The sequence below is a fragment of the Brachypodium distachyon genome, chromosome 3 (assembly GCF_000005505.3).
Source record: "Brachypodium distachyon strain Bd21 chromosome 3, Brachypodium_distachyon_v3.0, whole genome shotgun sequence".
Taxonomy (NCBI): Eukaryota; Viridiplantae; Streptophyta; class Magnoliopsida; order Poales; family Poaceae; genus Brachypodium; species Brachypodium distachyon.
In genome coordinates, this window is record NC_016133.3 from 40,290,141 (window position 1) to 40,351,088 (window position 60,948).

The 60,948-nt window shown below is 48.7% G+C and overlaps 12 protein-coding genes across 15 annotated transcripts in view; 4 read left to right on the forward strand and 8 right to left on the reverse strand.

Moving 5' to 3' along the window:
* The window catches only part of LOC106866520, a 3,702-nt gene extending 1,186 nt beyond the window's left edge, over positions 1–2,516 (reverse strand). The window contains exons 1-2 of the mRNA XM_024461220.1: positions 2,036–2,516; positions 1–1,816 (exon numbers count right to left, since the gene is read on the reverse strand). The exon at positions 1–1,816 is cut by the window's left edge and continues 1,186 nt beyond it. The gene's annotated coding sequence lies outside the window, so the exon portion shown is untranslated. The remainder of the gene's footprint in view (positions 1,817–2,035) is intronic.
* A 210-nt stretch (positions 2,517–2,726) lies between these two features.
* LOC100831872 (tuliposide A-converting enzyme 1, chloroplastic) lies at positions 2,727–4,297 on the reverse strand. The gene has a single exon (XM_003574567.4). It carries the CDS (start codon positions 4,047–4,049, stop codon positions 3,066–3,068), a length of 984 nt encoding a protein of 327 aa, XP_003574615.1. The 5' UTR covers positions 4,050–4,297; the 3' UTR covers positions 2,727–3,065.
* A 664-nt stretch (positions 4,298–4,961) lies between these two features.
* Positions 4,962–6,239, reverse strand: LOC100832167 (probable carboxylesterase 12). Its single transcript, XM_003574568.4, has one exon. It carries the CDS (start codon positions 6,096–6,098, stop codon positions 5,109–5,111), a length of 990 nt encoding a protein of 329 aa, XP_003574616.1. The 5' UTR covers positions 6,099–6,239; the 3' UTR covers positions 4,962–5,108.
* Positions 6,240–6,354: 115 nt separating this feature from the next.
* Positions 6,355–8,093, reverse strand: LOC100832478 (probable carboxylesterase 2). The gene has a single exon (XM_003574569.4). It carries the CDS (start codon positions 7,551–7,553, stop codon positions 6,603–6,605), a length of 951 nt encoding a protein of 316 aa, XP_003574617.1. The 5' UTR covers positions 7,554–8,093; the 3' UTR covers positions 6,355–6,602.
* Positions 8,094–12,469: 4,376 nt separating this feature from the next.
* LOC100832791 (probable carboxylesterase 7) lies at positions 12,470–14,125 on the forward strand. The gene has a single exon (XM_003574570.4). It carries the CDS (start codon positions 12,763–12,765, stop codon positions 13,873–13,875), a length of 1,113 nt encoding a protein of 370 aa, XP_003574618.1. The 5' UTR covers positions 12,470–12,762; the 3' UTR covers positions 13,876–14,125.
* A 445-nt stretch (positions 14,126–14,570) lies between these two features.
* Positions 14,571–16,255, forward strand: LOC100833102 (tuliposide A-converting enzyme 1, chloroplastic). 2 transcript variants are annotated; one of them, XM_014900892.2, is made up of 2 exons: positions 14,571–15,386; positions 15,549–16,250. In XM_014900892.2, the coding sequence occupies exons 1-2, from the start codon at positions 14,926–14,928 to the stop codon at positions 15,925–15,927; spliced, it is 840 nt and encodes a 279-aa protein (XP_014756378.1). In that variant the 5' UTR covers positions 14,571–14,925; the 3' UTR covers positions 15,928–16,250. The 2 variants fall into 2 exon arrangements, with proteins under 2 accessions (XP_014756378.1, XP_003574619.1); XM_003574571.4 differs by having other exon boundaries at positions 14,571–16,255.
* A 9,597-nt stretch (positions 16,256–25,852) lies between these two features.
* Positions 25,853–27,646, reverse strand: LOC100832052 (probable carboxylesterase 12). Its single transcript, XM_003572238.3, has one exon. It carries the CDS (start codon positions 27,155–27,157, stop codon positions 26,039–26,041), a length of 1,119 nt encoding a protein of 372 aa, XP_003572286.1. The 5' UTR covers positions 27,158–27,646; the 3' UTR covers positions 25,853–26,038.
* Positions 27,647–28,624: 978 nt separating this feature from the next.
* On the forward strand, positions 28,625–30,241 carry LOC100833416 (probable carboxylesterase 12). The gene has a single exon (XM_003574572.4). The coding sequence runs from the start codon at positions 28,747–28,749 to the stop codon at positions 30,001–30,003; it is 1,257 nt and encodes a 418-aa protein (XP_003574620.2). The 5' UTR covers positions 28,625–28,746; the 3' UTR covers positions 30,004–30,241.
* A 1,303-nt stretch (positions 30,242–31,544) lies between these two features.
* LOC100833719 (protein transport protein SEC23) lies at positions 31,545–39,198 on the reverse strand. Of its 3 annotated transcripts, XM_024461781.1 has the most exons (15): positions 39,037–39,198; positions 38,146–38,760; positions 37,833–38,048; positions 37,515–37,688; positions 36,707–36,868; positions 35,911–36,053; positions 35,509–35,584; positions 35,249–35,424; positions 35,075–35,156; positions 34,803–34,880; positions 33,305–33,466; positions 32,943–33,206; positions 32,571–32,675; positions 32,412–32,473; positions 32,055–32,189 (listed from the first exon to the last, which is right to left on the reverse strand). In XM_024461781.1, exons 2-14 carry the CDS (start codon positions 38,653–38,655, stop codon positions 32,453–32,455), a joined length of 2,169 nt encoding a protein of 722 aa, XP_024317549.1. In that variant the 5' UTR covers positions 38,656–38,760; positions 39,037–39,198; the 3' UTR covers positions 32,055–32,189; positions 32,412–32,452. The 3 variants fall into 3 exon arrangements, 2 of the variants coding, with proteins under 2 accessions (XP_003574621.1, XP_024317549.1); XM_003574573.3 differs by lacking the exon at positions 32,412–32,473 and having other exon boundaries at positions 31,545–32,189; XR_002965126.1 differs by lacking the exon at positions 32,412–32,473 and having other exon boundaries at positions 32,052–32,189; positions 32,495–32,675.
* Positions 39,199–40,693: 1,495 nt separating this feature from the next.
* Positions 40,694–42,819, reverse strand: LOC100834032 (DPH4 homolog). Its single transcript, XM_003574574.4, has 2 exons — positions 42,501–42,819; positions 40,694–41,347 (listed from the first exon to the last, which is right to left on the reverse strand). The coding sequence occupies exon 2, from the start codon at positions 41,322–41,324 to the stop codon at positions 40,800–40,802; it is 525 nt and encodes a 174-aa protein (XP_003574622.1). The 5' UTR covers positions 41,325–41,347; positions 42,501–42,819; the 3' UTR covers positions 40,694–40,799.
* Positions 42,820–42,872: 53 nt separating this feature from the next.
* On the forward strand, positions 42,873–45,738 carry LOC104584231 (probable BRI1 kinase inhibitor 1). Its single transcript, XM_010238422.3, has one exon. The coding sequence runs from the start codon at positions 43,547–43,549 to the stop codon at positions 44,204–44,206; it is 660 nt and encodes a 219-aa protein (XP_010236724.1). The 5' UTR covers positions 42,873–43,546; the 3' UTR covers positions 44,207–45,738.
* A 4,050-nt stretch (positions 45,739–49,788) lies between these two features.
* Positions 49,789–50,931, reverse strand: LOC100832663. The gene is made up of 2 exons (XM_014900729.2): positions 50,334–50,931; positions 49,789–50,165 (listed from the first exon to the last, which is right to left on the reverse strand). The coding sequence occupies exons 1-2, from the start codon at positions 50,730–50,732 to the stop codon at positions 50,142–50,144; spliced, it is 423 nt and encodes a 140-aa protein (XP_014756215.1). The 5' UTR covers positions 50,733–50,931; the 3' UTR covers positions 49,789–50,141.
* Positions 50,932–60,948: the final 10,017 nt, after the last annotated feature.

Consider the following 60,948-nt stretch of genomic DNA (forward strand, 5'->3'; position numbering starts at 1 on the left):
CTAAGATTCCTTTGCCAATTGCCTTTGTCTCCTTAAATTTAAAATGCTCAGATATGTTTATGGCAAGGACACACGTACTTGTAAAATTAACAGGTACACCCTACTATCTGTGGTTCGAGAGAGCACATCATTTGCTGTAAATTTCTTTTGGTTATAGATGGAGATGTGCCATTCCTTGTCGGAAGGAGGAACCTTCTTTATGGTTGCATGGCCTGACGAAGGCCACATACTAAGCACTGGAATCAAATTTAGTTGAATCTTCCGGAGTTTGATGAAATGATGAGTGGAAGATTGAGCAAAATATGTAGTACAAATTTGTAAGATGGAGTTACACCAATTCTCCTTCAGCGAAAACAGAAGTTTTTTCTGCGACGAAATCATATTCTTACAAAATATAAAACAATGAGCAAGAAATACTGGCTGACTTTTGTTTACACGCAAAGAATAATATATACGCTGGGAACCCAGCTCAAAATACACAAGCTAACATTCAATAGCAATTGCCAGAATGACAGACTGCCCTTTGAAGTCTGAACAACAGATAATTCACATAAAATTAATTTAAAGGGGAAAGCTACAACAGTGAAACATGATTAAGCAAACTTGTGAATCAGTGTGCCAGTCTAATTCAGATACTACCCACTGAAACGACTATCGTTGAAAAACAATGACATGAATCACAGGAAATCATCAATCCTACCAAAGGAAAGTTACCCATAACCAAAATGGGGCATCACAGCGAAATATTTGAAAAGTATATTGCTCCAGAAGACATAATTGCGCATAGATGAGTTTACCAACTAATAGCTACTTGCAGGCAGGGATGTAGTAATGTTAGTTGTATCAAGAAACTGAAGCTAACAACCAACTCCAAGTTCCAAATTCATGACAATCTACTCTCTAGAAATTTGACAAAAACTCATACATGCCATATATATTTGGCGCACATAGAATGTGCAGTACCATGACATTGCAGTATTGCACATTAGCAACTCAGTAGCTACTAGTCATACGAGCAGGCAAAAAAATGCTTTTGTGGCAAACAGAGACGAATGGATAAAATCTCATGGCTGTATCATACGGGCAAGATGCACATAGACAAGATACTGCACCTAATTGAACAGGGTACAACTGCAGCACCTCATGACTCATGTATTCCGCTATGGCTCAGCACGCATGCTTATCTTCCAATGCCCTGGCACAATTCACAATTTCTGTCAGTAGAGTGTGTCAGAAGTCAATGCGAATTAGCAAATCTAGCAGTGCAGGGCATGACTGAAAACTTCATCTCACTGAAAAATGATGCTTTCAGCTTCAAGTGGTAATTCCTGTCTACAGCTCCCTTATAAATGGTGGTCTGTTTTCTTAGGCTGTGAATTGAGTATTCAACGGAGGTGTAAGAAAATGTTCAAGAAGAGAGCATCGTGCAAATAACATGAATTCTGATCACCTTTCCTTCACGAGGACTGGTGATAATACCAACTCAAGACGCTCCATTTTCTTCAATTAAGATACCATTCACCTTTTTACCAGCATTGGAAACAGTAGGTTCCCTTTAATAAGTGACGAATTGTTTCAGCTGAGGGCTAAGAACTGCTTACACAAATTTTGCATGACAAGCAGCAGCAACTTTCTGAATTGCTTCTGTAACATTTTTATTCAGCCAAAAAATAGAAGGATTGGATAACTAATAAAATCAGTGCATCACATTAGTAATTCCATGTCTAACAAGTATTTTGGGAAGAATCCTTACATGCCCAGTGGCAAGATTCTTAATTTTTTTCTTGTTCTTTTTTGGAGACGGCTCTGCTCATTCCTGTAAACCAAGATGATAAAGCTATCAATTTATAGTGTAGTGTGAATACTACCAGATCTCATGATGACTAGTTGCGAAGAATATAACAATATAGTACATGAATAATAGCTAAATGTCCTATACAAAACAAATTTCAAGAACTCACATCAAGACTTCTTAATTAGGCAATGAGATGCAGCTTTCACGTCATATCATACAATTAGCTAATTAGGAACGCACCTTTGGGTTCCTGCTCTGTATTTCACGATCGAATCTCACTCTTCCTATCCAAGCCATCCACGGCCTGCAACACCGACAACGCTCCACAAGTTTATACTTGCTGTCGTCATAACCATCTAGTAACCCAGGATGATGAGCCAACCATCTTTGGTTACAGTTTCCAAATAAAAATGGAAATAGTTTCAGCCATTGTATTCATGGAGGGAAACAGTAACCAAGTAGTAGGGAGAGGTTACCATGAAGACATTAATGAAGCCAAGTCAAAACATTAGTAGCAAGATAATATGGTAATAATATAAGAGATTCTAAACATCATTGCCTCGTGGTCCTAGTTCCTGGAAATGAGAATAACTTGAGTTCAAGTCATAGTAGACCACTGTAAGAGAATATTTAAGCAGATATTTCCAATAAGAAAACAAGGTAAGCCAGATCACCACCCATTTCAGGAGTGCAGCAGAGAATTAATTTAATCATCAGCAAGAAATTAATTTAGATATGCTATGAGAAAATCCACAATGGCTGCGATCTGCCACAGTGTACGAACAGGATGGCAACAGAAGAGCAAATGAATAAGTAGTTGAGCTTAAGACAATTCCCTTTCTAAGAGCAACTTCACAAGCACAAAGGTAGTATTTGCTGATCAATCTCAAGCTAACATCCAATCTACCAAGTAATTCCAGAGACGTGTACAATCTATAAGAACCATCAAATGAGCAACTGAACTTTGAACTGATGTTACACAGAAAGAAAAAATTATTGTGTCCAACAAGTATAATATCATCTGTATGACACTATGACTGTACTATCCTCCCAAATTTGTGATACAACACCCACGTCTCACCTAAAACAATGGCAGTTCCCTTCCATCCACACCCAAAGGTAAACAACACAGACACGGTTTTGATTTCTGAATCCAAAATGTAGTGTAAAGAAGCAGCATTCATCAGTGACGAAGCTGCAGTTATTTCCGGTATATGGATAAGTTACACTTTGCATGCTCTTCGGACAATGGCACCCCCATGCCGGCGAGTCAACGGTTGAGGAAATCACTGATGACCTTGTCCTGAGCGACGGCCTCGTCACAGCACGGCTCGAGGAGGTGGAATGTGTGTCCTTTGCCCGGCACCTGCCATATCTCCGCCTCCCCGCGCCACCCGCTCGCCCTCAGCCGGTCGTAGTAGTTGCGGCCGCGGTCGCGGAGCACGTCGCCGAGGGCGACGCACACGAGCACGCGCCCGCAAGCCAGGGCCTCGAGGTCCGGCGCGCCCTCCACGAACGGGTTGATGAGCGGGTCATCCTCCCCCGTGGTAGTCGGGCACATGACGCTCCACAGGCTCCCGAGGCTCTCCCGCGTCGCCGGGTCCAGGTCGTCGGAGTCGACCTTGTTGCTCCCCAGAAAGTAAGGGTGGATCATGACGAGGCCGCGGATCTTGGTGTCGTGGGCCAGCCCCTCCGCGCCCACCCGCATCGCCATGTGGTGAGCGAGATTGGCGCCGGCGCTCTCGCCGCCGAGGTAGAGGCGGGAGAAGTCGGCGTGGTCGCTGAGCCACGGCTCGTCGCCGGCGCTGCCGGCAGCGTGGGACACGACCCAGGCGAGCGCCTCCCACGAGTCGGCATATGCGGCGGGGACGGGGTGCTCGGGCGCGAGGCGGTACTCGACGGAGACGACAACGACATTGGCGAGCGCGGCGAAGCTGTTGAAGTAGGCGTGGAAGGTGGGGTTGAAGGCGGAGCCGAGGCAGAAACCCCCACCGTGGTAGTATACCAGAACGGGTAGCTTGGCCGCCGGGGCGTCGGCATCGAGGCGGGGCAGGTAGAGGCGCGCGGAGACTTCGGGGGAGATGGTGCGGTCGCGGGAGACGACCCCGGTGGCGGCGTCGGTGGAGGCGGCGATGAACTCGGAGCCGAAGTAGCGCTCCACGCGGTTCTTGTAGATGCGGATGCAGGGCATCGACTCGTAGACGATCTCGTCGTCGGCCGCGGGGGGCGGGGGCGCCATGGGTGCGGCGGCCATCAGCGCGGTGGAGATCTGGGCCTGGGCGGCTAGGCGGGCGACGGTGGTTGGGGGTTGGAAGATCGGGAGACGAGAGGGAGAGGGATCGATGTGTTGAGACTTCAGAGTATTTGATTGGTCAACTAATGGCTTTGCTGCTGATGGCTGCTGCAAACCTGCAACTTAACTTGTGGCAGAAAGATGAGAACATGGTAGAGTTGTTCTGAATTCTGAATTTCTGATCAGCTTGCACAAAAATTATTAGCCGTATAGTCGTATTGTTGGTCAGAAGATGGAACTGTCAGGTTTCTTTGAAAACTGATTGAAATTTGGAGGTATTACAAAAAGAAAAAGATCTCGAAAGGATGAGCTCTTCACCAATTTCTTCTGTTAAACTTTTTTTTTAGGGAAAACCATCATGGCGAGTTTTATTAAACTTCGCTTGAACCCGAAGCATGATCCAGGTAACAGCATTGTTTATCTGTTTCGTCGTGTGGATGCAGGCAGCAAATAGGGTATCTGGGGCTCATGTGCAAGATTCCCTTGCATATGCTCCTAACTACTACCAAAAAAATACAGGTCAAACAAGAACACCTCGTCTGAATGAAGCAAACACTGAAACGTGCACACAGCACCCCAAATGACCCAGCTGATCGACTTCAGAAGAAACAAAACAGCAAAGTACTGACCTTTTCTCATTCCCTCTTCCCAGAATTATGTTCACCAGTTCAAGATGTATCATCGTTTATTCAACACATGCATCAGCAATGATCGTAGCGAAGGCCGCCCAAGAGAATTAAGTACTTGATCCTTTCCTAGGATTTTAAACTTTTTCTAAGAAAACGATTTCGCCTTCTCTCCTCTACATCTTAGTTGGTCAGTAACGAGCAAACAAACTCCCTATAGTCATGCACATGAATGGCAAACAACACATTGAAATGAACATCATTATTGTTTTCTTCGAGCTGCACTTATTTCCCAAATATATTACGTACAATTCATACTTTATTAATCAAGTATATTGTTATTTGTGAAGTTACAGTTTGACTCTTCCGATAATGTCAAGCTCCTCACGGCTAGTCAATGATTGATGAAATCGCTAATGACCTTGTCCTGCACGACAGCCTCATCGCAACCCGGTTCGAGGAGGTGGAAGTGGAACCTATGCCCCTTGCCAGGGGCTTGCCATATCTTCACCTCACCGTGCCACCCGCTCCCTTTGAGCAAGTCGTAGTAGGTGTTGCCGCGATCACGGAGCACGTCGGCTTCAGCGACACACACGAGCACGTGGATACAAGCCAAGGCCTCGAGGCTCGGAGCACTGTCCACAAATGGGTTGATGAGTGGGTCATCCTCCCCTATGGTCATTGGGCACACTGCGTGCCACAGCTTCCCAAGCCTATCTCGTGCCGCTAGGTCAAGGTCATCGGAGTTCACCTTGTTGCTCCCAAGGAAATAGGGATGGATCAGAACGAGGCCACAAATATTAGCGTTGTGGGCCAACCCCTCCGCGCCCACCCGCATCATCATGTGGTGCGCGATGTTGGCCCCCGCGCTTTCTCCACCGAGGTAAAGGCGGGAGAAGTCAGCATGGCCAGTGAGCCATGATTCATTGCCAGTACTGCCGGCGATGTGGGAGACGACCCATGCGAGAGCCTCCCACGAGTCGGCATAGGCAGCAGGGATAGGGTGCTCGGGCGCGAGGCGGTACTCGACGGAGATGACTACGGTCTTGGCGAGTGCCACGAAGTTGTTGAAGTAGTCATGGTAGGTGCGATCAAAGGCTGAACCGAGGCAGAACCCCCCGCCGTGGTAGTAGACAAGGACCGGGAGCTTTCCCGCAGGCGTGTCGCCATCGCTGCGGGGGAGGTAGAGACGTGCAGAAACGTTGGTGGAGATGGCGTGGTCTCGGGAGGCGACCCCGGTGCCAGCGTCAGTGGAGGCAGGGACATACTTGTCGCTCGCGCGTCGTTCCACGCGGTTCTTGTAGATGCGGATGGACATGGACTCATAGACGATCTCCTCGTCGGCGGCGGCAGTGGCAGTGCCCGAGGTGGCTGTGGTGGCCATGACGCAGTAGAGATCTTGTCTACTAGCTAAGCTACAAGTACAAACTTGAGGCTCAAAGATAAGAGCTCTGAGTTCGTTCTTGATTGCGATCAGCTTGCTCAAAATTTATAGCTTCGTACGTTAAGTCAGCGAGGTGATGGAAATGTGATGATACTCTAGTAGGTAGATGAAATTTTTGGGTAATATATGCAAACAGTCTCTGTCAAACTTTTCTTGAAGCCAAAGCATGATGCCGATCTCCGAAGAAATACAGGACTACAAGTCAAACAAGAATACCTCATCTGATTGAAATACGCGCATCAGTACAAATGAACCAGCCGATCGACTTCAGACGAAATAAACAGCAACATGGACTAATCGCCGGTATAATTTTGCTCACGAGCCCCATCCTTTGATTTAAGGAGCGATTTAATTAACGGATGCATCTGCAACGTGGCAAGGTCACGCCAGACAACAGTACACAACAATTCAGAGCAACAGCGGTCGCAGTGCGCGTCCGCCGTTCTATTGGTTCCGGCTGAAGAGCGCGACCAACCGGTCCATGAGAGCAAGCGCCATGGCACTCTCAGGCTCCTGGAGGAAGAACTGGTGATCCTCCCCGACGGAGTCCAGCAGCTCGGCGTCCTCCTCCGCCCATCCGCTCCCCAGCAACCCGTCGTAGTACGCCTTGCCTCTGAACCACAGCTCGTCCTCCGCGAGGCAGACCAGGACGCGGCCGCAGGCGAGCCGGAGCCGCGTCAAGCTCTCCGCGCCGTCGGCCACCGGGTTGACCCGCGGGTCATCCAGCCCGGTGGTGCGGCCCGCGCACGCGAAGGCCCACATCTCCTCCAGCTTGGCCCTCAGCCACGCGTGCTTCATCTCGCCCTCGGCCAGGCCCTTCTCGCCCGAGAGGAAGTATGGGTGGACGAGCCCAAGCCCACCGATGCGGACCGGCCGGTCGGAGCCTGCGGCGCGGAGCGCGACGTTGTGGGCGATGTTGCCGCCGGCGCTGTACCCGACGACGAAGACCCGGTCCCGGTCGCCGTGGTCCCGGATCCATGGGTCCGCGGCGGAGGCGGCCCACCGGAGCGCGGCCCACGCGTCGTCGTAGCACGCGGGGACGGGGTGCTCGGGCGCGAGGCGGTACTCGACGGACACGGCGAGGACGCGCGCGCGGGCGCACAGGCGGTTGAGGAACGCGTGCTCCGGCGCGTCCGCGGCGGACCCGGCCACCAGGCCGCCGCCGTGGAGGTAGACCACGATGGCGAGCTTGTCGTCTGCGCCTGCGGCGGGGAGGTAGAGGCGCGCCCAGAGGCCGGTGGCCGGGTCGACGGTGGCGTCCTTGGAGGTGACGCCGGTGGCGGCGTCGACGGAGGGCGGGACGGGGTTGGTTGGGAGGAGGCGCTCGACGCGGCCGCTCTTGTACTGCCGGATCACCGGCACGAACTCGAACGTGACCTCGGAGTCTGGGTCCATTCGCACGATGCGGCGCGGTGGCGCTGGCACGGCCGGCGGTTATCACTTTACTCAGGCTGTGACAGCGAGTCTGCGAGTGAGCAACCCAGCGTCAGCGTGGCTGGCACATTTGAGGATGAGGACTGAGGACGAGAGAATCGTGTCTCGTAAGATTGAGGTTGACGAAGAGTTTGACGGCACGGGACATGGCGGGTGTGCGTGCGTGGATGACCTTGTGCTCCCCGCCGCTGCACATTTCCAGGAGTTAACTAAGTGCTGTAACAAAAAAGTCGAACTTGTACCGTGGATTGTCATAGAGGAATTTGTACCGTCGTCGGAAGATATCGATATGGCTGGGCCGAATTGTTGTTTGCGAACGATTATACATGGAACAAATTGTACCATCACATATGGGCCTGTTTTTACTTGGATCCTTGGATTATAGCATGGGCCTGAGAAATAAATACAAGAGAGTACGAGCCGGATACTCACTCTTTGGGCAGCTTCTTGGGTCGGTCCAACACTCCAACATAGCTCCTATTTTCTTCTTTCAGTTTAACTAGCAGGGTGACCCGCGCAATCTCCATATTAGATTTATTTATACTTTTATTTTATTTTTATAGTGAAACAATATGTTTTTATTTATATTTTTATTTTACTAATAGATTTATTTTGTATTTATATTTAGTAAGCATTGATTTTTATTCATCTCAATTTGTATCTATTAGGCCAATTTATTCATCGGGCTGTATGACTTTTTTGTTTTTTTAGTCGACAATCGACACGAAATATCTCTTGTTTCGTCATGTTATTTTTTAGGTCGTGGTCATGCGTTTGGGTGTGCATTTGGTAGATTGGCTTTCGCCTGGCATTTTCGTTGCAAGCATGTTGCTACTGGGCGACAACTGTTGGTGCAGGCAGGCATAGATTCAGCGCCGGTATATCTGCATATGTATGGAAGCCGAATGTGCTTGCTAGACATGCCTTTTCATCTCATACACTCATACACATGTCATCTATCACGTAAGCCACGCTATTTCCTTTTCTAGCCGAAGGTGCTTGGTAGCTGGATAACCCACAAATTTGCGCAGCTATACTCGCTATACAATTTTGTGGTGTATTTTCTCTGGCTATTTCGGTATGGAGAATGTCGTAAGCATTGATTTTTATCAAGACAAATTTGTATACTTTTAGGCCCATCATCCATTGACGTGGATGACTTTTCTGAATTTTTTTTCAAGCCAATGTTCCACACGAAATTTCTTTTATTTTGTCATTTATCTTAATTGGTTCATAAATTTAAATTATGTCAATTATTAATATGAATGTCTGTTTACTTCGATTGATATAAGATTGCACGAATACATTGCAAAAGCCGTCTATCGTTGTCCGATACAGCAGTAAGTCTGCCTACCAATAGATATTTGTATATATGCAGCGAGTTTTCCATTTTAAGAAAATAATTCGCCTACATGATTTGATCGATTCTCCTCCTCATCACTCAGCTAGCATTGCACATGCTCTCATCGATGGATTCTTCTTCTGATCACTCACCTATAATGCCGGCCCAACGTCCCATCGAGCGGCTAGGGAAGACTCAAAGACCGCTCGGGTTCCGTTCCGTGCATGTTCGTTGATCAGGAGAATGGCAAGCTCAGGATTGCTAGATCGATTCAGTTGTCTTGTTCGTTCCTTATCCGGCATTGCAGCACCAATCGCCGGCCTATGTGATTCGGGCGTCACGCACGTGCCCGAATCCTATGCGTATTTGCCCTTTTATTTGATTGGCTTTAAACCAATACCAAATCAATTTCGGGTCTTCACTGATTTGTTACTATCTCTTGTTTTAATAATTGGGACTTTTTTTGTGTGTATCCTTAATTCGTCACTGGCCGAACAACCATTTTGTCGTTGGATCAACCCTGTCACCCTGTGCTCACATCATGGTGGCCCTATGCGAATGGTCGATTGTTGAAACGTGCCGTATGCAAAATAAAACACAAACATGTTTTAGCATTGATTAATATTTTTTTCCAAATTTTCATTGTTTCGTCGAAGTAGTATTTGATTATACTCCCTTAAACTTCCTTTTGATTCCTCTTACTAAGGTGGCAACCAGACTCATGGTTGATGGTGGAGATTATTTAGCCAGTACGGACAAACATGATGGTTTCATGTCCTTTTGTTTTAATTCATGGATATCTTGTTTATTACCTTTATTTCTTTTTAGGGAAAATTGGCTGGGGAACACCGTTATTTTGTGGCCTTTGCCGAAACAAACCGCCGGAATGTGTCTTTGCCCAGTATCATTACAAATTCGTAGACATTTGCCAGAACACATTGTATGGTCCAAAACAGAAAGTTTGATTTTTTTTTCACATTGAATTATCATTCTACCCTTCAGTAAATGTGTCTAGAATTTTTCAAAGTCTTTGTACGAAACATGTTCCTCTCATGCAGAGTGCAGCAACAAAGGGGATGAATGCCCACATCGGCCAACGGCAGAATCTAGTAGATGTCAAAAATCGATCCGTACAAAAGAAAAAAAAAATTCAAAATCGGATTTACGATGGTAGTCCCAAGTAAAAATGTCAAATTCTCAATTTAGGCCCGGCAAAGGATTTGATGGATGCAGTGTGTTCTAGCAAATATCTACGAAATTGTAATGGTACTGGGTAAAGACAGATTCCGGTGATGTGTTTCCGCAAAGGCCACAAAATAACGGTGCCCTCCAGCAAGTTTTCTCTTGTTTTTATCATTAGATTTGAGCTGTTATAATCGAAACCCATAATGATTAATTATGGAGATTATTTAGCCTATGTGGACGAACATGTCATTTATTTTTATCCTGCCCAATAAGATTCAGTAACTCTTTTTTGCAGGTAAGATTCCATAACTTTTATACTCTTTTGTGTATCCCGTGGCATGTTTATAAGTATGAAAGATTCGCTAGTTTTATTTTTCTCCTCCTACGTATTGTCTTGTTAAGAATTGTCTTCGGTCGTTTGTTTTGAAAGGGTCGTTTTTTCTATTTTTAACCAAAGTTGATACGATCTTGTTAAGAATTTCCCAGTAGCATGCACCAAGGTGCACCGGTACCAGTCCGGCTAGAAAGATAGGAAAATTGAAAATATATGTAGATTAAGGATTAGTATCGTAATCGGCATGTAGCAGGCTAGAGGCCCTGTAGGACTCCTTCTGAGTCCAATGCACTCACGGCCGGCTGTGCACGCGTGTTGGAGTCATAATTTTTTGTGTGATTTATTTTCAGCGGTACGATAACTTTGAAACAATCTACATCGTAAAATTTCTGCTATTTTAATTAGATATTAAATTTTTCTATTTTTCTGTTTTAATATTTTAACCGTTTTGTATAATGGGAGTACTCCCTCCATTCCTTAAAGATTGGCATATTAGCTTTCATTAAAACAAGATTTTAATCACAAATTACATAAGTGTGGTTTATATGCCATGAAACCACAAGTATTACTTTTGATAACGACTAGCGATACTAATTTCATGTCATATAAATCACACCTTGACATAGTAATTTGTGTTCAAATGATTGTCTTGATGAAAACTAATATGTCAACTTTTAAGTAACGGAGAAAGTATTAGTTCGAAATTTGTTTCATCATAAAAAGGTACGCAACCAGCCCAAGCCTTCGGCAGTTCGGCGCCGGCCAGAGGCCGACCCACGCCGGCACAACTTCCGGCCTCCACGGCTCCACCACAGGCCGTCAGGTCTACAACCTGCTGCTCTAACTAGCCGCATCACCGCCGTGCCCATCATCGACAGAAATTAGAAAATCGTAGTAACGTCGCATATCGCAAGCCATATCGCGATGAGATTCAGGTTCCTGATGACGAAAGCCATATCGCAAATACGTTGCAGATATTCACAAGCAATATCCCCATCCCCCATACCTTCACCACGATCGAGAATAGAAAGTTCGTTTCATCACCCTCCACCGATCCGCGAATCATACACACGGCCACACGGGCCATGGGCTCGCTAGCCGTTAAGCTCGTCGCCACGCTGCGCGAGCCATCTCTGAAGAAACCGCCTGAGATCGACAGAATTCATAACGTGCATCACATGCATGCGCAGCAGCTGCATCACGTCCCGGCACGGCAAATAGTACCGTCCGGTCTGCTCATTTGCCCGAACATTTACCATTCCAAGCTTCCAACGGCCAGTATGGCAGCAGGCCGGAGACCTAGAAAAAGGAGAGTGAGCTGATGCACATCAAGTACACACAAGGCATCTGCACTGGCTAAACCGGTAAAACGGACGGGCCAGTGTGCCATGCTTTTCCATCGCTTTCGGTCGATGTAACACCGTGCTGTGCTGGGCAGGTGGTGTCGTGCAAGTTAGTGAGTAAAACGCTAGCCATTGATGGCGCAGTTAAAGTGCTAGGATCTGAAGTTCCAAACAAGGCCGGCATCACCTGCAAAGCAACAAACGCTCGCACGACGGGAGGTTACAAACTGCCTGCCGATTCGAAGTTTTTAGCCCGTACGTACGTCCAGAGGGGTCTCTCACAAGGCACCAAAGGCCCTTAAATGACATGCTGGATCTAGAACCGGGGCCTTTTTCTTGGCATGCAGATGCCAGCTCGAGCACTAGCTAGTCGGCCTAGTCGGCACCACACACACACACACGAGCGCACAATGCTCCAAACTCTTCCTACCAACTGTTGCACAAATGGAAGTACTGCTCCCGTGACGACGCTTAATCAATAATGTCTACGGAGGAGCAACGCCACGCCACGGCCGTTTGTGTATGGTATCACCTGCATGCGCCTTGACTACGCGCCAGTTACGGCTTGGTGTGCGACGATAGGATAGGGGGATTAGGGTCCGCGCGCGCACTCCATTAAGCACTAGGAAAAACCGGATGGTTACGGGTCACTAATGGTGAGTATGCCGCCCCACTATGGAAACGGCAAATGGGCGCATGCGTCTTTGCGCTACGCATATTGACCCGAGCCGTTTCGCGTTGCCCATCGACCGGTCGCTTCCCGTTGAAGCCCGGAGGAAGCTAATTAAGCGCACCACTATAGTGTCTCCGTGGCTAGGCATCAGGGTGCGCGCTGCCCGTCGTGTCGGCCGCATCGACCGGTGCATATAAGCGCGGGCGTCCCGGCCGGGCAATTACAACCCCGCAGACATACGTACTGTTGCCGCTGCTGGTACATTCTTCTATCCGTGCAAACTCCGGTGTGTCATGGCCTCGCGAGCCAGCTTGTGGGCGTTGGCCCTCGTTCTGCTGCTGTGCTTGTCGTCTCCTGAGGCGGGGGACGCGACGAGGAGCAGCGGCGCGGGGGAGGGACGATGGTCGGCATCGGCATTGCGCGGCCGTGTCCGGGCGGACCCGAACATGGAGGTCAAGTTCGACTTCACGCCGTTCCTCATCCAGTACAGGAGCGGGCGCGTGCAGCGGCTGATGGGCACGCGCGTGGTGCCGCCGTCGCTGGACGCGCGCACCGGCGTCGCCTCCAGGGACGTGGTCGTGAACAACAAGACCGGCCTCGCCGTCCGCCTCTACCGCCCGCCCCCGAGCCACGGGGATAACAAGCTCCCGGTGCTCCTCTACTTCCACGGCGGCGCGTTCGTGGTCGAGTCGGCGTTCGACCCCGTGTACCACGGCTACCTCAACGCGGTCGCGGCCAAGGCGGGCGTCATCGCCGTGTCCGTGAACTACCGCCTTGCGCCTGAGCACCCGCTCCCGGCCGCCTACGAGGACTCCTGGACGGCGCTCAAGTGGGTGCTCGGGCACGTCTCGTCCGGCTCCGGCTCCGGCGGAGGCTCAAGCTGGCTCGCCAAGCACGGCGACGTGTCCCGGCTGTTCATCGCCGGGGACAGCGCCGGCGGCAACATCGCGCACAACCTCGCGATTCGGGCCGGCAAACAGCAACAGCAACAGCAAGGAGGCCTGGGCCTGGGCCGGGTGGCGATGATCAAGGGGCTGGCCCTGCTGGACCCGTACTTCCTGGGGCCGCACGCGGACCCGGGCGCGGAGCGGGCGTGGGGGTTCATCTGCGCGGGGCGGTACGGGACGGAGCACCCGTACGTGAACCCGATGGCGTCGCTGCCGGCGGAGGCGTGGCGGCGCGGGCTCGGGGGCGCACGGGTGCTGATGACGGTGTCCGGCCAGGACAGGCTCGGCCCGTGGCAGCGCGCCTACGTGGACGCGCTCCGGGCCAGCGGGTGGGGCGGGGACGCACAGCTCTACGAGACCCCCGGCGAAGGGCACTGTTACTTCCTCAACAACCTCGAGTCGCCCAAGGCCGCCATGCATATGGCCACGCTCGCCGCCTTCGTCAACCGCGACGACTAGCCTAGTATTGCTCGGTCTCTGTCCCTGTGAACGATCGGCAAACGTGGTAATTGGTGAAGTGGGTAAGTTAACATACAGAGCGTATTCGCGCGCGTGTATAGTGTTCAGAGGGAAGAGGTGTGCGTTACTACTATGTTTCTTCGAGTAGACTTCTTTGTAACGGCGGTGACTGGTTCACTGCAGCCGGAGAATCCATATGTGAACTGATAAGTATAAATTGAAGAGGTCTCGATCGACGTACTCCATAGAATTAGCTCCCGAATTCAAGGCTTACGTGCTTTTCTCGAAGTGTGTTCCTCTTCAATTCCCCTGCGCGTTGTAGCCGGCCAGATCTCGCGGCGGTGTATATCTAGTTTTAGGCCTGCACCGGCGGTTGTTCTAGCAGCGTAGACTGTAGCTTATTTGGCTCGATCGTCTAAAATTGCGCGCACTATGGTATTGGATCAACGAAGAGCTCTTCTGTCTCTGCATCCACTAGATGGGTTGTTGCACTTCGTGTCAACCTTTTTTCACTCCTAATTCCTAAATCGTGCTCTAAATCGTGGACTTGTTGCATGACTGCAAAGGAAGGATGAGCTATCAAAAAAGAGAGGCTATGTCATGAAGCACGACCTCATGTGAACTGACGTTTTTAGCTTTTCATCGGATGGCACGCATTTGTAGGCTAATCATGCGGCTTTTAACGCGAGGTTTGCTGCACTCGATCGAAGTGCCCGCCGCCGTGGTCTGTGGATGTCGTACTCTTGGACTTTCCTGTGGCCTCGCGTTGACACGAGTCAGAGCGCACACGTTTAAACTGTAAAACGCCATGGCGCAAGTCACTGCCACCAGTCCACCATGGACGGCATCACAGTCCTGGACCCCCACCCCCCACGTTCTTGCTCCTACAACAAATTGTTTCATGCCAAGCCCTGACACCAACTGACTGGGTCACTGGTCACGCGGGAGTCTTTGACTGAGCAGGCTGAGCTCCTGCCGCCGTAATCGTACACGTTTCACCAGTTCACCTGATCCCCTGCTTTGGTTGGTTGCTCTAATGCAATTCTCGCCATGGATCCGGACACCGACGTCGACTTCGACTTCTCGCCCTTCCTCGTCCGCTACAAGAGCGGCCGCGTCCACCGTCTCATGGGAGCGCCGCGATTCAACGCCGGCACGGACGCGGCCACCGGCGTCACCTGCAAGGACATCGTCATGGATGCCGCCGACGCCGCCTGCGGCATCGCCGCGCGGCTCTACCTGCCCAAGGACGTCCCGAGGTCAGCGAAAGTCCCGATCCTCGTCTACTTCCACGGCGGCGCCTTCGCGGTCCACTCGGCCTTCTCCGCCGCGCCGCACCACCGCTTCCTCAACTCCCTCGTGGCCGCGGCCGGCGTCGTCGCGGTGTCCGTCGACTACCGCCTCGCGCCCGAGCACCCGCTCCCCGCCGCCTACGACGACGCGTGGGCCGCGCTCGCCTGGACCCTGACGTCCGGGCTGCGGAAGGAACCCTGGCTGGCCGAGCACGGCGACGCCGCGCGCGTCTTCGTCGCGGGCGACAGCGCCGGCGCCAACATCGCGCAAAACGTGGCAATGAGGGCCGGCGGCTGGAACACCACGGGCGGGAAGCTGCTGCCAATTCCAGGCAGCGCGCGGATCGAAGGGCTTGTGCTCCTGCACCCGTACTTCCGCGGCAAGGATCCCCTGCCATCAGAGAGCAGGAATAACCCCGGGTTCTTGCAGAGGGCAGAGAGGTCGTGGGGGTTCGTGTGCTCGTGGAGGTACGGGATTGATCACCCGTTCATAAACCCTCTGGCGATGCCGGCGGAGGAGTGGGCGGCGCTGGGCTGCCGGCGAGCTCTGGTCACAGCCGCGGGGCTCGACACGATGAGGGACAGAGCCCGGAGGTACGTGGAGACGCTGAGGGGATCGGGCGAGTGGGCAGGGGAGGAGGCGGCGTTGTACGAGACTGACGGCGAGGGGCATGTCTACTTCCTCGAGAATTCCGGCCCGGGGGCGGACAAGGCGCAGAAGGAATTGGACGCCGTCGTTTTGTTCATCAAGCGAAGCTAGGTAGGAAACTGGGATTCATCTGCAGCCATTGTGAAAGACAAATTAGATGGAGTAATAGGGAAGGGCATTACAGACTTTTCATATTTGTAATTTTGTTTTAAAATTGGATCTCGACCAGTGATTTTGCTGCGCCGCCGCGGCCTCCATCCAACAAGCCGGCCGACGCGCCCTCCTTGGTACCTGCCGCCGCAGTCCTCGCAGCGAGCCGCGGTGCCCTCCTCGCTGCCCGCCGCGGACGCCCTCGTAGGTCGCAGCGAGCCACGGCGCCCACCTCGCTGCCCGCCGCCGCCGCCCTCGCCGCGAGCCCCCGCGCCCGCCTCCCTGCACGCCGCCGTCGCCCTCGCCGCGAGCCGCCGCCACCCACGCCGCGAGCCGCCGTGGCACTCCTCGGTGCCCGCTGCCCTCGCCGCGCGCCGCCTCGTCGCCCGCCGCCGCCGGCCCCGTCCGCGCGGCCGTGCTCCTCCAGACCGCTCCGTCGGCTTCTTCGCGGGGTTAAATTTCGTTTTTGTCCTTATCTTCTTAATGCTCCGATTAGTTCTGAGAGGATACTCCGTACACCTAATCTAGTTCTGAGAGGATACTCCATACACCTAATCTAATCTAATATCTAATTAAAGTAGCAGAAATTTTAGGAACCGGATTTAATAAAAGTTATCGGACGGTCTAGAAAATCTGATTGGGTCGTATGAAGCTATGGGAAGCCTAACCGGAATAGAAACCAAACATTGATCGATGCCGTTGCTAACGAGAACCGATATCTAGCGTCCCGATCGGGCACGTTCTGCTCTATCGATCGTTCCATCCTTCGTCCTATCATACCTACCGCCTGAACCTCAATACTCCCCCCGATCAAATCATCACCACGATGTATTCCGTACCTCACTTACGTGCGGTTTCGTGCACCGCTGCCGCCAGCCGCCAGCCGCTCAATCCTCAGGTCTTTTGCTATACTTTTGTCGTCTCCGTGCAGTGCATCAGTTCTAGCATCGAGCCGTTGTAGCATCAACTTTAGGTAATCTTCACGTCCAAGTCTCCATATCCACTTATTCTACCTTTAGAGGTAAACAATTAATAAGACTTTGATATATGTTCAACAGTTTTAAAGTCGTATATTTACTCCTTACTAAGGACCTTTATTCACTTCAACACCACATACTGATATACGACATGTATCCAGTGCAAACTTACAAAGTATTCACATGGATTATTTGCTAAGTGTGTTCTATCCAAATAATCCTATAAAATATCCCTAATTGCTTCGAGAACTAGGCGCTACAGCATGGAGGTAATTAAGTATGAGATTAGTTTTTTTTTTGACAGCAATATGAGCTTAACTTCTTTGCATGTAAGGGAGCCAATTGCGGGAGCAAAAGCAGAAGATAGAAACATAATTTACTATGCGACGTTTAATTTGAAAATAAATAAATGGCTAAAACAACCTATAAACTGAGAAGGAGGAACACCCTCACGGAGCAATAAAATTAAGTGTACCTTTTCGTATAATACAAAGTTAAAGGAGATAAAAGGATCACCAGATAATTATCCAAATTATTACTTTGAGTTTACTGCCAAGATCTAATTAAAGTAGCAGAAAATCTATGTTCTAGATTTTACAAAAGTTATCGTACGATCATGATTCAATCAAATCGGTAAGAGGAAATTGGAATCCAATCCGAACCAGACTAGACAAATAGCACCACGATCAAAAATAAAAAGTCCAGACTAATCATACGACCCAAAACTGCTGCCAATCGGCCGCATGTTCTGGGCCCTATGCATGGCCAACTCTGCGCCGCTCTCGCCGGAGACGACGCGTGGGAGGACGGCAAGCAGATCAGGGCCTGCAATTACTGATTTTAAGCGCTGGCTGGAGGAGGAGACAGCCAGGTGGAGCGATGTGGCGTAGCCGCCGAGCCTATCGGCGGCGGCAGTGAGCGTCAGGAGCGACAAGTCGTGCTCCAATCCAATATGGCTGCAATTTTGGTAAACAATCGTATGCATCGATCAAATACTAGCTAGATCTAGCTAGCTAGCCAATTCACATGCACACAATGGTACGTAAGGTCGACCTCAGTGATCACCACGCGTCACATGGCACGATGCTGCTCGGAGCTAGCCTTCCTTGGGAAGGCCGATAAGCTTCTCCTGAACGTGCATGGGCACGCAGCCGGGAGATGCCGGGCGGCCTCGACAGTTGGCGAGTGGAGGAATGGAGGAGACGACAAGGCGGCTGGAGGCTGACAGGAGACAGCTAAGGATAAGGATATTGGCAAAATACGTGTCAACCGTAGACGAGCTAACCGAATTGAACGTCAGTACGCGGCATAATCTCTTGGTAAAACATTGAATGAATGTATAATATACCTCTAATGTGAAGCGTTTGCGTCTATACCATGTTTCTCGAACAAAATAAAAATGACTCTTTTGTATGCAAAATAATAATAATTTAAATACAACAAAAACATGTTACATGTACAAGATAACTCTTTAGTATGCACACAATGTTAATAAAAAATTACTAATGCTAAAACATATAATGGCTATCATCATAATCTATAATATAATGTGTTATGAATTGAAATTAATCTAAGCATTCAAAACATTCGGTCCTATCATCAGAAGATCTGTATATAAACAAAAATAAACAAAAACTATATATTTTAGGTTGATAAAAATATAACAAAGACAATATTCCAAAATAATAATTGAACTATTCCAAATACAATACTACCTCCATTTTTTTATATAAGGTGTATAACGTCTTGCGCAAATATAACGCAAGTAAACCGACAATGGTCGGGCGGACGCTCCGCATGGCAACTGCAACGGGCGTTGTGCTTGTGTGTACCGGAGAATCAATGTGCCTTACAATTCGGAAAACAGGGAAAACAATTATACGCTTTATAATAAAAGACGAAGGGAGTACATCTTTGCAAATACAATTTAAAACTATTAGAAAAAACTATAAAAACATCATTTCGTAACAGAAAATCTAGCCGCGCAGTCTGCGCGGGTCACCCCACTAGTTTGGAGTATTAGGGAGTAACGGCTGATCTCAGCCCTCAGATTAAAAGAATGAACGGTTCATACTAACTATAGGGTACTGTAGAATAGCTCGTGTATGATTTTCTGACCGGAGTGATGGGATTGGCTTGGAGGTTGAAATGGTTGGTGACGCAAATGATTAGCACAGCAACTACTCCTGTTACAGTATTTTCTCTTAGGATTTCGTCGAATTTTGGTGATTTCGGCAGGCCTCGAAAATTTGAAATACCGGTCAAATATTTCGGTTTGATATCCAACTTTATCCCATCCCAAAATAGCCCATTTGGCTTATTTTAGACTTTCTCCTACTATAGCTGGACAGCCCGTTCCCCTCCTGTTCAATGGCGCGGCCATCGGCTGGTTGGCTCAGACGCTCCAGAGAATTGTGGGTTGTGACGGTGCAGGCGAACTATTGCAGCAGGAGCTTCAGTGTTTCGGCCGAAAGCTAAACAGTTTAATCTGATTTTTTTGGTTGATCCATCAAATTCCAATTTAAATTCAAGTTGTGCTACTCCAAAGAAATTTTTTAATGTACATTTTGATCGGCCTCCAAAAATTTCGCCGACCGAAATTCGAAACCCTGTATTTGTATGCAACTGTCGCATGAGTTGATGGCATCTTTGGAAGCTCAAAATTTCGAAACCTTTGCTAAAGTTACTCACAAACAACAAGTCCTGTGTCCTAGGTTTACTTTACTTCATTAGGCTTGTTTGGTGTTAGTAAAATTTTAGTTGCTAGAGTAGTGTTTTTGTATTTGAGGGGTTTGATGTTCATCCAAAATTTTCAAAAACCTCTCTAAAATAGTGTATTCTAGGGGTATGAGAAATCACTCGCGGAGCTACATTGGGACCAAACTGGGCCATGGCCCGCCCTGATTTTTTGCAAAAAAAAGCGCTACCAATGGCCCAGCCCACAGAAGAAATCAGCCCGGCATTACCCTTCACGCTGCATCTGCCTGACTGCTCTCTTCGTCTCGCCCGCAACCAGGGCGCGGCCGTGCGCTGCCTGGCTGCTCTCGAGGACCAGACGATGCCGCGACGGACTGAAGCCAGCCAAAGCCAGCCCGGGCCGCCCCACACGCCGCCGCTGCTCGCCCCCTGCCTGACTGCCCCGCGCTGCGCCCGTGCGCTGCCTCGCTGCGCCCGCCGCGTCGCAGCCCCTCCGGCTCCGCCGCAGCAGCTGCTGCTTCTCCGCTGCGCGCGCTGCTACCGCTCACGGCTCACCCCCACAGACTGCCCTGCACCTGCCGCTCCTCCTCTTCCCCCAGTTTCTCTAGCCAAGTAGTTTCCCCGAATCCCTAGTTTGAACTTTGTGAATTTGGTGTTATGAACGCGACAAGCAACGACGAAGAACGAATATGAAATCACACCACAAGCACACACGGATTTAACGTGGAAAACTCTCTCAAACAACGAGAGGAAAAAACCGCGACAGCCAGCGAAATCTCACTATATGGAGAGTGTTTACAAAGCCAGGGAGGTTCTGCAGATGCAACACGTGCGAACTCAGCCCAAAACGGCGGCTTACAAGGGGTATATATAACAGGAGCATTAGGACAAGTCAGATCCGTAACGGACACACCGGAAATTCCGGTTGGAGGCCGGAAGTTCCGCTAATTTTTGAATATCCGGAAGTTCCGCAGCAAGTTCCACATTTTTCCGAAAAGTAACAGAGAGCAACCGGAGGTTCGGCCGGAGGTTCGGCCGGAAGTTGGACCGGAACTTCCGGCGCCTGGAATGGACGGAAGTTGGGCCGGAACTTCCGGCCACTCGGAAATTTGGATCACATCCAACAGACTCCACCTTGAGACAAATTTCTCCTTGTAACAAATTCCTCCTTGTAGCATGAAACAGCAACAACTCCTGAATCAACAAAGAAAACACTTTCGGCGCCAACAGCCACTAGGGACTAAACAGTTATACCAACTAAGTTTGAGCATAGCTCAAACTTAGCAATAGGAACAGGCTTTGTCATCATATCAGCAGGATTATCATGAGTGCTGATCTTGCATGCCTTCAATTTACCTTGTGCAACAACGTTGCAAACAAAATGGTACTTGACATCAATGTGCTTGGTTCTCTCATGAAGCATCTGATCCTTAGTAAGGTAAATAGCACTTTGACTGTCACAAAACTGGTTAATGCAAGAAACATCTTGACAAAGCTCAGCATATAAACCCTTCAACCAAACAGATTCTTTGCAAGCTTCAGCAATAGACATATATTCTGCTTCGGTTGTAGATTGAGCAACAACTGGTTACAGTGTTGCCTTCCAACTCACAGCACATCAACCTATCGTGAACACATAACCTGTGAGGGATCTCCTCTTATCCAAGTAGGCAACAAAATCTGAATCCACATAGGAGCGAGTCCCTCATCAGTCTTGCCAAACTTCAAACAAGCATTGGATGTGCCACGGAGGTACCTGAAAATCCACTGAACAGCTTTCCAATATTCTTTATCAGGATTAGTCATGTAACGGTTGACCAAACTCATAGCATATGAGAAATAAGGACGTGAACAAACCACGGCATACATCAAGGAACCAACAGCACTAGAATAGGGAACTCGTGACATATACTCGATATCTTCATCAGAAGTAGGACGTTGCAACGCTGACAACTTGAAATGAGAAGCAATAGGAGTACTAACACACTTTGCATCATGCATATTAAAATGATGAAGTACTTTCTCAATGTAACTTTGCTGACTAAGAAATAGCAACCTAAATTTCCTGTCCCTTCTAATTTTCATACCTAGGATTTTCTTAGCAGCACCAAGATCTTTCATCTCAAATTCACTACTTAGTTATGCCTTCAAAGTAGTGATTACTTTCATGCTCTTGACAGCAATTAACATATCATCAACATATAACAGCAAGTATATATGTGAACCATCAGCAAATTTAATGTAGACACAACTGTCATATTGAGATCTACTAAAACCACGTGAGATCATAAATGAATCAAACCTTTTATACCACTGTCTAGGAGATTGTTTCAAACCATAGAGGGACTTTTTCAACTTGCATACAAACTCCTCTTTACCAGGAACTATGAACCCTTCAGGTTGGTCCATGTATATTTCCTCCTCAAGCTCTCCATGCAAAAATGCAGTCTTCACGTCTAACTGGTCAAGCTCAAGATCATGCACAGCAACAATACCAAAAAAAGTACGGATGGAACTATGCTTTACCACTGAAGAGAACAGATCATTGTAATCAATACCTGGTATTTGACTGAAACCTTTTGCCACTAACCTTGCCTTAAACCTCATAAGCTCATTAGGAGATAAACCCTCGTTTCTCTTGAAGATCCACTTGCAGCGAACGGCCTTCTTTTGTCTAGGCAAGGGCACAACATCCCATGTGCCATTATTCTCAAGAGATTGCATCTCCTCTTGTATGGCAGACAACCACTTTACACGGTCGCCGGAAACAACTGCTTCATTATATGTGGCCGGTTCACTGTCATGCTCCACCTGTTCTGCACAACTCAAACCATAATAAACAAGATCACACTCTTCAATTAAACGTGGTCGTGGACCTTTATTCCTCTTTGGATGGTCAGCTGCAAAAGACCGTGTGGGTTGCTGCAAAACAGGTGGTGAGGGTGGAACAATATCATCACTATTGTCATCATTGGTCCCATCATCATTATCATGATCAACCTGAGCATCATCGTTGTCAACAATTTCATCAACGTGCTCCACCTGCACTTTAAGTCTCTCCTCTTCAATGCGAGAGGCATTAGTGGACAAAGTATCATGATACATAACTTTTTCATTAAAGACAACATTTTTGCTCAGCAAAATCTTTTTAGCTTCAGGATTCCACAAACTGAAAACTTTAACTCCAAAAACATAGCCAAGAAAAATGCACTTAACAGCTCTAAGCTCTAGTTTTCCATTATCAACGTGAGGATAAGCGGTGCAACCGAAAACTCTCAACTGTGAATAATCAGCAGATTTACCAGACCATATCTCAATGGGAGTTTTCTTGTCAAGTGGAATAGAAGGTGACCTGTTTATGAGGTAGCATGCGGTGGAAGCCGCCTCAGCCCAAAACTGCCTGCCCAAACCTGCATTGGACAGCACGCAACAGGCCCTAGAGATGATGGTTCTGTTCATGCGCTTAGCCACGCCATTTTGTTGTGGAGTACGGGCAACCGTGTAGTGCCTAACCACACCATCATTGCTGCAAAACTCCTCAAACTCATCAGAAACAAATTCACCACCATTATCAGTACGCAAAAATTTACCTTCCTTTCAGTTTGGTTTTCTACCATAGCTTTCCATTTCTTAAAAGCACCAAAAACATCAGACTTGTGTTTCAGAAAATAAGGCCAAACTTTTCTTGAGTAATCATCAATAATGGTAAGCATGCAATTAGCACCACCAATAGAAATCTTACGGGAGGGTCCCCAAACATCAGCATGCACATAATATAATATGCCTTTGGTGGTATGAACGGAAAAAATGAACTTAACCCTCTTGTGCTTACCATAAACGCAATGCTCACAAAACTCAAGCTTACTCAAGTTGCAGCCATCGATCAGCTCTCTCTTGACCAACTCTGCCATCCCATGTTCACTCATATGCCCAAGACGCATATGCCACATATTCGTTTTTGCACAATCATCAGAATCATTAGGTGTAACGACAGCAGCAAAACTAGGAAAAGTGCTACCTCTAAGAACATATAATTTGGCAGAATTCATATCACCTATCATGTGAATGAGAGAACCTCTAGATACTTTCAAAAGTCTACGCTCTCCGGTGTACTTGTACCCATCACAATCCATGGTACTAAGTGAGATCAAATTTCTTGGCATGCTTGGTATGTGCTTCACTTCTTTCAACGTGCGTGTCATACCATCATGGGTCTTGATCTGAACGGACCCAGCCAACAATATGACAAGGATTGTCATTGCCCACACGCACAAAATCTCCAGTCTGCACAGACTCATAAGAACTAAATCAATCCTTGTTACAACAAATATGAAAATAATATGTTGTATCAAGAATCCATTCATCCTCACGGGAAGTACAAGCAGCAAGAACAACGAGGCATTCACCCTCAGAGCTGTCGGTAGAAACGACAGCGGCCTTACCAGTACCATCGGACTTATCTTTCGAATCTTTCGGTTTGTAGGTACCGTTCCTTTTCTCCTTGTTCTGCAGTTTATAACAATCTTCAATGACATGATTATTTTTCTTACAATACCTGCAGAACTTATCTTTTCCACGGGACTTTGAACGAGCTTTTTCGTCCCGGCTCTTATCTCGGTTGCCATAGTTGTTGTTCCTCTGCTCGGTCCTGCCACGAACCTGCAGAGCTTCTGCCTTTGACGATGACCCATCGGTCTGCACCATAGACTTCATCTTTTCTTTCTGTCTAAGTGCTTCTAAAACCTCATTAAGAGTTAGAGAGTCATGGCTATAAAGAATTGAATCGCGGAAATTTGTATAGGAACTAGGCAACGAGCATAAGAGTAAGATGGCTAAATCCTCGTCATCATACTTAACCTCCAAAGCTTGCAAGTCAGAAACTATCTCTTGAAAAACAGTTATATGAGATATTACCGATCCACCTTGTTGCAGCTTATGGGTGAACAACTTCATCTTTACATGCATCTTACTGGTTAGATCTTTAGACATGTAGATCGATTCCAGTTTCAGCCACAGGGCTGCTACGGATTTCTCCTCCAACACTTCCTGCAAAATATTATTGGACAGATGAAGTTGAATCAAAGACAAAGCCTTACGATTTTTGTGTTTCTCTTCGGTAGTCCACTCCTTTTCATCCTTCTTGCCGAAGGAATCAAGCGCTTCATCCAGATCTAAAGTTTGGGCGAGAATTGCTTGCATCTTCACTTGCCACAACGAGAATCGTGTGGTGTAGTCCAGCTGCGGCAGATCGAACTTCAAGATAGACATGTCGCAAACCCTAGGTGGAACCTGGTGCTCTGATACCACTTGTTATGAACGCGACAAGTAAGAACGAAGAACGAAGAACGAAGAAGAAATCACAGCACAAGGACACACGTATTTAACGTGGAAAACCTTCTTAAACAACGAGAGGGAAAGAACCATGGGTGCCAGCCAGCAAATCTCACTATATGGGGAGTGTTTACAACGCCAGGGAGGTTCTACAGATGCAACTCGTGCGAACTTGGCCCAAAACGGCGGCTTACAAGGGGTATATATAGGAGGAGCATTAGGATAACTCAGATCCGTAACGGGCACACCGGAAGTTCTGGTTGGAGGCTGGAAGTTCCGCTAATTCTTGAATATCCGGAAGTTCCACAGCAAGTTCCGCATTTTCCCGAAAAGTAACGGAGAGCAACCGAAGGTTCGGCCGGAAGTTGGGCCGGAACTTCCGGCCACTGGGAAATTTGGATCACATCCAACATTTGGTTGGTGGATTGCTCCCTAAATATGTTTTTGATTTTACAAATTGCAAGGGTCATGGGGAAGCCCACTCAAAGAAGAATTAATGTTTTCTTGAAACGAAAACGAGCTGATATAAGTGGAGATGAAGAAGATCCTACAACCTTTTTTTGTTTGTTGTAATATTATGTAGCCAAAGAGAACAAAAGATTTGAGGAACGAATAATATGCTGTGAAGTGGTACGATTGAGATCAAAATTTTGTGTTCTCTTTTACTTGGCCCGCCCATGAATTTTTTCGCAGCTCCGCCGCCGTGAGAAATGTCTTAATTTGGTAAAAAAAAGAGTGTTTTGGGGGATTAGGAATAATCTTCTCTAAACCATTCCTACCAAACAACCATTTAGAATTCTTAGTGTTTTTTAATTTGGACCGGATAATACCACTCTAGTACCAAACACCTTATGCTTCTTCTCAAACAACGGCCACTCGTGTGATAATCATGTATGGTGAGCCCAAACTGTCCATTTTCATCAGCTCTTAAACAGGAAAATTGAGCGTTGAGACCCGCATGTGAGCGATTGCAACGTACAGGCGGTTGCAGACTTGCCATGTCTCAGTAAGCAAAATTACATTAAGATATTTGTAACTCATTCCTAAATAGGAGATAGCTAGAGACATTACTTTTCTTGCACGAATTTCCTTCCTGAAGCCGTGCTCACGCGGCGGCCGTTGATGAAGGCCACGACCGCCTCCATCTCCATCGCCGCCTTCTCTCCATCCGGCTTCAACAAGAAGTACACGTGGTTCTCGCCAGGCGTCTCATAGAGCTCCACCTCGCCGGCCCACCCGCTGGCCCGGAGCGCCCGGACGTACGCGCGGCCCCTGGCGCTCAGCACGTCCAGCCCGGCCACGGTCACCAGCACGCGCGCGCACGTGAGGTGCCGGCGCCACTCCTCGCCCGCCATGGCCACCGGGTTGATCACGGGGTCGTCCGCCCCGTACTTCCCCGCGCAGATGAAGCTCCAGCTCTGCTCCTTCATCCGCCGCTCCTCCGGGTCCCGCGTCTCCGACGGCACCGGGCGCTTCCCCCAGAAGTAGGGGTCCAGCAACGCGATGCCTTCGATGGTGGCGCCGCCGGGGAGGCCACCTTCCCTGTCGGCGCGCATGGCCATGTTGTGCGCGATGTTGCCGCCCGCGCTGTCCCCGATCAGGAACAGCCGCGTCAGGTCGGCGTGCCGATGCAGCCAGGGCTCTGCTAGTCCGGAGCGCGCGCTCCTGAGCGCCCATTGGAGCGCCGCCCACGCGTCGTCGTAGCCGGCCGGGAGGCGGTGCTCGGGCGAGAGGTGGTAGTCCACGGACACGACGAGCACGCCCGCCTTGGACGCGAGCGCGTTGAGGTACCGCTGGTACATCGGCGAGAAGGCTGACTCTGTGACGAACCCGCCGCCATGGTAGAACACGACCAGCGGCAGTTTGGCCGTGCCGTTGGCTTTTGCTTGGGCCGGCAGGTATATGCGGACGGCGAGGCCAGCGGAGGGGGCATCATCGTTGATGGACACGTCCTTGGAGGACACGCCGGTTGCAGGGTCCACGGAGGCTGGCACGGTGTCCGTGCCCATGAAGCGCTGGACGCGGCCGCTCTTGTAGAGCACGAGGAAGGGGAAGAAGCAGAAGTCCACTTCGTCCCCGTCGTCGGCGGAGGATGGCAGGCTCTGAGTCTGAGGAGCGCGCGGGGCGAGCAGCGCTCCCGCCATGTTGAGCAGGAGGAGCAAAGGAGACGCGATGCTCCCAGCCATGGTCAACCCGCCAATGCTCTGCTGAGTAGCGGACTAGTACTGTGAGCTAGTAACCATTTTATCCGTTTTATATAGGTCTGATTGCTTCTGGTACGTTATGCTCCGGCCGGGGGCGGCAGGTCGATCGAAGGCTAAACGCGAATCATCCACAGGACACGGCGTCTTCGAGGCATCGAGTTAACGAACAGGTCGACAGAGTTTGTGTATTTTTTCTTGGTGTCAACGGTGAATCACGTTCGTGCCAGAGGTGACGTGCGCTCACCGGAGAGCCCCACGTACCCCATGCGAACGCGAACTGTGCGCTGTAATTTTAGACGCAGACCCAATCGGGGCAGCCGACGAAATGTCGATGCCGGCAGACTTATAATTTTCAGCAGCTCGGGACAGCGCTGCATCTGCACTACGAGTGCACCCTCGACTTCCTGCCTTTGACGAAGAACCTCCGAATCGGCAGAAAACTCCAGAGAGGGACAGCTCCTAGGGGTGATACTGTTTAAGTATCTGTGTATGTTTTCATACTCCGTTCGACCCATATTACGTGCCGTTGATTTAATAAGACTTTGTACTAAATTTGTGACGAGTAATACTGGTCGGAAAGAGTACAGTTCTATCGTACACGGAGTCGGAACTGACAGTGTCTCGTTCAGATATGAGTACTGAGCCGGATTATGTCCATCACCAATACGGACGAATTTATATCGAATATGGTACGTAACGAATATTTAATCAGACGCTGCATAAAAAAGCAGAGATATTCATCCAATTAAACCCACGTCGACTTGCCATATCTGATTCACACAAAGATACGCGAATAAGATATTCGGCTCAAAAGTGACTGCTGCAGCTATCGGAGAACTATCTGAGGTGCCCTGCCAAATTTCAGATAATCACAAATACGATCGGATAATGCATAAACAAGATATTTTAATGTAAAAAAAGCATTTCGAGACGATATATAAAAAGGGTATTCCTATAGTTTCAGCTAGTGCTCCTATGACTTACTGAATTCATGTGCAAATTGCACTAGTTTTTAAAAGATGATATCGAATATTTTCTACAACAACCATTCATTGTTTCCGAGACCAATGCATAACCGTTCGTATACATTGGTTTCGGATATTTATGTAACCGTTCATTCTTAACCAAGCAGTACCCACCGGGCTAGCACGTATCCGCCTGGAAGACTGGAACTCGCCGTGAGCTGACAAAAGGTCCGCCAACTATTCGTTTGTCTGCATCGGTTGGAACGGATCTTCGAAAGCTCCGCGCCGGGTACCGATCGATCGATACGTGGGGCTCTCCGTTGGGCGCACGTCACCTGTGGCCAGCCAGGATGACCCGATTCACCGATGACACCGAGAAGAAAGAGATATTCCTCCGCAACAAGGGGCATGTTAGGGTTTGATTAACCAAACCTTTGAATACAAATTACGTCATGAATACAAATTACGTCATGAATGACTAATGTGATCAAAATCATAACCATAAGCAAATATAGTCGAGTAGAAATATAATAAATATAAAACTATATCTTATAATTATATATTAATAAATTAATTTGTGGTCAACCATCCGGGACGTCGCTGTGGATGATTCCCGCTTCGCCTCCATCGATCTGCCGTCCAGGCCGGCTCAAGCTAGTGCTTGACAGAAGCAACAGCGCACTCACAAGAAAGGTTGCTTCAGTGATTCAGTCTTTACTACTGTACTCCACAACTGAGCTTTTGGCCATGGCTGGGAGCGTCGCGTCTACGCTGCTGCTCCTGCTCAACATGGCGGGATCGCTGCTCGCCCCGCGCGCTCCTCTGCCTCAGATACCGCCGGCCTCCGCCGCCGAGGGTGACGACGTGGACTTCTTCTTCTTCCCCTTCCTGGTGCTCTACAAGAGCGGCCGCGTGGAGCGATTCATGGGCACGGACACCGTGCCGGCCTCCGTGGACCCGGCCACCGGCGTGGCCTCCAAGGACGTGGCCATCGACGATGCCCCCTCCTCCGCCGGCCTCGCCGTCCGCATATACCTGCCGACCCTATCCAGATCCAACGGCACGGCGAAGAAGCTGCCGCTGGTCGTGTTCTTCCACGGCGGCGGCTTCGTTACAGAGTCGGCCTTCTCGCCGACGTACCAGCGGTACCTCAACGCGCTCGCGGCCAAGGCCGGGGCGCTCGTCGTGTCCGTGGACTACCACCTCTCGCCCGAGCACCGGCTCCCGACGGGCTACGACGACGCGTGGGCGGCGCTCCAGTGGGCGCTCACGAGCGCGCGCTCCGGCTCCGAAGCAGAGCCCTGGCTGCATCGGCACGCCGACCTGGCGCGGCTGTTCCTGATCGGGGACAGCGCCGGCGGCAACATCGCGCACAACATGGCCATGCGCGCCGGCAGGGAAGGTGGCGGCCTCCCCGGCGGCGCCACCATCGAAGGCATCGCGCTGCTCGACCCTTACTTCTGGGGGAAGCGCCCGGTGCCGTCGGAGACGCGGGACGCGGAGCTTCGGCGGTGGCGGGAGCGGACGTGGAGCTTCGTCTGCGGGGGGAAGTTCGGGGCGGACGATCCTGTGATCAACCCGGTGGCCATGGAGAGCGAGGAGTGGCGCCGGCATCTCGCGTGCGCGCGCGTTCTGGTGACCGTGGCCGGGCTGGACATGTTGGCCCCGAGGGGCCGCGCGTACGTCCAGGCGCTCCGGGCCAGCGGGTGGGGCGGCGATGTGCGGCTGTATGAGACGCCCGGTGAGACCCACGTGTATTTTCTGTTGAAGCCGAATGGAGAGAAGGCGGCGAGGGAGATGGAGACGGTGGTGGCCTTCATCAACGGTGGCCGTGGGAGCACGGCTTCGAGAATGGATGCTTAAATACGGGGATTTCTTTAGGATTCCCAAGAGAACAGGTAGTTTGATGTTTAATCCCAACCATACCTCTTGCACAGGAAGTTTCAATATGTTCTCTGGGGCGAACGAGCTTCTAGCGTGGTGGCCACGAGCTCCAGTAGCACCCCTACTAGAGTTCGACTCCTATTGGCCGGAAGGTCAAAAATATTTCCTCGTCTGTCCCATATACCAAAGCACCGGTCTAAAGCCGGTTTTGATCTCACGTGGCGCCGCGATGCCGTTGTGTATGGTGGGGCATGAGGTTCGGGGATTTTCTAAGCCCGTGTGAGAAAGTCTTCTTCTTTCAAACGATACCGGGAGGTTTCTTCCCCTCCACAGGCCTAGTTTTTTAATATGTTCTTTGGGGATGAATTATTACACCGCGTTTGGAAGTAGGTATTCACGCTCAGAATTGGGAATTGGTATTCAACAAGCTCAATTCCACCGTTTGGATGTCCGTGAAATTGACCCCTTTGAATTAGGAGCAAATTCCGAACCGTTTTCCCACAGGCATAGCCCCGCGTCAAACAATTCCGAGCCCAAGTGCTTCGTATTGCCCAGAATTCATCCGCGTCTCTCTTCCCCGTCGACGCGAGTAGAAGGAGAGGACCTGTGACCGACGGCGTGTGGCAGTCGACGGTGGTAGTCGGCGCAGGTAAGAGAGCTCTCTCCCGCCGCCAGTTCTCCAGCAGTCCAGCCCCTCTAGCATGCATTTTCTCCTCGGCCAACTCGTCGCCACCCTCCCCCCACCTCCCTCTTCTGTGCGGCAGTCCACACTGAGGGCATATCGGTGGAGCAGCTGCTGGCCGCCATGAACTTGGCATGCACCTCCGCCTCCTTCACTGGCTCCAGCTCGCGTCCTCCCTCTGCTCGAGGAGCTTCGAGATTTCTCGCCCCACCTCGGCTCTCCTCAGCCGCGGCTTTCCCATCGCCGCGTCCCCTCCCTCCCCACATTCCCTCTCTGGCACTGACTCTCTCTCTCTCTCTCTTCCTCAAGCACTGCCCACCTCTCGTCATCCAAACAAAACTTTGGAATTGGCCTATCTCTTGATTCTATCTATCAATTTTTTGCACAACCAAACAATGGAATTGGTATTGGATCCCAATTCAATACAAAGGCTGATTTGGTATTGAGTCCAATTCAATTCCAAGACTTCCAATACCAACATCCAAACAAAGCCTTAGTGTTATGTATATGCTGTCCTAGAAATATTAGCTCTCACAGATGCGAGAATTAAAATCCTAGTGCACATTGCCTTTCTTTACTCTCGCCAGATGTGAATCCATCTCGGTGCATATACGAGGCCGATCGTGCGCAATCCGTCCTATTGTACAAATCTTCATATTACCAGTTTAGTTTAGGGTCGTCTAGGCATGTACAGTGCAGAGTGCTTATACACAATGCTTAAGTAGAGATAATGACTAGCCCAATGCTGACAAGCCCACAGAGGTGCTTGGAACCCGTACCAACCCGGATGGCAACCCTTCAAGCATATGCGGCGTCCATTGCTCAAGCCTTGCCGTGATTCAAAAATCAACCCACAAAGGGCACGCAAAAGCAGGCAGTTCAGCTCGGGGAATGTGTAACTGGTTCTTCCCCAAAACCAAAGTACTCGACATATATTTCCAATGACCAGTTAATCTCCAATGACGAGAAACACAGATCCTACATGGGCTAACAGGCTGATGCAGTCCACGACGCAGCAAGCACAGAAGAGTCCTCTTACCTTGAATTTACCCAGCTGATGACCACAAACTACCCCGTGCAGCATACAGTTTGATCTTCTTCCGTGTATGCGATGATCACACGATGTATTAGTTTTTTGTGTTGGCGAAGATCAATCAAGGACCCAAGTTGTATACGGAGTATGATACTCCAGTTACACAGCCTCACAAAAATCTTGCTCCTGCTCCCTATACCCATGAAAATATACAGATGTATAACCAAGAGTGATGCACACGGAAAAACTTGCTTTGCTGTACACCAGAAGAGACCATTGGGTACGAAATTGCTGGACGACCATGTTCTACTGAACTGCCAGCCGCTGGAGATGATCCATGAAGACCTGAAAGCTCACGTCATCTGTGAATATGACATCCCCTCCAGGTGGTGGCGGAGTGGCGGAGTCATATGTCACAGATGGATTAAGCTTTGCCAGTAAGAATCGAGCCTGCAATTTGATAAATGAGTTAAAAAAAGGATTACATTGTATAAAAATGCTGATCATTTTGCTGCTAGAAACAGTATCCTCTGAAAATACTACTCCCTCCGTCCTGAATTAACTAACGTAGATTTGTATAGATGCTTATACAAATCCACGTCAGTTAATTTGGGACGGAGGGAGTAATTCATTTTTTGTGACTTAATTGCAATTCTCAGCATGGATTTGGACCATCCAGTTCAAAATTGAACTCAATCTGATGAGCTAGGACGTCAGATGCAGTGAACCGAAACCTAAAGTAGAAAAAGAATAACCTGAGAACCATACTCAATCTGATGAGCTAGGACGTCAGATGCAGTGAACCGAAACCTAAAGTAGAAAAAGAATAACCTGAGAACCATATTGATCACACACAACCAAACGTGGCACAGGAAAGCGCTCCTTAATTATCGTATCAGCTTCCTCCTGTGGAGCTTGCAACAACTGTGCAAATACCTGAAAACATACAATAACAGGTGTTGGAGATGACTGTTGCATAATGCAGCTCACGTGATTTTTCTTAGATTTGGTCTAACAGACTCACGCATCAAGACCATGAAGCAAAATTTTGAGCATTGAATTTTCTTACAAACCCTTTCATGCTACAAGGTGCTAGAAATTAAGATGTACTCTACATAAGTTCTAACGAACTTACAAGAAAGGCAACATGGAGCTGAATAACCAATATTTAGTGTTATCACTGTTTGCCTGACAAAACGTTACCTCATGCCCTTCTTGATCTTGGTAACCCGCCTTTCGCCACTGCGCGATAGTTATCCCGTGGAATATGACAACAGTAAAATAAGAATCTAACAAAAGGATTCTGTCAGCAGCAATTGCAGTTACATCCAATAGAACAGGCTCTGGACCTGATTGAAAGGAATATGATATAAGTGAAGGCTGGATCATCACAACTGCATTAGCTACGTTCTCTCTGTTTAACATCATCCTGAAATATGCAGTTTCATCTGGACTATTATTGAAAACCTGCATGGAGTAGTTAATTAGAGCTCAGGCAAGACAAATCTGATTTCCACTTGATATGTGTAGATCAGCATGATCCACCGAATCAGGGAATGCTTTACCTGAACAAACTGAGAACGTCTCAAATTAAATATGAACTGCGGAAAAATTGATAGGCGCGGGGATAAACTGAAAGATGAAGGTGTCTCCTTCTGATAGTCACCAAATTTTGAACATAAACTAATCAATGCTCGGTCAAGCCATCTTACTGGGTCAAAATCAACCTGAAAGAAACACCACAACCATGCTATGAAATAATGGGTACAACAAGCTTTGAATATAGGATAAATCAAAGATGCAACTCATGTCAGAAAAAGTAAGCAACAGCAAATTATTTCCTTCATGGAACGCAAATTATTTCCTTCATGTCAGAAAACGTAAGCAACAACAAGCTTCTTAATTATTTCATTTCCAACATGGGAGTATATATGGCATTCATTCTTATTGAGAGATTGAGTCCACGTACTCCCTTTGAATCACGATATAAGTAGTTTAGGACATCTGCACGGTCTTCAAAGGTAACACTTTGGTCATCATATTTTTTGCTTCAACAAAATATATTGCATGACGAATCTAGTAATATCGATTTCATATTAACCCTGTTTGTCTTTACATACTAATGAAGCCCAAAAATGTTTCAATTCCAAAACTGCTTATACATGAATCAGAGGGAGTATGACATACTCTTTCCAGACTGTCTCTTATAATAAAAGTACTTTAACGTAGAAATGTTAAATAATATAATTGGGATGTACCAATGTAGTGTGACTATAATATCTGTAACATTATTATTTTACGTGATTCTCCTATTAATGCGAGGATTTCTATTTTCTTTGTTCTCACCTCCAATCAAACAAATCGCTAGAGTAAATTTCAGATAACGACAGAGTTGGCAAGAAGTCATTGGCTGTTGGTTCAGATCATTGGCTTGCCAAATTATTGGTTACATGACCAAAAATTTGGGAAGGTGAGTTTTGGCTAGCATCCAAACAAACCCAACATGACAAAGTACTGTAGACAAGCAGAAGACATAAGCTTTTTCTCCTCAGAAGCAGAAAGGGGTACATGGACATAGTTCAATACTGGACTTTCATTGTGCAATAATGCATAATCAGGCAAGAAAAGATTACGGCCTTCTTGGGTTCATGCTAAATGCCTCGACCAATTCATCATCAAGGTAAAATGCAAGGCGCCTTGGCATGCAGCAAGAAGTGAATAAAATAATCACATCAGACTGCCAAAAAATTTCTGCAGGTACTGGAAATTAGTATGTAAAAAATGCAACAGGAACAAAAGTCTTTGCATAAGCAAAAGAGGGCATATCAGGTGCACTAGCACCTTGATGTGTACCAGTGCACTAGGCCACTACTTTAACAAAAACAATTCTTGAAATAAATCAAAACAAATCATCAGCACTCATGCAACATGTATATACTAAGTATGTCATAAAGTTTTAGATTCAAATCTGGCACTACTCGCGAAACAAAAGGGACAAATTGGTCGGTGAATAGTGCCAACTGTTGAAGCAATTTAAGAGAGCAGCAGGCTATCAGTAAGTACCTCAGCTTCCATCTTAAATGAGACCAAGCGTGCCATGACCGCAGCAGCTGCCTCTTGATCAAAGCCAGTTAGAAGCTCCTGTAACACATGTAATAATCAGTCCAATAAGCACAATACGTGAGGGAACACTGAAACAGACTGGACTTAATTGTTCAGCCCACCGCTAAAAAAAAAATGTTCAGCCCAACTAATTCCGAAAAATCGGTAGAGATGGAAGTAGAAAAACATAAAAAGGAAAACAATCATTGAGGTAAACAGACAGCAAAACTTGCCTGAACACTGCCAGAACCAGCAACCCATCTTCTGGAAACTGTAGTAGATCGCAATCTCATCTGGCCATCATGATGCTGATAACTGCATGTTGCCCCTCCAGTCAGATAGATATCCTTCTCCAACAGTATCAATTGTTTATAAAAAATATTAAGGGCAAAAAGCAGACTCCGTACTAGGTTAAGAATTGGAAGTAGAACTGATTGCCTGTTGATTGACCAATTGCATCAGGGCCATCTTTTTTGGCAATATCAAATACTAGACAGAGTGATGTTTTCCTATCGAGACCACACATCTTCCAAGCGCTAGTGTTCCCCTGGCCTACAACTGTATCTGAGGATATAGGACTTTTCTGCACAAATAGCAAAATGTGAAAAGGCTTGTTCAGATAGAGTTATTACTCATTCTAAAATATTAGCATGTAACAAGTGCATACCTTCTCCAGGGAAGTACAAGGTCCAATGATGCCTTGAATTTTGACATCCTTTGAGCAGTTGATCTCAAATATGCCGCTGCAAACACAATATAAATACGGGAATCAGAACACTTCAAAACATTGCCAGTACAGCAGGTTAATCGGATCACGTGAATGTATTTTACATCCTTGAAACCACCTTTTCATCCATCACGAGCCTATGCTGCTAGTCAACTAATGCATCTAAAGTTGACAATCAAACCTTTGAAAAAGAATGTTAAAAAGCAGAAAGTAACAATATCTAACCACTAAAGTTGCAGTAAAAAAAAGTCCAAGCAAATCTCTGATTTCTGTATTACACAGAGCACAAACCAAACACAAACATGCTAGCAAGTAACAATGCAGATAAGCAAGTGTCTTTACTTGAAACATAAGCCAAGGTCATTATCGCCCGACTGAAAAATGCGTCTAAGTGAATCTTTAAAAACAGAGTGGCCAAAACTTTCTGCAAGCACGACTATTCCCCCGGTTCTCTCCACTGCAACCTTCATCTCAGCAACACCAACCTGAGGAATCAGAATATGTTATTAATCCAAAATGAGGCAAGGACATCTCACAAAGATAACTAATGAGTCAACAATGCACTGTGTCTGTGCTAATTTGGGGCATTAGCATTTATCCTTATGTTTTTCTTTTTGACAAATCCTTTTGCATACCTTACTTTGCCAGAATTTGCCCGCTCGCAGTTACAGTGGATCACTATTCCTCTGTATTTCATTAGCTGCTAAAAGCTGCCAAAGTTTCTGTACTACCTCCGTTTCATAATTCTTGTCTCAAATTTGTCCAAAAATGGATGTGTCTATTCCTAAAAAGCGTCTAGATACATGTAATATTTCGACAAGAATTATGGAACGGAGGGAGTACTAAATTGCGCATACCCACTAAATTCTTCGACAAATATTATATTATAGCCATGAGCCATGAAATTTGAAGACAGCAAATAGTTTGCGTTCATTGACTATTATATTGAGAACGCTTATGCGATAGCAGTCTATGAATGATTAGGCAGAAACACTTGTTCAAGTCTACTGCTATGTTGTTGACAGTGACCAAAACCAAGAAAGTACAAAATATTCTCACTGAACAAACCAAGAGAGAAGGCAGCATGAATAATAATTTATACAACAAAGGGGGTGGGCGAGGGGGGGGGGGGGCAAACCTGGTCGAGTGCACAGGCAAATAAATCAAGCACATGGCCTTGATGCACAAGTTGCTTCGCAATCTCCTCATAGAACTTAACCGCTTTGTTGTAAAGTGCAACAGAACCTTTATCAAGGTCTTTGTGTGAACGAATTGGCTCTGATAAGGGCTTAGATATTATCTGAAATTTCACAGAAAGAGTGTATGACAGATTTAGTATCATGCTATTTTCTAAGATATATCATGATACTTGAGACAGTCAACTCCCAACAACAACCAATATTAAATTATCATAGCGAGAAAAGTGCACACTGCTACTCCCTGACAATGGAGCACTCAATTGCAGAGAAAAGTATGGGCCTTATGCCAAGGGCAAAGAAAAGAGATCTCAAATGGTAATTTAATTTTTTTAGAAGAGAAGCAATGATTGTTATGAGATAATTTAAGTATGGAAGTTTGAATCAGGGTTGGTTCATTTTCAAAAAAATATTTTTTCATCACATGAATTCTAAACATCTAACACCCATGTATGTCCTGTAGAAGGAGGGTCCATCCGATACCAACACTAAGGCCTTGATTTTTTGCCTCCACTAAAAGGATCAGCCCAGCCAGTAACTTGTATGGATGACAACGCAAAATCCAGCATGAATATGAGCAAAGGTGGGCAAGGGTGTCACAAATAGCTCGACCGCAGAATAAAAAAATGTTGAATGCATATTGCTGGGAGTGAGCACTAGGAACATGTCTCTGTTTTTCTCATTGGAGGTGCAACATCATTACATCAACAAAGGCGAAAGTAATATTAGATTAGTAAATAATTTACTTACAGAACCAGGTCCCTCTGTAGATGGACCACCTATAAACGCCATAATTCTAGCACCTGATCCAGGCACACAAACCCCCAAGAGACCAGCTGCGACACTTAATGCAGCTCCGGTACATCTTGATGCACGCTGATCAGCAGAAACGGGCCAAGGGTCCTTTTGCAGCTCTTCTATAACCTACAGAAATGAGAAAGCAGCATCAACAATTTGCAATCGAGAAATGAAAAAAAAAAGCACCTTAAGAGACCTAAAAGTTTTGTCCAAGGCTGGATAAACTTATCTTGCTTCTATGTAAAATAACTATATAACCAGAGTTCTTACTGAATTCAACATAAACTCGCACTCAGAAGCAGGCAACAAGAACCTAGCAATGCTTTCTGCTGAAAGTCCATCCCTTGCGCCAGCGATCACACCTGTTGTTGGTTTTTTCTTCCCTGCAAAGAAACCCATTTGCTCAAGAATTTGATCCTTTGTAACCTCCTTTGTCCCATTGAACACATATGACTTAGGCAACAAGCCAAAACCCAATTCATGAACCTACATGGATCAATATGTATTGTATTCATATCAGATGTTGACCGGCAGATTAAACAATGAAATATTAATAAGATTATAAGAGAATGGTGATTATAACCTGTACATATGTCCCAAAAGTAATTAATCCGACAAGGGATTGGTCAGGCAATAGCTCAACCGCTTGCGCTAGGGCAGACTTCAAATAACCAATTTCCTCCTCAATCATGCAAGTATCAACAACAAAAAGGAAGACTGGTGGTGATACGGGGCCTGCTTCGGCAGTGGCCATGTACTCAACAGTAGTACATTGAGGATACAGTTCGGTAGGTAGGTTGCTTGCCGAAACAGTAGAGTAGTGCTGGGGAAAGTGGTTGCGCTGAAAGCAGAATGGGCATTGCCAAATTTTGGAATCAAAGTCGACAACCGAGAAGGAGTTGAGGATGGAACGGCAAATCCGGCAGCGGAGAGGGGCATATGGAAGAACAGGAATTGCGGGGTTTGGGTAGAGAGGAGTATATAGGGCAGAAACAGGGACAACGCAGCTAGCAGCATCCTGCTTCGTGCCAGGGATCACATTCCAAGTCATCCTTATCCCATCCTGGGCCTCGAGCTCCAGGAACTCAGACATTCTCTGTGATCAGGTTGCTCAAACCTAACTTCTTCAGTGGAACCTCAGTCTTCGCAGTTGTATCAGGTCTCTCCACCAGAAACACGAGGACGTCTAAACTCTGATCTGCATAACCATCAATAACCAATTAAAAGCACACTTAAAGTGGGGCGTGAGGGTCAGTTGAAATCCCCAAATTCTGGGAAAATCAAGCTCCTGGAACAATCAAAATCAAATCCGCCGGTAGCAGGATGGATCGGACCATGTTGGGAAAGGATGAACGATTCGGAACAACCAGGAAAACCACCTTAGGGTTCCGCCCACCAGCAGAAGATATCAAACTGGGTGTATCAACTACTGCCACCCCGCACCAGCCCAACAGAGAGGCGGAAGGAGTAGTACCTTCGCCTTGCAGGTAGCGCGGCTTCGACGGAGCAGGCCTGCCCTCCCTGAACTCCTCTCCTCCGGCACCGGCGAGGAGAGGCTGGAGTCGGGACCCGGGGGCAAACGGAGATGCCCTGACTCCCAGAGTTACTAGAAGTCAATAGAGTCTTCTCTCTCCTTTCAACAATCAGACCTTTTTTTTAGCGATTCAACAATTTTTTCTACTCCGTATTTTTTTTGAGCGAAACAATTTTTTCTACTAAAAAAATTCTCCAGTTCTTTCTACGGCCCGTGCTAACCGGGCTGTAGCACGGGTCCAGCCCAGGTACAGAATGCAGGGTATCTGTTTTTTTAGCCCACACAGTTGCTTCCAAAAGGCCTAGCCCCTCCAGCCAGACCCAGCATAGCACCCCTAACTGGTACAGCCCAGTCCTGCCTGCGATGCGTCCGTGCAGCCCATCAGCCCAGCGGTTGCGTGCGTCGGTCGCTATACTTGCGTCTCCTGCGACTTGTGAGTTGTGAGTTGTACTGCGGACTCGCAGGCTCCCATCCCAGCGAGCCCCACCGCGCCCTCAAAAATCAAATCCCTAGCCTGCAGAGATCGGCAGTCTGCCACCGGCGGCACAACGCGACGTGACGCAGGCGGACGCAGCTACGCAAGTCCTGAAGTTCCTGGTTTTAACGCCAACGCCGCAGGCGCAGCACGAACCCACGACGGCAACGTGGCGCTACTTTTGGTTCGTGTTTCTCAAAAAGGTTTTTACTGAGTTTGAATTTTTGAATGATTTATGATCCACCATTCGTAGTTGTTGTTTCAGGCCTAACTAGACTATGTTTTGCTTGCAATTTGTTAGGTTTAATTTAGATGAAAAGATTCTATCCGAAATTAGATGACTCTAATCAAACTAGTGCAAAGCATAAAAGAACACATTTTGAGCCTAACGGATATTTACCTAAGAATAATGCATTTTTGTTATGTCTTTAGACAAAAAAAAAATATTTTTAGAGACAGGTAGTGTTTGGGCCGTTGATTACACCTTTTTACTATGGTAAAATTTCGTGGTCGCCTAGCAAAATTTTCAATGCGCAGTAACTTAGCCCCCCTTTTTTTGTTCCTCCCTGGGTGCGACAAGCCCGAGGCAAGGTTTGTTCCTCCAAGGGAGGCCATGGCCTGGGGTGTGAAATTTTTCCTTTGGTAAATTGTGATAATTTTGAGTTTGGCCTGGGGCTTATCTTCGTTAATTAGTTTTTTTAAGTCATTTGTACTGCAATAGCCTTGGTCTAAGCTAATTTCTGGCTCTGCCTCTGAGTGCGCCAATAGTTCTTTTTACATCACCGCCATGATTGTACTTCAGTTGGTTTGATACATGTCAGTATTTGTGAACGAATAATTGATAGACATCATTACTCTTAGCAGCTCACCCTGGCATCGGTCTTGTGTTTGTTAAAAGAAAAATCAAGCCGAGATGAACAGTGTTATTTTCAGTTGCAATAATGTAAAATGGATCTGCCAATCGCCATGAGATTTATTTTTTTGGAACGACACATTTTACAGGTGGTTTCCTAATAATCTTTTAACAAATTTTCAATCTTGTCTAAGGGATTCTCTCCTTTTTAATCTTCTACCCACTGAAGTTTTGAAACGGGTACAGACAGATACAGGGCACATGGAACATTTAGGATGGTACAAATTTCTGATAAATTTGAAACATGTTTAAGCAGCAGGCAAGAGGCCAACACAATCAAATCTATTCCAGACTAAGGACATATTGGAGGCAATATCAAGAAGATTTATTTATAACCAATCGTGTTTTTAGCGAACAAGAGGCACATTCAAGAACAACAGAAGCCGATGTGCAATCGAGTGATTGGAAGTCTATTTTCCCATCCTCGCCGATCACAATGCCCATTTCACCAAGATCACATGACGAGATTGAGAAATAATCCCCGCACCTGCATGGATAGACAAGCTCTGTCAAATTGTCAGTGCTTTCAGTTGTCATTTCCTCCACTCCAATTTCATAGGCAACATTCTCCAGGTTCTGCCTAGATGTTTGCAGCTGCTTGTCATACACAGCTCTGGAATTTGGATCACGTAGGACCTCCCATGCTTTCTGCGCACTCAAGAACTCTCCTTGCTTGCCGGAAGGCACAAGGGAATCAGGGTTTGCTTGAGACTTGTCAGGATGCACATTTAGGATGGCAAACCTGTATCCTGCACGGATTTCATCATACGTTGCACCTTCATTCACTGAAAGAACTTCATAGTATGTCTTCTGCGCAGAAATGCTGCTGACTGGAAGCATTATGAAAGTTCAATGTCTTCAGGCTGGAAAAGAAACAACAACATGAGACAAATGGAAGTAAACTAAGTGAAACAGAAAATTTCAACAGTGAAGATATCTTTTGCCCTCCTTTTTGGAGACGAAATACAGCTTTTTTTTTTTCTTCGACACTAGAGCTTCACATCATATCCACTGTATGATGAAGTACAAGCAGAATAGTACTCCCTAAACTTGCACTAAAACAGCGACAAGTATTTAGAAACGGAGGGAGTACTATGTTACTAGAGTTTTCAATGCAAAATTAACGAAAGCACAAAACAAAATTGTTTTGAGACCTCAAGATATATCCATATCTGTAAGAAACAACCTTTTAATTTAACTATGCCCTATCCAAATTCATTTCGACCTGCCACAGAAACTGTTCATCATCGAAAACTAGACTGAAAGATCCTTAACAAGTACTCTTCGATAGGCAGACCGCTTCCTATTTCCTCCAGTTTTGGGACTGACAACATATTTACAGAAACTTTGTAGACAGATACTCCCCCTGATGTCGTCCTGCCCTGCGTCCCTCAAGCCACCAACGTCTCATCATCCAGCCTCTCTCTTTGATTCTTTATGTTTCAGTCCAGTTTGTTCCTATCAATTTTCAGCATGTGCTCCTTCCACGAGCCAATAATCTTGCTATCAATTTTCAGTTCAATGTATGCTATCAATTTGTTGCCTCTCGGTTAATTTCCTAATTACTACAGGGTTCCATGCTATCAATTTGTTGCCTCTCGGTTAATTTCCTAATTACTCCAGGGCTCCATGCTATCAATTTGTTGCCTCTCGGTTAATTTCCTAATTACTCCAGGGTTCCATGCTATCAATTTGGCAATGTATGGTGTGTCAATTTTCGGTTAACTATGCACTGCAATCGCCAATCAGTAGTAGCTTGCAAAATGGATATCCAATCAGTCATAGTAATTACACGTATAGCAGTCGTTGCTCCATGAAAAAAAAATGTTCGATCAACCCAACGCCCTAACTCCGCAGCTAAATAATCCAAACAAACAAAAAACAAACTCAACAGTATTCTGAGCTGCTCCGTTCCTTAGTTGCAGTTGACCAAATGATTACGATCCAAGTAAACAAGCTAAATCCGCACATGGATTTATAAGCAGGGATGCTAGCGAGTTCTCAAGACGGACTCACCGGCGAGAAGCAGCTGGCCGGAGCTTGGCGCGTGGACGGCGTGGACGGCGTCGACGTGCACGCCCCTACCAGTTCATCCGCGGCTCAGTCCGGCACCCCAGCCGATCGGATAGCCGGTTCCAAGCCCCGATCTGATGGACGCGGCTGGATCTGATCTTTCTGACTGCAGGCGCAGACGCGCAGTTGAACCCTCTTGCAAGTTGCCACGGGAGTCGGGAGCGGCGGCCGGGGAAGAGGAAGACGGCGAGCGAGAGAACGGTGAGTCGCTGACTTTGGGTCGAGGTGGGCTTTTTCTTTTGTGAGCACATGGATCTGGGCCTTTTTTTGCAACCAACCAGTCCTGAGGCTGCTTAGTAGGCCTCACATCGTATGGGCCTTTTCGAGTTCACCTAGACCCTTTTTGAAAACAATAAACTGAACTTCACTTTTCACGTTCTCCCTCGAAACGAACATCCCTTTCGATCGTGCAGCAGATAAACCATTCCGCGGATCCGCCCAGCACCAAACTCTAGCCCAAACTCATCTAGTAGCTGGAGTAACAACAAGATTTCTTTTTGAGAAATCATATCTGGTAGGAGTATTAATCAAGGACAATGGTACAAAGGGTCACCTGATATAAACAACCGAAAAACAAAAAGGATGAAGTCAACATCGAAAACCGAGCAAACTGAGCTCTCACTCATTCAATCTGCAAAACACGTTGCCTGGCAACAACTACTACCCTGCAAGTGCATATGAACGCTAATCTTGCCGCTCGCCCTCGCGCGCACACGTGCTCTCACAGGAACCCCACATCCCAGAGCCATGCCAAGGCCGCGCGCCACCACCATCATATCAGCATAGCAGCTCGCTCCCCGGCCCGACCAACAGCGTCTGTACTTAATTAGCACCCGTCCCCCTGGCTCGATCCCACCACTTCTCCTCTAAGGTCTCAGCATCCCCTGATGGCCTGATCCCCCCCACCACCGAGAGTACGACGACACGACGCAACTAGATCCCCACGTCCTCCACGGCGGGCCACCCTGGGCGGGGGAGATCCGATCGACATGTCCCGCGGCCTCGTCGAACGCGCCAACAGCGACCTCGGCCACATCGCCAACTCAAGTACTAGTACAGCAACGGCAACAGGCGACGACCTCCACCGCCGCCAATGCACGAATAACAAGCAGAGGCTGGCGCTTCTCTTCTCCGGGGCCGGTGCCGGCGCGTGGAGACGAAGCGAGGCGGCGACTGCTACTAGTACCAGGGCAGAGACCGGCGGCGGCGGCGGCGGCAGCAAGAAGAAGCATGTCCAAGGAAGCAGCATAGGGCCGCGGGTGAAGAAGTACATGGCCAAGGCGGAGCAGCTCCTCGCGTCCTTCTCATCCGGTGGCAGCGCTAGCGGCGGCAGGAGGGACGATGATGACAGGCGGCGGCGGCGGGGCCCGAGTATTAGTAACTCGTTCCCTTCCTCCTCCGGCTCCGGCAGATGGCCGTCCAAGCGGCACGGGTGGGATGGGATCAGGCTGTTCTCGGAGCCCGCGTCGCTGCGGGGGTCACCCGCCAACAGCGGGCGCCTCTCCGCGAGGGGGGTAATACCGAAAGCGCCGTCGTCGGAGGAGGACCTGCAGAGCGCCATTCAGGCCGCCATCGCGCACTGCAAGAACTCGTCCGTCGCCGCGGCCAAGCAGCTGCCGGCGGCGATCGACCGAGCCAGACAGGTGTGAATTAATATCGAGGCGGTGGCGCGCGCGGCGCCGCGCGTCGTCTTTCATGCCGGTGGCAGACTCGGACATACGCACGCACGCACGACCTGCTACCCACGTCACGGGATCATGTTTGTATGTGTCTGCACTGTACGTAGCCTGGGCGTGAGAAGTTTAAATGCATGGCTGAAAGTGTCTAGTTTTCATGCTGGAACTATAGCCACCCAGGCGGGACCAAATTCAGGTTTTGTGAATTTAGGCGCATGTAAAGAAATTCATGATTTTTTTTGGATTATTAAGACGTCCTTGTATTGTTTACGTCAAGGTAGTAGAAAGTTGCTAATTTAGCCAGAACTGAACTTCCATGATTCAACAGTACGTACAAGCCGAAGCATTTCTGCTCGATCCGTTATTTCCACTAATGGTGGAGGACCGCTGGTACTCCGTACTTGGCAGTGATCATCGCCACGATCATTTCGAAAGTTCCATCCACCTGGTCTGCCGGCCCGTACCGCGCGCGCCCCTCGGTCGTCGCCGGTTTCATCAGTGAAAGCGACCGGTGGTTGGATGGTTTCTCCAATTTAAACCGCCGCTGGATGGATGGATGGATGGATGGATGATGGATCTATCGAATCCAGCTGCACTCCTGTAGTGCAGTAATGTCAGCTGCTGAATCAGTTGAACGTGCAGGGACCAACGGTTGCATTCCTCGAAATAATACGCCGGCAGCCGAAAATGACGGTGTTGGGCTGTTAGCTGCACCGGAACTTTTGCCTTGGATCTGGATAATAATATCATAACTAGCTAAGTAGCCGTGCGTTGCAATGGAGATACAATCTACTATCGCTTAGCTAGAATGACAAAAGCGAAAGAATTGACGTTTACAATCTATCATTTGGAAAATGACAGATGTTCTTTAGTGACCCTGTTGCTTTCGAACAACGCAAAAATGCAGCGTTCTTCGGTAGCGCTGGTGTTTTCGAACAACACGAAATGCAGTGCCATCAAAATCCATTAAGTACAAGAATTCTGTTCACTTTACCGGTTATACAGGACTGCATCAACAACAAAAATTGGTATCTCACAATTTTATATTTTACTGTTATGCAAGTTTTTAAACAGAGGAAAGGAGACCACATCAGAATCACACCGAATGGAGATTAACAAGAGGCGGTTTTGAAGAGGATGAACAGGCAACGCGTACGTTCATGCACGGTGGCTCTCTTGGGCGAGCGGAGCACGACATGGTGGGCCCGTTGACCACCTCTACCGCCTTCGGCGCCCTCAGGTCCATGGAGCCCGCGTAGCGCCCCATGCTCATCCACATACCAACCTTGCCAGCCGAGAAGACGGATGGACAGTGCAGAGCTTTAAAAAATGTTCTCACACAAACTACACTGTACCACTTCAGATAAAGTTAGTTTCAAGAATTAAAGTAAAATGACATGAAACAAGTCAATGTTGTTGTGTACAAAGTGATGCTTAATTGAACATGTCCTTAGATTGAAACTTAAAAAATCTGTAAAATAAGAAGTAAGTGTATATTTGTCTCTTGGATTGATCTAGTGGTAGAGGAGACATTAGGATATCATTAACATCTTCAATTAAATAAAAGGTATCAGGTGGTGTTTAATTTATACTCTCAAAGCCAGACAATACATGAACATGTGTGAAACTGGCAATACCTTGGATTTTAAGTACACCGATGTGCGCATCATCCAAATTGTTCAGACCTTAGTTTCAGTCAAGATGCTACTGACAATTTCATATATTTAGTGGTGCTACAAATTCAGATTGATGGCTTACCTTGATGTGTTGCCTTGGAGGCCGTGATCTCCCTCCCTGCTTACTTCTTTATTCTTCTACCATTTCTTTCCTTCAGATCCTCCTCCCTTATTCTTCTTATTATTCAGGAAGGGTGCAGTTGATACAAATTCACTCGGCAATATCACGTCATAGGAACATGTAGCTTGCTGTGATGTCCCAAAATACCAAAACGGCAAAAGGGGTACTACTCATAATATAAGCATGGTTGACACACATCATTGCTGTAACTTCTCATGCCTAAGTTGCATAACCTTTATCGAAAAAAATATACAGAAGACAGAAGTCATGTAAGTATAAGCATAACAAAACCAACATTTTCATTCCTTCTAAAATGTAATAGCATTGTCATGGTTATCTAGGAAGTTCATATCACAGTTTGAAATAAAATATTCCATCTAGTATCTCCTGTCCCCCAAGTGAACTATATTGAGCTAGCTGCACATATATAATCCTATCTGGAACAAAGCACAACAATATCAGAACTGTGTCAGATAATCAAAGGAAACACTGGACACTATGAATTGTAATTGCTCTAAACTTAGCAGGATTTAGTTCATGTCATAATATATTTACCTACATGCAGATGATATACGGATACATTTACCTAAAATTGACGGGAGATAAGACATCAATCCAATTGTCATCGGTGGGATTGGATGGAAGAACTCTACCTCTACCATTCACTGATCTCACCCTGCAGCATGAATTAATTTCATAGGTTCCATTAATGAATTAACCGTAGCCAATCCTCAACTCGAAGAATACAGCCATGCTTGTCTCCAACACATTGGGCTTAGATCGATGACCTTCTTCTTGTACAAAGTTCTAATGAATTGATCGCTGAACCACACCCTGAAAACAAAAGGACATAAAGCAACAGGCAAAGCGATTATAAAACGAAACAACGACGATTAGGCTTGGGGATCGCGGCGGCCGGGGGATGGACTCCGCCAAGGGATTGCATCGTGGCGGCCGGGGGATGGACTTCGCCTGGGGATTGCGTGCGGCTGGAGGGCGTGGGGTCGGCGGCGGACTGCGACTAAAGGGCGGCGGTGCGCGCGGGGTGGACCGCGGACGGCGGCTGGAGGGTGGCGGACATCACCGTGGTCGGGTTGGATGAAGACACAACGATGATCAATGGCGACGCGGCTTCGGGGTAGGAGGCAGCGGCACGTGGTCCCGTCAGATCTTGGCTGTGTGCGGCCGTGGGCGCGCGGCGGCTTGATCGGTGGTGGGCACGCGCCAGGCATCGGGCTGCGGGCCCGAGGTTCGGGCGGCGGTGTTTGAGGCGGCTGCGAGGGATGGATGGATGCGGGATGAGGAGTCCGGCGTTGATGCAGTGATGATGCGTAGGGCGGCCGGCGGGTGAGGCGGACGCGAGGGATGTTGGACTGGGCGACAAGAGTGGGCCGGCCCATACCGATATCTTTTTTGATCGAACGGGCGCGCGGAGGCAAACGACATACGTTGGACTAACGTAACTGTGGATTAAGGAATAGTAAAGATATGTGAGGCAATGGTACCATCGCTAGCGATGCGATTCATTTCTGATTTCTGTTTCTGAGAAGAAGAAATTTTTTTGCAGACAACACGAGCTAATATATGTGGGCTGGGTTGGAGTAATGATGGGCTGATTATCGTGGAGGCCTTCTTTCGGCTTCCTTCCTCTCTCATAGGCCGAGGCTGAGGTTTGGTTTCCGGTAGGCCGCGTGCCCCAGTTCTCAAATAGTAGGGATCCTGGGCCTCACCAGATTCTGCCCATTTGCACGGCGAATGGTCCGTCCGAAGCCAGTTTACTCCGCTGTTCTGAGAGTTTTCTCCGATCAGGTCAGAGCCAGGGCAGGCACCACAGGAAGAGCGTAGCAGTCCTTCCTAGCTGGAGGCTGTAGCGCCATTCCCTGTCGCCCAAAACCTGGCTCTCTGCAGTCTGCACAGAGACATTAGTTTTACTGCGAGGCAGGGCAACCACTGGACAGGGCGCCTCCCCGGACAGAAGCCAGCCAGGACGTCCATTAATGCCAGGAGGGAGAAACATCGATTGAGAATTTGAGAGGCGCCGGATGCCGAGATCGACAGCTAATAACCGGCTTAAATTTAGTGATACCGACACTGGCCGGAGAGAGAGCATGGCAGAGCACGGGCGCTGACCAGAATGAAAGACGCGCATTCCGGAGCGGTGCTACTCTTCGAGAGAGTAATCTTTTCCCCCTTTTTCGTTTTCGGAGGAAACGAGAGAATGGGCGATCGATCGAGAGAGTCGAAAGGCAAGGCAATACGCCGCTCCCACGAGGCCGGCCGGCTCGTCGGATAGAGGTAGAGGCGGGGGGCGGTCCTCGATCACTTCCGACTGGCGCCAAGCGAGATGCCACGCGCGTGCAGGACTCGTCTGACTGCCAGATGCCAAAATTATTTTTCCTGCGTTGGGCGTGTTCTTTCTTCCCCGAATCTTTGGAGATCGACGCAGCTCCGTTGTTCAAGAGTGCTAGTACTAGCTTGCGTCATCGCTGACTCAGATCGTTTTTCATGTTTTCTTCGGCGCTCATTCGGTTCGTAAGGATTAAGAAGATGCATTTGTTTTGTAGGAAAGTGGCAAAATGATTCCTTAGAAATACTATTGGATTCCTATGTTTTGGAGGAAATGAGCATTAGATCCAACCTCTTTTTTCATAGGAATGAGGCAAGAACATTCCTTAGGATGTTTTCCATTTTTCCTATGCTTTGCTTTCCTTTAAGCCGAATGAGCCTTTGGGGTGTTACAACTTACACGAATGGAGCGAGTGATCGGTTGGATGATTTAACGCTTCGCCGGAGAAAAACTTGGTCCACGGACCATGATTGTTTATCGTCAAGTGTTAGGTTCTTGAATATATCTGATCAAGATTAAGCAACCAAAATTGTTAGAATATGTTTGAAATCCGATTGCGAGGTTTAGAGTCAAAACTCGTATTGCTTGTCTTCGTTGGGGCAATGGTTTTATGTTTGTTGTTGCTTTTACACATAAATGACACATTTTCCCACCTCCTGTCTCTCTAAAATAATGATTTAAAAAAACATAATTGATTTTGTGTGCCGTGTACATTATACATTTTTGTAACACACTGGCTCCGAAGGTCAAAGGTTTGTTGTTGCAACATGTGATTAGCTGGAGTGGGTGCCCAAAAGAGGTATTCGCCCAACACAGGCGGCGGTCTAATATCTGGCTTCAGGCACCTCTTTAATCGCCAATCATGTTTTTTTTGGATGTTTGCACACTTGTGGTGTTGGAATGTATGCATCCTGTTGCGGAGACTAGATTGTGCCTTTTTTATTACAGAAGACGACCCATTCGAATTTTTTTCATTAAAGGAAATCATGATGTCTTACATAACACCAGTGTCCTACAAAAGTTAATAATAAAATTATTACTGAAAATCAGAAATTAATTATCAAACTTCTCTGATTTATACTCCCCCGTTCCAAAATGTAGAGCATATTATGTGGACTGTCAAACTTTCAAAAGTTTCACCAAGTTTATAATAAACATATGAACATATTCAGTTTCAAACCAAGAAACTTTGAAAATATTTTTTAGAGTGTATCTAATAATACTAAGTTGATACCATAAATGTTTTTGTTATATGATTGATCAAAGTTTAAAAAGTTTGACGGCCAACAAAAATTATATATGCTGTAAATTTTAAAACGAAGGTAGTAGTTTAGAGACAATAACGAGAGGATTCAATAATGAGGACCAAAAATTGTTTCCTCCATAATTTTAATCGGCATGGGATCCTTCATTACCCTGAACTGAATTTTTAAGCCAGAGACGTCATCTTTGTACAAGTTCAGAAAGTACACAAGCACACAAACACAAAGGGCTCAACAATGTGTCCTGCCGATTACATACTCGGCGGAAAAAAATAGTCAATTTGACCTCTGGAATGAAAGAGGGGTAATAAGTTACATGACATAGCTAGCTGGCTGGCTAAACCGTCAAAAAAAAAGACGCATGAACACTAAAAATGTCTCTTCTGTTCCAGAAAGGAACCGATAAAGCGGTAAATGAAAAATGGCTTCCAATTTCCTCCTACTCTTCGACCAGAGATGAGAGCAGCGATTAGACACAATATAAGCTGGGGGATCAAATACGTCATTTTCCATGGTCTCCAAGATCCTGTAGTGTTAAGCCGTTGCTTATGTTAGTAGGGAGATAACAACAGGAGCATTTTGCTTTCAACGAAGGCAGCTCGTACAGTACAGAAACTGGATCTCGAAAAGAACGGAACGATAAAGAAAGAGAGTCAAGGTTGAAGCCGCATTACGGCATTAGCACATTACTTACCACGTGACTGTCCTTGGGCACGGCTTCCGCGGCGCTCTTCTTCTTCCTCAGCCCGAGCAGCTCCTTCCACCGGGACCCGCCCGAGGACGCGGGCCGGTCCGCGCGGCGCCGTCGGTCACTGCCGCCGGCGTGCGCGCGCAGCTCCTCACGGAGGGTCGTGGGCGGGGCGTCCCGCAGCGGCAGGATGCGGCCCTTGGCGAAGAGCTGGTCCGCCGCCATCATGGCGCCGCCGCCCGCGGAGAACTCGAAGTCCGCGTCCCCCGCCGTGGACGCCCGCGGAGGCCCCGACGTCGAGGCCCGCGGCGGCGGCGGGTCCAGGGCGAAGTCGCAGGAGAAGGACATCCGCGGCGGCGCCATGAGCTGGGCCTTCTGCTGCGGCTGCTGATCCGGGTTGTACATGTCAACACTTGGCGCATGCCATCAAACACACAGGCGCGAACAATACAAGCAGATCACCGAGACCCTTGCCCTCTGCAACTACAAGCGTGCGGCTCGTGTGCAGCACAAGCTAAGAGCACTTTTCTTTTAGATGAAAAAAACCCAAGTGTGCTGTACTTGCAACGCTAGTTGGAGCTGGGTCAAACAGGCCGAGTGTTTTTAGGTTGTGGCTGGCCCTGGTGTGAGAGTTATATATAGGCGTGAGGACTATGGCAATGCCGCAATGGGCGAGAGTTTTCGTCGCTAGCTTTGCGTCTATGTGCGCTCTAGCTTCCACTTCGTTGACTTTTGATGTCTCCAGCCAGACGTACGTACGTGTCACTTATTTATAGATGAGTCGAGCACTAAAATACACAGGTCAAAATCTCGGGCATGGCCGCATGGGCATGGGTTTCTGACTTTGCATTGTTAACGTTGTTCTAGTCGAAAGAAACGGGTCTCGATCGGCCTGAAGTACACGGAACAGCTGGTACTCCGATCATCAATTTAACTATTAAAATATAATTATATGATGTAAAAACCATATCACTAGAAAATTTATTTGACTACGAATCTAATGATATACTTCCTCCATTTCACAAAGAATGGCACGCACGCATTTTAAGATTTTGCTTTGACCGACAATTAGACTAATGATTTGAGGCTTATGTGTTACAAAAATTATATCATTGGATTTGTATTTCAAAAACCTTTCCAATGATATTAAATTTGTAACATATAATCTACATACAATTGGTCTAATCATTGGTCAAAGTTCGACCTCGAAAAGCGTGGACGCCATTCTTTGTGAAATGGAGGAAGTATTTTTTATGAAACATAATTTAGATTTTGCTAGTTAAATTTGTAATCTTGGGATGCATGCGTGTCTCATATGTTGAGACGGTGGGAGTACTCTGGGGCTGTGCAGATCAGGCAGAGTGATATGCTTGTTTACAGAGTACTGCTGGATACGTAGAGATCGTTCATGCGCGTCCGTCTGTGACTCGTGCCATGACAAGCTCTAGTACATGTGCCTTGTCTTCCGCGACTGATTTAAGCTTAAATTTTGTTTGACCTGCGCTGTGTTCAGGACCATATCTAGGCAGTGTGATTTTAGATGGACGATACACAGGCTGTCGCATTAAGTAGAGAGCATCCTTGCGTGCTTGAGAAAAGTCAAAGGTCAATGCAAGTAACGCCGCGTGGCACCAGTCTTTCGTGCTTTTACGTATCCACAGATTTGAAGTGCTGGCATTATTTGCAGACTGCGGGAATCGATCCAAGCATCAATGCTACTCCGACAGAGTGCCACCGGGAGTACCAGCACCGAAAATGATCGGCATTCATGCATGCATTACCGGTGCTCCGAGTGAGAGTGTCGGCACGGAAACCTATCGCCGATTAATTGGGTTTCTTATTTTGAATGCAGAACAGCGCCATTTCTCCTGGTAATCGAGACACTGCCTTCATAGGTCATATCATGCTACGATCTGATAATGGCTCCTGCATACATGAGAGAATCCCCTCCACCCCGCCCGCGGCGGCCACCCAGGCGCCGCCGGCAAGCCCCACCACAGCCACCCACCCAGCCAATTCCCCACCCCCTATCAGGTCGTCCGGATCTGCCTCATGGTCAACCCCGGCTCGCTTCTCCTGGGCCGATGCCTGCGAGGAGGAGGAGGGGGAATTCGTCCCCGATTCGCCCCTCCTCAGATGTGGAGGTCGCAGGAGCCGCTCGGGCTGGGACATGCCACCTATGTTCCCCCGCATCGGAGATCCCCCGTTCCCGTGTCCGCTGCCTCGCCTGCCTTCGATGCGCCGAATCCGGGCAGATCTGCAATTAAGGAAGTTCGACTCCCTCCCCCTCCGGTTGGCTCCCCCCCTGGCAGGCAGCCAAGGCTCTTCAATGCTGGTTGTTCCCCTGCCCCGGGCGCCCCACCCGTCAGCCGCTGGGTGCTCCCTCCTACGCCTGCTGGTCGCCCGCCCAAGGGCCCGCCCCGCATTCAAGCCGTGCCTACCAGCCCTCCTGCCCGGGCCCTGCGCTGCGTTGATGAAGGCTGGCAGGAGGTCGGGTCACGTCGCCGCCCTCGAGTGGACGCGCCTTCACTCCGACGCGACGGGCCTTTGCGTCGCCCTGGCAGCGCCGCTCGGTACAGTAAAGGCAGCCATGCCTCCTCCGCAGTGACAAGGAACACCAGCAATTCCTGGATTTCAAAAGGAGAACTTGGGGACTCTGTTTCCGGTGCCTTGCTATAGACCACCGCGCCTCCACCTGCAGAGAGCCTCTTCGCTGCCTTGAGTGCTTGGGACGCGGTCACCGCGCCCGCGTGTGCCCTCGCCGGCGGCCGATGCCCACCCCACCCCCTGCACCACCTGCGAGGACATCGTCTCCTGTTGCTTTCGGCTCCCGCTCCTGGGCCGCCGTCGTTGCCGCAGCACCGGAAGAGCCCGCCCCTACGACACCGGCAACTCCCCCTCTCCCTGCTTCGCCTCGTCCTGGGATGGCCTCGCAAGGCTTTGGCGCGCCGGACACGCGCCCGGAGGAAGACACCTGCATAATCCCCTTCTCCTACGACATCAACAGGGACATGCGCGAGTGGGAGACCACGGCGGCCATTGCGTGGGTCATCAACGCTCCCCGCAAGCTGGACGCCCTCGACGTCGACCGCGCCATCAGGAAGGAGTTCCACATCAGCCACGCCGACATCGTCGTCATGCCGCATCACCCCGTGCAGTTCCTGGTGAAGTTCGCCAACAAGGCGCAGTTCAATGAGGTCCTTTTCAAAGGAACGACGACCGCCCGAGGCCTCACTGTCCGCATCCGCCCGTACCGGCCTTTGAAGCACGCCTTCGCCACGGCCATGGCTTTTCGGGTGCACTTGAAGCTCGAAAAGGTCCCTGCCCTGCCTTTGCCTGGACCCTGCGCATCGTCGAGCGCATCATCGGCTGTCGCTGCTCCGTTGACCGCCTCAACAGGAGATCGGCGTTCATGGAGAAGACGGACACCCTCGACCTGTAGGCGTGGACGACAAACCCGAGCCTCATCCCAAAGGTGATATGGGTCACCTTCATGGGGCGCTCCCTCGATGAGCGGGCCGACGAGATTCTGGTCACCGACTACCGGCCATCGGGAGTCAAGCGCGACTCCTCCTACCGCGTCATCATCAACCTTGACACGATGGAAGACTACACCGCCGCCCCCCTTGACGTCACCACCTGCTTCCACCCGAGTAAGACACCGCTGCTCAAACCCTGTATGACTACCTTCAACTGCGTGATCAGGACGATTGATGGTGCCCCCCCGCCCACTGTCGTTGCTGCACCGGCGCTCCGCGACGACGTCGACTCGCGGGCCCGGCGACACCGAAGCCGCGGAAATGACCACCCGCGGCTTTTCCCTCGCCGCCGCAACGACGACGACGACGATCGGCGTGGACGCCGCCCCTCACCCCACGCCTCTGGTGAACACGGCTCCGGAGACAATCTGCTCTCCTTCCGCCGCGAGCGCACTCGCTCCCCACACTGTCGTGACAGCGATTCGGGGCGGCATGGCCACCGCCGCGGGCTCGAGCCAGGCGCCCTGCCGGCCTCTAGGACCCGGGGCTGCAGTGCCTCTTCGACGCGCAGGCCAAGGAGATCCAGGCGGGGCTGTCGGCCCATGCTGCGCTGGCGCCGGCCCTGCAGGCTGCGCGGGCTGATGAGCTGAGGGCGCTCCTGGATCAGGCCAGGGCCTACCTGATGCGGGCGTCTGCTGTGGCCGTGCAGCTGCTGGGCCTCATGCCGCCCCCTGTGTCTGATCCCTCCCCGACCCCAGCGCTGGCCGGGAACACGCCATCTTTGGTGAATTCAGCCTGGTTCGTCCAGTCGGCGACGCCGGTCGGCTGCCTGTCTGGTGCCGGCACTGCTGACCTCCCTGATGCCTTCACGGGCCTGGCAATCGCCGCCAACCCCATGCCGGCCCTGCTCTCCGCGGGGCGACGCCTGCTGATGATTCTACCACTTCCACTAACGTTGTTTTGCAGCCACAGGCTACGGCGATCCAGAACGACGATGTGGCCCCTGCTGGCTTTGTCTTGCAGACGCCGGCTACTGCGAACCAACATGACGACGCGGTCCAGAATGACGGCGCGGTTGAGGGCGCGGGAGACGAGGTGCCCGACCACTGCACGCTCGCTGACTTCCTCACCTCCATCGGCAAACCTGCAGCTCCGGCGTTACTCCCGTCTCTTGCACCGGTCGAAAAGAGGGCGCCGCCGGCCACGCCGCCAAGGCGCAGTGGGCGCCTAGCCACCAAGAAGAAGGGGGTCTTCTGCTCTGCTGCGGTGCAGGAACTCCTTGCTCGGGTCTGCAGCCTCATCAACCCGTCGGCTACCTTTGACGACAAGAGCCGCGAAGCTTATGTCTCCCTCTTCAAGACGCCGTTGTCCACCCCGGTCATCCATGCCATTGAGACCCTCGTCAAGCAAGTGAAGAAGATGAAGACCAAGCCGGCGGCAAAGAAGCACAAGGCCGCTGCCCCCAGGTGTGCCCAACCTGCTGATGATTAGTGGGCTTCTGAAGACCCCCAACTGTGTTACTGTGTATCTCCGTATGCTTGTATCCCTAGGTTTGACCCAAGCGGAGGGGTCTCGTGTTTTGCTTATGCTTGTCCTGCTACTTTCAACCTCGTCTGTCATTTGTGTTATTTCAACCTCGACTTTGGATTCAACTTCTACTCTGCTCGGCACTGCGTCGTCCTACTTCGATTATGTCGCAAATTAACGTCAATCCCGTGTGTTGGAACGTCCGAGGACTCAACAACCCCTCACGTCGTCACGCGGTTCGTGACCTCATCCGCGACACGCATGCCACCGTCATCTGCATTCAGGAGACGAAGCTTCAGCTCGTCGACGACCGGCTTATTCGTGATTTACTTGGTCCTCGCTTCTGTGCCAACTTTGCTGCTTTGCCGACCGACGGCACCCGTGGTGGGATGATTCTTGCCGTCTCCGAAGACTTCTTCATGATCTCCGACATCCATCTCTCACCTCACTCCATCACGGTCTCCATCAACATGCACAGCGAAGGGGCCTCTTGGTCTCTTACGTCGGTCTACAGGCCTCAAGGCGACCCTGAAAAGCTTCTCTTCGTCGAGGAGCTCAGGCTGCTACAACCGATCATCAAACCGGAGTGGCTCCTTGTGGGCGATTTCAATCTCATCGCCAAGGCGGCTGACAAAAATAACACGAACATCAACCGTCGCCTCATCGGCAAATTCCGGGGCGCCCTTGACTTTTTGCAGCTAAAAGAGTTAAGCCTGGGTGGTCGTCGCTTCACTTGGTCCAACGAGCAAGAGAACCCTGTGCTCACCAAGATTGACCACTTCTTTTGCTCGGACGATTGGGACATGATGTTCCCGAACGCTCTTCTCATTGTGGTGCCTACCCTATGCTCTGACCATGCTCCGCTCTTCCTTCAAGGGGCACCGGACTGCCCCCGTAAGCCTTCCTTCAAGTTTGAGGAATTCTGGCTTGGCGCGCCTGGTTTCCACAAGACGGTCACGCTGGCTTGGAACAAGCCGGTCCTCTCTTCTGACGCCCTCCGCATCATCCACATCAAGCTCTGCCGCGTTGCGAAAGCCCTCAAAAAATGGCAGAAGGAGAGATTCGGGTTCCTTGGCTATCAGCTCACCATCATTAAAGAGGTCATTTGGCGATTGGACCTCGCGGAGGAAAATCGGCCACTCTCGGCGGAGGAGCGGGCTTTGCGTCGCCACCTAAAAGATTGCTACCTGGCTCACCTTGTTGTCCAAAAGATCAAGATGCGCCAGCGATCCCGGCTCACGTGGATTAAAACGGTGGATGCTAATACCAAACTCTTCCACATCCGGGTGAACGACAGGCGTCGAAGGTATTACATTCAACAACTTCTGACCCCTCAGGGAATGGCGATCACTCAGGCCAACAAGGAAATCGAGTTGCACTCTCACTTCCGGGGCCACCTTGGGGAGGCTCTCGTGAGAACAGTGTCGCTTGACTGGGATGCGTTGGGGTACCTCCCTGCAGACTTGTCCTCCCTTGACGTTGATTTCACAGAGACGGAGATCAGGGAGGCCGTGTTTTCCATCCCTTCAGTCAAGGCTCCCGGCCCTGACGGTTTCATTGGCGCTTTCTTCAAATCCTGCTAGGAGACCATCAAGGGCAACGTGGTTGCGGCCATTATGAGGATGGCTGACTTGCGGGGCGACTGCATGCACCTCCTCAACTCCGCCAACATTGTTCTGCTCGCCAAGAAGCCTGACACAGCGAGGGTTGGTGACTACAGACCCATCAGCCTGATTCACAGCATGTCTAAGATTTTCTCGAAGATCCCTGCCCTACGGCTAGCCCTGGAGTTGGGATCCCTTGTCTCCAACTGTCAGAGCGACCTTCATTAAAAAACGCTGCATCCACGACAATTTTCTTTTTGTCCAAAACTCCATCAAGGCCCTGCACCGCTCCCATACGCCAAGTCTCTTCCTTAAATTGGACATTTCCAAGGCCTTCGACTCCGTGGACTGGGCTTTCCTCCTTCAGGTGCTGGAGCGCCTTGGGTTTGGACAGAGATGGAGGGATTGGATCTGTCTCTCGTTCGCCACGGCCTCATCGCGCGTGCTCCTCAACGGCTCTCCGGGGACCCCTTTTCTTCATCGACGTGACCTGCGTCAGGGGGATCCACTACTATAGCCATTTAACCTTGACATCCTATTGGTTGGCACCATCGCGGTTGCAATAGGATCCTTTTGTTCTATCAGGACCTGGCATGGTATTTCGCTACACTCTGAGAGAACATACTATATATAACCATTGAACCTGGACATCCTATTGGTTGGCACCGTCGCGGTCGCAATAGGGTTTTTTTTTTATCAAATTAGGACGCATGGCATGGTATTTCGTCATGATCTTTTCTACCATAACCCTTTAATTTTCAGCAACCTACATTATACAAGAAAGCTACTGTCGACCACGTCAGTTATCACCACGAGTCAGGTTGAACAAGCTAGCAATATATGATATTTCACCATGGTACTAGAATATTTATTTCACCAAAATGCAATACTTCCGGGGCAGGGAAGCTTGCCAATGCAGTTCATCTTTGGCACCGTAGCACCAAGGCGGTCATGAAGATTTTCCTCTATGACGCCAAGACATACAAGAAAAAAATAGTATGAAGAAATATGCTATCCTATTGGCTCACGTCATCATGGTCGCAATATGATTATTAGCTGGCAAACATACAGGACATGTTTTTTTTCGTCATGGCTTTGTCCTGCAATAAATTGCACCATCCTATTTGTCTGACAACAACATGGTGATAATTGTATTGATTCTCACGTCATGGCATGGAGTTCTCCCGTGGTTCGTCAAACGCAAAAATTTAGTTACCAAAAAAATATTAGTGAGGTCACGGCATGGATTTGGGCTATGAAAACCACTTATCATTGGCAGGCAGCAAGTAAGATACTCTGCATTACCAATTCGTCTTGATGAGAGTCCTTCCGAGTTATAGATTTGTGAAGCTGCTAATTGAAAATATGCAAGATTTGTACTCTATTCTGGAGGGCATAAGAACTAAGTTCCGCCAAGCAGAGAACGAATTGCTACGCATTCGTACTCTACTTTGGCGAGGGGCATTTGTTTGATGGATTTTTGTCACGATATTTTGATAAAATAGTGAAGATTTAGCAGCATTATGGAAGCAAAATAATTCTTATATATATAGTATTGCAAGAACTCTAATTTGGCAAATTATGACCTATACACTGCATGGTTATTTGGTCGTGAAAATATAAAGGGATGGCACACTCAAATGTCCTTGTCAAATATTGGAATATATAAAGATTTTAGGAGGACCCACAGGTCAGCGGCTGCAGAAATGCTCTTGCAATATTTATTTAGAAAGAATAGTACTCGTTTGCATTAACCGAGAGATGCTAGACTGCTAGCTATTGAGTTTAGGTGGTGTACCTCTCAACTTGACCCACATATCAGGGAGTGTACGTATTGCTCAAGTATGTACGCATGGGCATGGTTGTTACCGATGGAGCATATCTAATCTGCATGGACGTTTTCGCTTTTCTCCTCTCACGGAACGGCTCCCAGGGAATCAGAAAACTGCTGGCGATCTCTAAAACAACCGTGAAGGCGCTCCCACTTTTCTACTCTCACGGAACGGCTCCTAGGGAATCAGAGAACTGTTGGCGATCTCTAAAACAACCATGAAGGCGCTCCCATTTTTCTCCTCTCACGGAACGGCTCCCAGGGAATCAGAGAACTGCTGGCAATCTCTAAAACAACCGTGAAGGCGCTCCCACTTTTCTACTCTCACGGAACGGCTCCTAGGGAATCAGAGAACTGTTGGCGATCTCTAAAACAACCATGAAGGCGCTCCCATTTTTCTCCTCTCACGGAACGGCTCCCAGGGAATCAGAGAACTGCTGGCGATCTCTAAAACAACCGTGAAGGCGCTCCCACGTGATCCGGACTGATCGGCTGATCCTAGTAAGGAGTTATAAAAAGCTCTCGCCCTCGCCGCCGCAAGAGAGGAGGAGGGGACTGGGAGGCTCAGCACTTGCAGAAAAGTAGATCGTCGGGAAAGAGGGCAGCCGTCTTGATCGGCGATACACAAACACACGAGCACACAACAGACACATCTACCCTTCGGTGAAGTAGATCGTCGTCTCCACTGGCGGAAGCCGATGGCTTATTCAAGGCTCGCGACGATATGGTAAGTAGATCGCATGAAGCTCACATGCGATTATTATTATTATGTTCTTCTCTTCAACAGTAGATGTTTTTGTGGCATCCGTGGCTCTACCCGGCGCCGTGTCGTGGTCACAGATGAACCATCGTCTACAAATTTGTGAGGTCCGCGGCTCTACCCGGCGCTGTGTCGTCGTCACGGACGGTTAAAAAAAGAAAAAGATATTATGGCATCCGTGGCTCTACCCGGTGCCGTGTCGTCGCCACGGATGGACCACCATCTCAAATATGCTCTATACATTCATGATGTCCGCGGCTCTACCTGGCGCCGTGTCGTCATCTTGGATAATCATTTGGCACGAGAAAGATGTTTTTTGGCATCCGTGGCTCTACCTGGCGCCGTGTCGCAGCCACGGATGGACCCCCATTGCTCGCTATAAATTCGTGAGTCCGCGACTCTACCCGGCGCCATGTCGTCGTCGCGGACGTTTAAAAAAAAGAGAGAAAGAGATATTATGGCATCCGTGGCTCTACCCAGCGCCGTGTCACAGCCACGGATCGACTACCATTTCCGTTTACAAATTTGTGAGGTTCGCGACTCTACCTGGTGCCATGTCGTCGTCGCGGATGGTTAACAAAAAAGAGAGAAAGTGATACTATGGCATCCGTGGATCTACCATGCGTCGGGGCGCTGCCACGGATGGACCATCGTCGCCATGCGTCTCAGACAGTCCATCTTTTCTTGTGAGGGTGCTGTCGACTCAGTGTTTGGAAGGTTTATGACTTCGACCAAGGCACAAGAAGCAAGGATCAGGCAGTCCATCTTCTCTCGAGAGGGTGCTGGTGATTATGAATATAATGTTCAGAGGATTAAAGATCAGTGTGGTAACATCTGTTGTTGTATGCAAACAATCATATAGTGGATTTGGCCATCGTGCCACCGTGGTTTTTTACCCGATTTGGGTTTTCCACATTAAATATGTGTCTCATGTGTGTGCTTGATGACTCGTATTATTTGCTGCATAACCTTGCGATGATCTGAGCCCAAGATTTTATAAAGATGACCATTGACACTTTGGTGTAGCTTAATCGGAGGTGTTCTGCGAGTATATATGCCGCAGATGTAATTAACTGAAATTCTTTCGAGATTTTAGGAATCAAGAATCCTTGCAATCGTCAAAGTCAGATAATTATCCAGGCGCACTTCAGAAAATACATATGAAAAGGGAATTTGTAAATTGTCAAGAATCGATAAGATACAAATTTTCCTATTCCCATATGTTTATATCAGTATAATTTGTATACTATGGTATACTGGCACGCCCGCAATTTAAACGCCATAGCGGATAAATTTAAATATTTATCTAGCAAAAACATAGGCCAAACTGCCTGGGCGGGCTGGGTATTGCTGACATCGAACGTTTTGGGCGGGCCCTCAGGCTTCGTTGGTTGTGGCTACGGTGGAACGACCCTGACAG

Bases quoted from the DNA above. Each gene is read 5' to 3' on its own strand.
- LOC100831872 (XM_003574567.4), bottom strand. From the start codon at position 4,049: ATGGCCGCCGCACCCATGGCGCCCCCGCCCCCCGCGGCCGACGACGAG.
- LOC100832167 (XM_003574568.4), bottom strand. From the start codon at position 6,098: ATGGCCACCACAGCCACCTCGGGCACTGCCACTGCCGCCGCCGACGAG.
- LOC100832478 (XM_003574569.4), bottom strand. From the start codon at position 7,553: ATGGACCCAGACTCCGAGGTCACGTTCGAGTTCGTGCCGGTGATCCGG.
- LOC100832791 (XM_003574570.4), top strand. From the start codon at position 12,763: ATGGCCTCGCGAGCCAGCTTGTGGGCGTTGGCCCTCGTTCTGCTGCTG.
- LOC100833102 (XM_003574571.4), top strand. From the start codon at position 14,926: ATGGATCCGGACACCGACGTCGACTTCGACTTCTCGCCCTTCCTCGTC.
- LOC100832052 (XM_003572238.3), bottom strand. From the start codon at position 27,157: ATGGCTGGGAGCATCGCGTCTCCTTTGCTCCTCCTGCTCAACATGGCG.
- LOC100833416 (XM_003574572.4), top strand. From the start codon at position 28,747: ATGATTCCCGCTTCGCCTCCATCGATCTGCCGTCCAGGCCGGCTCAAG.
- LOC100833719 (XM_003574573.3), bottom strand. From the start codon at position 38,655: ATGTCTGAGTTCCTGGAGCTCGAGGCCCAGGATGGGATAAGGATGACT. The intron at 36,869-37,514 runs GTAAGTAAATTA...GTGAAATTTCAG, and splicing joins CTACAGAGGGACCTGGTTCT to ATAATATCTAAGCCCTTATC. The intron at 35,157-35,248 runs GTACGGAGTCTG...GGCAACATGCAG, and splicing joins TACTTCCAATTCTTAACCTA to TTATCAGCATCATGATGGCC.
- LOC100834032 (XM_003574574.4), bottom strand. From the start codon at position 41,324: ATGCTTCCAGTCAGCAGCATTTCTGCGCAGAAGACATACTATGAAGTT.
- LOC104584231 (XM_010238422.3), top strand. From the start codon at position 43,547: ATGTCCCGCGGCCTCGTCGAACGCGCCAACAGCGACCTCGGCCACATC.
- LOC100832663 (XM_014900729.2), bottom strand. From the start codon at position 50,732: ATGTACAACCCGGATCAGCAGCCGCAGCAGAAGGCCCAGCTCATGGCG. The intron at 50,166-50,333 runs GTAAGTAATGTG...TTAACACTACAG, and splicing joins TGCCCAAGGACAGTCACGTG to GATCTTGGAGACCATGGAAA.